The sequence below is a fragment of the Rhinolophus sinicus genome, linkage group LG01, assembly GCF_036562045.2.
Source record: "Rhinolophus sinicus isolate RSC01 linkage group LG01, ASM3656204v1, whole genome shotgun sequence".
NCBI lineage: Eukaryota > Metazoa > Chordata > Mammalia > Chiroptera > Rhinolophidae > Rhinolophus > Rhinolophus sinicus.
Genome location: NC_133751.1, coordinates 5,583,339 through 5,655,427, shown reverse-complemented (window position 1 = coordinate 5,655,427; position 72,089 = coordinate 5,583,339). Strand labels below are relative to the sequence as shown.

General features: G+C 44.3%; 1 protein-coding gene across 1 annotated transcript; it reads left to right on the top strand.

The window, feature by feature from the left end:
• The first annotated feature begins 32,666 nt into the window (after positions 1-32,666).
• On the top strand, positions 32,667-50,815 carry ETS2 (ETS proto-oncogene 2, transcription factor). The gene is made up of 10 exons (XM_019730328.2): positions 32,667-32,924; positions 37,084-37,155; positions 39,954-40,065; positions 41,205-41,324; positions 41,675-41,875; positions 43,397-43,480; positions 44,539-44,763; positions 45,607-45,870; positions 47,621-47,739; positions 48,623-50,815. Exons 2-10 carry the CDS (start codon positions 37,084-37,086, stop codon positions 48,836-48,838), a joined length of 1,413 nt encoding a protein of 470 aa, XP_019585887.1. The 5' UTR covers positions 32,667-32,924; the 3' UTR covers positions 48,839-50,815.
• The last annotated feature ends 21,274 nt before the right edge of the window (positions 50,816-72,089 follow it).

The window sequence follows — 72,089 nt, the reverse complement described above, 5'->3', positions numbered from 1 at the left end:
ATGCAAATGTACACCCTACACGAATGAGTAAGAGGGCTTGGAATTTAGTGCATTAAATAGGGGTTTACAATGGGAAGATGCTGTATATCAAACTTAAACCTATCTGTAAATTACTTTTCTGCTAACTATGATGATGGACAGGGGTTGTTTATTAGAGCAGAATCATTTGGGACACAATGTAATGTCAGTTGCAGATTCTCGGAGTAGTTTTCAAGTTCACGGAAGGTTTGTTTCCTTGAAGCACTAAGTTGGAATGTATTGGCTTTGATTTTCTTTTGGATTTGTATACCCAGATGTCTTCTTCCAAAAAACAAAAGTGTCTTCTAACATGGCAACTTGATTTTATCATTAAAGAGTCACTAATCTTAAGGGTAAAAATTGACTTTCTGTGCAAAGTCCAATTGCTGCACATCAGCCCTTCCCTAGAAAGCAGCTTTTCATTGCTGACCATATACTCTCACAGACTTTAACCAGCGAAATGGCTCCTGATTCTTTTCCGCATGTTAGCAGTGAGGAAACTGAAGCTTGGAACGGTGATCTGTCTGACACAAGCTTTCCTAGGGCTGGGCCTGAGAACTCACCTGTAAGCCACCAAGTTGTGCTGGAGATCTGATTTCCTCAGTCCAAACCATCACACATGCCCATAGCACCACTCCCTGTGGGCAGGGCAGCCCAGCCCAGCAGCCAATCAGGAGCCACCATAAGAAACACCGGGTGACTCAGCTGCCTCTGCCTGTCTGTTGGAAGTCCATGCGGTGCTCTCAGCACCCACAAAGGATTCGGCATTTTTACCAGGCTTTCACAGGACACAGTAAGAGCAAGTGGAAGCTGTCCACAGTGTGGCCTGCAGATGGCCCAGTCCATTGTTTGACATTAAAGAAGCCGCAGATATTGTCGGAGGGCTTGTCTGCACACGGTTATGTCTCTGGTGCTCTCGCAGGGCCTTTGTCATAGCAGGTATCAACTTGGTTCAAATCCAGTAGAGAAATACACATGACCTATAGAGACAATCACTCTCAGGTTATGTTTCCATTTTTTGGAAAGCTATTCCTTGTGGGAATATGCTTCTGATGCTCTGATATACAAAGTTATATGCTAGGGGACAGTAACAGAGAAGTGGCGGTGGATTATAACAGAGGTGCATACAATTAAAATTATGGCCTAAACCAGCTCCCTCACCTGTCATCTGAATTGAGAGGGGTTCCTTTCAGTCAAGGCAAGAGGTTCAGCGGTTTGGAAAATTGAGGGCTGGTTACTGTCTGTGGATAGATGTGACTTTTAGATATTTATCCATCCTGCACAGTTGGTTGGGACGACGTGGGTAGAGAGGTTGGGCCACAGGCTTTGAAATTAGCCACACCCGACTGTGGATCTCAGCTCCTCCATTATCCACTGTGTGATGTCAGACATGTGACTTAACCTCTCTGAGCCTTTGATTTCCACATCTATAAAACTGGGCAGTCATACTTAAATTATTGGGTCATCATGAGGTTTAAATGAACTAATGGAGATAAAGTGCCTTGTCCTTAATAAACACCAGTAGGTGTAAAAGAGGGGACTTTTTATCAGACAATTTCTCCTAAAATTAGAATTATAATAATAAATAATTATAACAAAGCCAATGTAACCATAATTCTTAAATAGTCCCTGATGAATTGACCACTTAGAGAAGTAGCTGACACTCAAACCCTTCCACATCCAACACCAGTTTTAACTGTAGTCTGTTGGGTGTCTACACCAGTCTTATTAACAGACAGATATTGAAACCATCTGAAAACACTGTGCAAAAATGATGCACACTGATGACAAAGTGAAACATCTGGTCCTGCCTAGGATATAAGGTGTCATGGAGTTAAAAGAGAGGATTGAGAAAATACTGCAATTGTTTAGGATGCAGTGAAGGGTGCTGTTGCAATTATAACCGAAAACATATTTTTAAAAAGCCAAAATACTTATTTTCATTATTTTAATTTTATTTTTCAAGATGGCGTTCCCGTTGTCACACTTTCCCCCCAACTGGTTCTGTGAAATCGTATTCTCCTTCTTAAATAATTTCACTTTAAGTGGATTTTATTAAGTATAAATTATCCTCCAAGAAAAGAGGTCCCTGTGTATATAACTTATGCATGTCATGTCATAGAATAAGAAAGAAATGCCTTCACAAATTATATTCCATCAATATGCGCTCTGTTTAGGCACAAAACATGACAAATAGATGTTGAATAGGATTAAATCTCCCGTGTGCCACTGACGAATGGGATGGACCTATGGGGAAGATAAAGAGAAGAATCAAACAGGCCAAAATAGAACAAGGTTCTGTTGTGAGTCTGCTTCTCTGAGGCGGTGCTACCTCCTAGGGCCCAGGAGGCAGGAGGCCCTCCCACCTGAAGCCCACAGAGCCCGCTGGACTCAAAGGCAAATGGACCAGAGTCCACAGAGCACAAGAAACCCCACAGCCTGACTAGACTTTCAAATGCAGCGGAGTGTGGTCTCACCCTCCATCTCTCCTCCCCCAATTCTCCATCAATGTCTGACTCTGCATTGCTGAGCTCCAAAACGCCACCCCCGGGCTTCCCCACCCACTTCCAATTCTCCCGTGCCGCGGGCTCCATGCCAAGGCAGTGGTTGTGTAAACATCTGGGTACACAGCTCCCACCTTCACGCTGGTCTCTATTTGAATGAGTAATCCATTACTCGCCTTCAAAGCCAGTCGGCCCCACACAAGCACAATCCTCCAGCTCTCCTCCAACAAAAATGACTCATCAGTCCGCCCATCACAATACCATGAGTCACGTGCTATGCAAAAGCTAAAAGGATGTATTTTGTATACACAGGAATATAAGGTTTATAAAGTTCTGGGATTTAATTTTATTGGGGAAGGAGTGGGGTAGAAATGAATGCCACATTTTTTTCAAAATGAATTGTATTTAAAAGCCACATCACGCAACATCTGTGTGAATCAGTCTCCCGGGATTCAATGTAAACGCTTGTTGATATAAATAGATGTGTGCTTTTAAGCAAAGACAGATGGCACAGACCAAAATGTTAAGAAAACACGTAACACAGTTCAGTTCAAAGACATCTTGGCTTTCGTTTCTTTCCCAATAGGTGAATCTTCACTGGGCTGTGACAGCAAGAGGTAAAAGAGAGAACATTTTGTTTCCCAATAAAAAGGCACATTGTACCATGAAGCAGATGTGCGAACAGTGCTGTCAAAAAGAGTGTCCACTCACCCGGGCCGTGATGCATCTCATTCACACATTCTCGTGGCATTCATTGATTCCCGCCAGACTCCTGTACTCAGAAAGCCTCAGAAGATTATTTCAGGGAGTACCAAGTGGGAGGCGTTGGCATATAAGTCACTGGAAGTCCAGGGCTGGCCATGCTGGTGTCGGTGAGAAGGAGTTAGGAGCTGCCGGGGTCGTGTAGTGAGAGCGTCGTGGAGTGAGAGCACCGTGGCCCACGGTCCTCAGTGGGAGCAGGCCTGCCCCTCATTCTCTCAGTTGCTCCACGATCAGAAGGATGAGAAAACAAATCTGCATGTCAGTGGGAGGAACGCTGCCAGTGAGATTACCAGGAAAACCAGAACCAGGCAGAAAGGTCATTTATAAATAGAGCAACTCGCATTTTTTGCGGGTCAGGCACTGCACTAGGAAGCACTTTCACATACATTCCCTTGCTGAATGTCAGGGCTGTAATAAAGAATTCAAAACTTGAAAAGAATTAGAGAAGTGAGACAAGTACATATTTGATTTGACCATTCTTCCCTTTATATGGTAAAAAGAATCCTATCAGACTCTGACGAAGCAGGTGCTCCCTTCTTTCCAGAGCGTGCAGCAAAGACCTCTGTCGTTGCACTAAGCTTTCCCGGGAAGAAGGTTGTAGCTGCTTTGGAGGTGCCAGTGCTGGAAGATGAACAGACCAGTAAGCTGGCCTAGGAGTCATCTCTGCCAATCCCCTCCCCATCCAACCAGGGAGCCCCAGGCTCCACAACGGGCACAGACAGGAGAGCTGGGGCCCCTGGCCATGAGGGCATGGCCACCTTGCTGACTCCATGCAGGCTTGGACACACATGCCAGCTGAGGTTTAAGAAAGAAAAGCCCTGCTTTCATTTCATATGTCATGAAACCACATGATCTGGAATTTAGTTCTTTATCAAACTATCTGAAAAGAAAGTCAAAACCGAGCCCCAGTCGCGAATCACTTGAGGATACATGTTATCCTCGTCATGAACCCAGGCATTGTTCTTTCTAGGAAACTACCACTCAGTTGTATGCACAGGCTGAGCAAGTTGTCCGGAGTTGCAAAAGCAGTCCCTGAGTGGGTCGATATAATACCATCATCAGTCAGTGACCTGAAGGTTTGGTCTCCGCGCTGCCAGGTTATCTGTGAGTATTAGGATAAAACACTGTATTAATCAAACATTTGGATCAGGCCGCAGGCAATGCTTGTTATGGTTAGACATGCTGTAGCAGAGATGAGCAAGGCAAGATATTCAGTCTCATGTCCTCTGCCTGGGCACACAGGTGATGAATTTCCCAGTCTCCCTTGCAGTTAGGTTGGCGATTTCACTGGTTTCTGGCTGACGGAAAGTGGGCAGAAGGGCTGGGAGCTAACTGTAAGCTTGGCCATAAAGCTCCTTGCATGATCTTTGGTGCACTTGCTTCCTCTTCCATCATGACCCTGGAGGTCATGTGTAAAGATGGTGGCTTTAAAAAACATACAATGGAGAAAAGACAGCCTCTTCAATAAATGTGCTGGCAGAATAGGAAAGCCACGTGCAAAAGACTGAAACTGGACTTCTATCAGTCACCATATAACAAAATTAATTCAAAATGGATCAAAGACCTAAGCATAAGACCTGAAACAATAAACTGCATAGACGAAAACATAGGTACTAAACTTATGAACCTTGGGTTCAAAGAGCATTTTATGAATTTGACTCCAAAGGCAAGGGAAGTAAAAGCTAAAATAAATGAACGGGACTATATCAAACTTAAAAGCTTCTGCACAGCAAAAGAAACCATCAACAAAATAAAGAGGCAACCAACTGAATGGGAGAAGATTTTTGCAAACAGTGCCTCTGATAAGGGGCTAATATCCAAAATATACAAGGAACTCATACAACTCAACAACAAAAAAACAAACAACCCAATTGAAAAATGGGCACAGGATCTGAAGAGACATCTCTCCAAAGAGGACATACAAATGGCAAATAGACATATGAAAAAATGCTCAACATCACTAATCATCAAAGAAATGTAAATCAAAACCACAATGAGATATCACCTCACCCCAGTCAGAATGGCTATCATCAACAAGACAAATAGTAACAAGTGTTGGAGAGGCTGTGGAGAAAAAGGAACCCTCATACACTGTTGGTGGGAATGCAGACTGGGTAGCCGCTATGGAAGGCAGTGTGGAGGTTCCTCAAAAAATTACAAATAGAATTACCATATGACCCAGCAATCCCTCTCCTGGGTATCTACCCAAAAACTCTGAAAACGTTTATACATAAAGACAAGTGTGCTCCAATGTTCATTGCAGCTTTGTTTACGGTGGCCAAGACATGGAAACAACCAAACTGTCCTTCGATAGATGAATGGATAAAGAAGTTGTGGTATATATACACAATGGAATACTATTCGGCGGTAAGAAAAGATGATATAGGAACATTTGTGACAACATGGATGGATCTTGAGATTATAATACCAAGTGAAATAAGTAAGATAGAAAAAGTAGAGAACCATGTGATTTCACTGATATGTGGTGTATAAACCAAAAACAACAAAAGAACAAGACAAACAAATGAGAAACAAAAACTCATAGACACAGACAATAGTTTAGTGGTTACCAGAGGGTAAGGGGGGGGGGAGGGTAGATGAGGGTAAAGGGGATCAAATATATGGTGATGGAAGGAGAACTGACTCAAATCTATGTAACTTCACTAACAATTGTCACCCCAATAAATTTTAATTTAAAAAAAAAAAGATGTTGGCTTTGCAAAATGTGACGTGACTGGGTCCCTGAGTGAGCACGTCAGGACAGCCCAAGAGAGATGCCCAGGCTGCATCTGACTGTGGGTGAGGAAAAACCAGATTTTTATTATAAGACATTGAGATCTGGAGACTGTTTGCTAGCATTCAGTATCCTGACTCACGCATCTAGTTTCTGGGAAGTATAGATAGATACCACTGAGCAGGGTGCTTTTGCATAACTCACGTTTTGCCATTTTCCTGATCACGTATGTAGTTCAAATCAATCTCAAAGGAGCACAGTTGGGAAGAGAAAGAGAAGCCCAGATAAAAAGAGTGCAGTGATACTCGCGCAGGACCCAGTTCACATGAGATTCCTGCAGCAAAAGGAATCCAAAAGAGTTGTTCATTCAGTTCATTGCCCGATTTTAAGCATGGCTGCGCTCAGATTATCCTGGACAGGTAGTCTGTGCCCTACTCCTAAAGGCAGTCAAACATGAGACTTCACAGCCCACCTTAGTAATTCACTGACTCACAACTTGGAGACAAGCGGTTCTTTCCGAGCACCAATTCAAGCCCATTGGCAGGTCACATCTTGTCCACATACATTCCATTCAATGAGGGGACAGACTTGCACACAGTGTCCACACTGTATGGTTTCATTTATTTGGTTACTGGCATCGTATGAATTTCTCATCACTCTTTCCTTTCTAGGTAAAATAATTCATTGCTCTTCAGCTGATTCGATTCAACCAGCAATGGCTAAGTCTCAGTCTCTGCTCTTAAAAAGATAATACAGAGACACAGAAAAGCTAACAGGGTCTTATCATGTTTACAGTGAATGAGAGTCTGAGGGGGACTATTACCTTACATGACAAAAGGGACTTTGAAGATGTGATTAAGTTAAGACCTTTGACATGGGGAGTTATCTTAAATTATCCAGGTAGACCCTAAATGTAATCACAAAGGTCTTTATCAGAGGGAGGCAGGAGTATCTGATTTAGAGAAGGAGATATTATGATGGAAGTTGAGGTCAGAAGGAGAGATTTCAAGATGGTAGATACGATGCTATGCCTTGAAGACAGAGAAGGGACCATTAGCCAAGTAACGTAAGTGGCCGAGAAAAGCTGGGAAAGGCCAAGAAACCAATTCTCCACCAGAGCTTCCACTAGGAATGCGGCCCTGCTGACACCTTGGTATCAGGCCTTCCGGCCTCCAGAACTATAAGAGAATAAAATTGTGTTGTTTTCCGTCACCAAAGTGGTGGTCATTCGTCAGGTCCGCCATAGGAAACTACAGAGGGCTTCAGATTGGAGGCGGGTGAGACTCACCTGAAACAATCAGAGCCTTGGGCTCAGGAGGCTACTGTGCAGAGGCATGAAGTCACTCATGCTACACGTGTGCGCTGCATGAGAACTGTATAAGCACCACACCAACAGGCCCTGGCCTGTCTGGTTCCCAAGTGCCCCAGCAGGAGACCAGGATCTGCCACTCAGATGAAACCCAGCAGAGTGCTTTCTGGGGGAATGAGCACACGGGTAGTAAATGCCACAGTCTCTCTAGTCAGTCCTCATCGCCTCTCGCCTGAACTATTTCAATATCCACCTCATAGAGCTCTTGGTCTTGGATCTCATCTCCATCCGGAACTGCTGCCACGTTTATGTTCCATGACAAGCTGTGGTTGCGTCACTTTCATCCAAATAAAATTCACATTCCTCCGAATACTACTGAAGGGCTCTGTGACATGGCCTCAGATTACCTTCAGGAGCAGAAACCATCAACACCCACAGCTTCCTGTCAACGTTGACTTGACTTCACCGTGAAGCTGCCCTCCCTCACACGACTTTCCCACCCGACTCTGCTCATCAGTGACTTTACTGTCCTAAGAAACCCTTGTCTGGGAAAGTGGAAGTTGCTAACTTGATTGTTAATATAGGAGCTTCCCAGAAAAATCGATTTAAGTAAGCATCAAACTATTCCACTCTTCAGTCAGTAGTATCAAGGATTGTTTATTCTCCAAGGCTCTTTTGAGAGTCCTGCATTAAAACCCTCACCTTGCTGTTTGTACTTACCCTAAACCATTAAACCATGACCCGAACCCCATCTGAATCGAGCTTCCTTTCACATTGAAAGACCTGCCAAACCCTCAAAACCGTATCAATGTCTCAACTTGGCCTCACACATCAAGAGCACTACTTGGACTCAGTCTTTCGTGGAGATTATTTACAGATAGAACAGAAGCCAAAAGGGCAATTGCCATGGTGCTGATTTACCCATTAGGCTTCATGGGATAGTGCTTTTAGTGTATAACTTTTTGAGAGGCCTTTGAAAATGTTTGAAAGCCTAGATGAGAAAGGAAAATGATGAAATCAAAATTGTTTCATCAAATGTGTACAAACTAGAACGCTATCTCAATTCATTAACTATTGAATTTTGAATATGTGCAAATTCCACTATGTTTGAAAACTATTCGTAAGCTTGATTTTCTCAATTCACCATAATTCAAAATTCTCAAGTATGCACAATAGAGTAAATTAGCTCCTTGTAGCCAACTAATTTTGAAAGTTATTTTTAAAAATATCTTCTCAAGTTATTCTACATTCAAAAATATTTAAGTGGGTGCATTGTGGTGCCTTAAAATAGTCCTTAAAACAGGCCTGCTGGTGACGGGGCAGAAAAGCATAACAGTATGGCCGACAGTGACGAGAATGATGGGAATAACAGTGGTTGACAGTCATTGCACACGTACCATGCACTATGGATCCCTCATCATTTTTTTTCATAATTGACATGAAATACACATAACATACAAGCAGCTATTTTAAAGTGTACAACCCACTGGCATTTAGTACATTCACAATGTTGTGCAACCAGTACCCCATCTAGTTCCAAGTCTTTCATCACCCCAGAAAAATACCCCGTACAATCCAGCTATTAACTCCCCATTCCTCCTCCCATTTCCTTGTAACTGATCTGCTTTCTGTGTCTATGGATTTGTCTCTTCTAGACATTTCACAGAATGCAATCATACAACATGTGACCTTTTGGGTCTGGCTTCTTTTTTAGCCTATTTTCATCATGTCAAAAAGAAACCCTGTTCCATTAAGCTATCATCCCATTACCCCTCCCATCCCCCCAGCCTTAAGCAACGACTAATACACCTTCCGGCTCTATGGACTTGCCTATTCTGGACCTGTCATATGAATGGAATCCTACAATATGTGGTCTTTTGTGACCGACTGGTGTCTGTCACTTAGCATAGTGTTTTCAAGATTCATCCATGTGGTAGTACTTCATTCCTTTCAATGACCAAATGATGTGCCATTGTGTGTGTACATCTCAATTTGTTTATCCATTCGTCTGTTGACAGGCATCTGGCTTGTTTCCACCTTTTGATTCTGATGAATCACGCTGCTGTGAGTGCTCACAGTGTGTGTGTGGACATACGTTTTCATTTCTCGTGGGTATGCCCCTAGGAGTGGAACTGCTGGTTAATATGGTAGCTCTGTGTTTGACTTCTTGAGGAATGAGCCTTCTCACCTTCGCTATAGCAATATGAGGAATTGGAAATAAGGAAAATTATGTCCCCAAGGTGACACACCAGCTGGAAGTAGAGTCTCCTCACTTATTTCCTCCCAGGTTTAGCTGTTTGGATTATTCTAATGACCTTTTCCAGTTGTTTCTTAACCTGAATATGGTCTGATACTTCTCAACTGATGAGTTTTGTCTCACAAATTTCCACAATAAAGAACTCGCTCCTGACACATACTCAGCAATGCTCCTTTTCATCTCCACTGCCCTGAACTCGAAACCCTCTCTGAACCTGACTTCATGCCATCAGGCTTCCCCACTTCATCCGTTCTCCACACAGTGGCCAGAAAGATGTTTCTAGAATGCAAATCTGCTCACCTCACTACGCCGATCCACCTCACCCATCCCAGCCTCCTTCTTCTGCTCTTCTACTGTCCACTCAGGAGACAACTGCTAAGACCCCAATTCATTGTGCCGCTGTATAAATCTCAAATTAATTCCTTAGAGAAAAGCGGATCCTCATTTATGGTGAAATGATTATGGCATTGACCCATTCCACGTATCAGTTAGAGGTCAACGTCTCCAAGTAGGAAAGGAGCGCTATGTGAAGTGTTAGGGGATCCATGTCTGTCTTCCTGGATCTCACCATCTGACAGCATCCTAACAAACTAGAAGAAAGAAGTTGCAGCTAGCAGAAGCCAGACCTCTGTGGAGGATGGCCTGTCAATGGGTGTCACTCATGCCCCTGGAGAAGCAGCAAGGCTCGAGAACCTGCCTGTAGGAGACCTACAGGAAAGCCACCATGGTACTTCCATTGGGAGGGAGAGGGGAGGAGGAGACTGCAGGCTGACCCTGAACTTCATACAAGTTCCTTTCTACTGGTGTAATGTGCCATGAGCCTCTGTCCCCTCACGCCACTGCCAGGAGCTTTCCTGAGTCACTTTGCTCAGAATCGAACCTGGCCTGAAGTCAGGAAGGCCTTCCCTGTCAGGTGACATTTGGACTGAGACTTGCAGAAAAGGTCCCAGTTAGAAGGAAAAACTCTTGCCCAGAATTTCAGCCTTAGTGACTCTGAATGGCTGCAGATATCTGGTCTAGTATTTTATGTCTTTGAAAGAGTACATAGAAACCTTTGAAATGTAAGGGAGTAATTTGGCATTCTAGATTTAGTGTGCCTTAGTCAGGTATGTCTCTGTTCAGGAAAAAGAGAGAGAGAACTGTGTCTCAGAAGGGTTGTCATGTCAAGTTCTTCTCAAAGGGGAAGGTTTTCAGGACTATAATTCATTTTCACCCAGTGTTCACTTTGGGCTTGCCAGAAGAATCACTTATTGTTAACCAAGCATGAGGTTTTATTTAAATCAAAATAGTTTCCGAGATATTGAGAGTCTGGTTCCAGACCACTGCAATAAAGTAAATGTTATAATTAAACAAGTCACATGAATATTTTGGTTGCCAGTGCACATAACACAACAAAACATAACAAAAGTTATGTTTACACTATACCATAGTCTACTGAGTGTGCAATAGCGTTATGTCTTTAAAAAACAATGCAATGCCCTAATTAAACAATACTTTATTACTAAAAAATGCTAACCGTCATCTGAGCCTCCAGTGGGTCATACTCTCTTTGCTGTGAAGGGTTTTACCTTCAATATAAAAAACAAAATGAAAAAACAAAAATACCCCACAGTATCTGTGAAGTGCAATGAAGCAAAGCACAAGAAAAGGAGGTATGCCTGTATTTACATGACTTAAAGAAGGTCTTCAGAGAAGGAAGAAACAGGCTTTGCTGAAAATATTTGCTCTTGTGTCTGGCTCTGAGCAAACATTGTCTCTAATCCACCCGACAACCCTAAAAGCAGGTTCAGAACATGAGTTCCATTTTACAGAGTGAGAAACAGGCTGTGAATTTATGTGGCCACTCACAGAGTGGGGGCCATCAGCTCTTACTGACCATGGGAGGTTACTCCAGTCCATTGTCTGACATAATTAAACTGAATTTTAAAAAGTCATTTATAGTCTATTACACAGCAGTGGGACAGAACAAAGATGAGAAAATAGTACCTTCCATTTTATTTCTTCACAGTTTTCCATTTTTACTACATTCTACTAGATTCTCAGACTTCCATTATTCTACCACATTCTCAAATTACAGAAATAAAAAAAAATCCTACATTATGTAAAAGCATAAAATTTAATCATATTAGGATGCAGTGTAGCCAATGACACCAATAACAATACTTGTGTTTCCAGCATAGACTGTGCCAAAACATTGTGTATGTGGCCTGCTCTGTAGACTGTGAGATAGATGATAGAGAGAAAGATGATAGATAGATAGATAGATAGATAGATAGATAGATAGATAGATAGATAGATAGATGATATTTAGATGGATTGATGATAGTTAGCTGGATAGATGATAGATAGATGATAGATAGATAGACAGACAGACAGACAGACAGACAGTCAGGGTAGCTACTGACCCGCACAACACTATTGTGGTATATGCTATGATCCCTGTGTTATATAGCTGATGCCCAGAGTGGGTCAGCCCCTAGCCCAAGGTCACACAGCTAATTAATGGCAGAGCCAAGACCTGACCCATGCCAGGATCTGATCTAGGCTGTCTGGCTGCCTCTCAAAATACATCCAAACCAGAACTCATACTTTGTATAGTGTGAGCATTTAATTTTACTAGGTTGCCACTGAATTGAATTACACACTAGTGCAATGCAAACTAAAATATCTAGCGATAAAAAATAAAAATAAAAAATGGACCTGCACACTGTATATTTGTCCAAATGTGGCTGTTATTTGGCCAACTATTTCTTTTAAGGTTGGGTCCTAAAATCAAGTTTTTGTAGGTTTCTAATCCAAAATTTGGCAGCTTAGGCCTGTTAAATTAATTAAACAAGGAGGCCATTGGACTGAGGTGGCCTACTGCCATGGTGGCCTATGTCAGGAAACCAAAATCTAAGCCTGTAAATGCCTCAAGGTTAACAAATCAAAAGCTAAGGACAACCAATTGCAAACAGCCAACTAGGCTTTAAGTTATAGCCAATCAATAATTTCCTTTCTCTGCTTCTGCACTTTCTCTATAGGACCCTGGGGCCTGTGAGGAAGTGCTCTTAACCACTTCCAGTTTGGAGCTGCCAAATTCAAATGGATTTTTGCTCAAATAAACTCTTAAAAATTGTTATATACATAAGTTTATCTTTTAACAGTCCCCAAAGATACCATTTAAAAAAAAATGATTAAAGAAGACAGTTTAGGTGATACAAACAAACTTGAACACTTCTTGAAACAGACAGTCTACGTTCACAGAACTACAAAATGAGGCAAAAGGCAGAAGCTGTTATAGGATAAAGAATAAGGAACATGAAATATGGAGCCCAGAGTTGGCTTGGCATTTGGGGATTGGCTGACTGGATATACTGCGTTTCCGGTCAAGCAAAGCATTTACAGGAACAAGAAAGTTATCTGTTTTGGTTTGCTGATGTGGTACCTTGGGCAGGAGCAACTCCATCTCAGGCCTAGTAATTTATTTCAACAATATCAAAAGCTGCAGAATTTAGTGATCAACCTGGTCCTCGAGGCTGGGTGACGGAGCTTCCAGGGCATTTACATGAACTTTTTCTGAGACAGCCAAGCTGAAAGACTGTGAGCAATTCTGGATTTCAGCCTCTGTGTTTGTATTTTGACTGCCTAACTTTTCTTAAGTTTCTCCTGAAATTCCTGATAAGTCTGAGACCACCACAAAGCAACCATTTAAAAAAAAAGTGTCCTCTATCAAGATGGAGATTTTATTGTAAAATGTATGGTTTAAGGACACAAATTTTATTTTTTCCTTTGGCAATCTGCTTTTGGCATTTATTTAGCAAATATTTATTAAGCACCTATTACTTGGTGAGTGAATTTGACATAAAGGAGAACCAGGGATATACATCATTAATAAGACTGCATTTTCTCATTCACTATGTTACACCATTGGGGAAAACAGCATATCTGATTAGGGTAGAGCTAGAATGTACTTATGAATATGGTTAATTGAGTAAGGGGTCCAAGTCCTCGTGGCACATAGAAAGATGGGCAATAACTTGGTCAGACAAAGACAAAGCTTCTCATCTTACATACACATCCATAATACTGACCCAATGCAGAGCCTAAAATCAGTATACTAAATTAGTGAATGTCACTAATCATAAGTGATACTAGATGAGTAAATGTCACTAATAAGAACGTAAAATCTTATTGTGAGCTTGGAGAGCCAAGATAGCAGAGTAGAGAAACACTGTGCCTGCTTCCTTCCGTGAATACATTAAAATTACAACTGAATTACAGAAGGTAAAATGGTGTAGCCACTCTGGAAACGAGTATGATGGTTCTTCAAAAATTAAGCACTTAATTATCGTATTACCCAGGTTTCCACTTCAGGATACATACCCAAAATAATTGAAAGTAGGGTCTTAAAAAGACATTTGCACACCCATGTTCATGACTACATTATTCACAATAGCCAAAAGGTGGAAACAAGCTAAATGTCCATCAATAAATAAATGGATAAACTACATGGATGAATGAATAAACCACATACAGTGTAATATTACTCATCCTTACAAAGGAAGGAAATTCTAACACATGCTACAACATAAATGAACTTTGAAGATATTATGCTAAGTGAAATCAGCTAGTCAAAAAAAGGATAAATACTGCATGATTTCACTTATCTGAGGCATCTAGAGAACCACATTCACAGAAACAGAGAGTAGAATGGTAGTTGCCAAGGGCTAGGGGAGGAGACAATGGGAGTTAGTGTTTAATGGGGGCAGAGTTTCAGTTTAGGAAAATGAAAAGGTTCTGGAGATGGATGGTTGTGATGGCGATACAACAATGTAAATGTATTTAACATCGCTGAACTGCATACTTAAAGATGCTTAAAATGACGAGATCCAAGATGGCAGAGTAGATGAACACTGCCTCCTGTAAACAAATTCAAATCACAACTAAATTATAGAACAATCAACCTGGAGAAGCACATCAAGTCTGGCTGAGAAGAAGTTTCATAACTCAGGATATAAAGAATAATTCGCATCGATACTAGTGGGAGGGGCGGAGACATGGAACGGGCTAACCGCAAACATCTGTGTATCGGTTGAGAACCGGGAGGGATATCTCGGCTGCAGAGGTTCCCCCCAGAGGAGTGAGGAACCCCAGCCCCACACCAGCATCCCCAGCCCAGAGTACTTGTTCCAGGAAGAAGAGCCCCCACAACATTTGCCTGTGAAAAATAGTGGAGATTCCAACCACGCTGGCAGGAAACCCAGGCATCTTGTTAAAGGGCCCGCACACAGACTCTCTCAGTTCCAGGCACTCACCTTGGGCTCCAGCAGAGGGACAGTAATTCGGAGGATGTCGGAGACATATGGGGGGCCGACTGAATTGTGTTGCTACACGTTGAGGGCTGGAGAACAGTAGCCATTTCCTTGGGAGGAGGTGTTTCTACCATGCAGCCGGCAGATGCCATCTTTCCTGTGTTGAGCCTGCCCCCTACGTTAAGGGCCAAACCTGAATCTGATTGGCTTGATAAGCTCCACAGCTCTGCCCTGCTGACTCACTGGGACCCTGCCTCACCCAATTCACCCACTGCTAGAATTACTTTTTTTAACAAGCAGCCAGCCCCTCCTGCATTGCACTCTTTCTTGAAAAATTATTGGAGCCCATGGGCCCCAGGTGGGCAGTGACTGGCCTCTGTGTGCTCTGAGACTTTTGCTGAGTAGCTTCAGGCTCAGTACTAGCACCAAACCAGAATCTATTAGGTTGATGCAAAAGTAATTGTGGTTTAAATGGTCAAAAATAATTGCAACAACCATAATTACTTTTACATGAAACTAATACATTAGCCTGGTGAACACAACTTTTACACCTCTAGCAACTCCCTGACACCCCTCCTCACCCAACTTGCGTACGACACAAGGCTTTATCAGCGGCTGAACCTTAAGGGAACTGACAGGTGGCAACAGGCCTCAGGGTGTCCTGGCCTTTTGCAGAGCTACCCCAGGCCTGGTACTGGTGGCAGCCATCCTTGGTTCACAGTGTGGCCTCTCCTATGTGCCTTCAGGTCCAGCAAAAGCAGCAACCTACTGTAGATCACTATGTAGCTCCTACTTATTTTGGTAGTCCCTGGCCAATCACAGGCAGTGGGTGACCTGGGCCTGCACCAGAGCCCCTCCCAAGAGGCCCCAGAACCAACATACTTGGAGGATGGCTTCAGACCACAGCAGAGCACCACCCAATTAGCCCCGCAAACAGCACACACAAAGGGAGGTCCCAATAGGCATCAGAGCCCACTGGGGTAAATCCCACATGGGGGTTTAAGACGCCCACTCAGCAGCCCATAACCTGTGGATGTAGCCAAACTTCACAGCCAGTCAGCCCAAGGGTGCATCCCACCTACTGAGGTACCAATAGAAATCAAGGTTCAATTATAACAGGAGGGCACATACAACCCACACAAGGGACACTCTTGGAGCACCCAGAGCAGGTGAACAAGGAGACTGTGCCACTGGGCCCCACAGGACACCTAGTGCATAAGTCCATCTGGCCAAGACTGGGAGACATAGCAGATCTACCTAATACATAGAAACAAACACAGAGAGGCAGCCAAAATGAGGAAACAAAGAAATACATCCCAAATGTAGGAACAGGAGAAAGCTCCAGAAAACAAACTAAACAAAACAGAGGCAAGCAACCTACCAGATACAAAGTTCAAAATAATGGTTATAAGAATGCTTGAGGAACTTAGTGAGAACTTCAACAAAGAAATAGCAAGCATGAAAAAATAAAAAAGGACAAAAAAACTATAAAAAAGTAATTTTACTAACAATTGTCACCCCAATAAATTTAATTAAAAAAATAAAAAAAAAAAGAACCAGTCAGAAATGAAGGATATAATAGCTAAAATGAAGAATGCACTCACTAGAAGGCATCACCAGCAGACTAGATGAAGCAGAGGATTGAATCGGTGATTTAGAAGACAAGATGGCAGAAAACACCCTATTGGAACAGAAAAAAAAACTTTTTTTTAATGAGGATAGTTTAAGAGACCTCTGGGACAACATCAAGCGTAACAACATTCACATCATGGGGGTACCAGAAAAGACTGAAGACCTATTTGCAGAAATAATGACTGAAAACTTTCTTAACCTGGTGAAGGAACTAGACATACAAGTCCAGGAAGTGCAGAGTCCCAAACAAGATGAACCCAAAGAGGACCATAACAAGACACGTTATAATTAAAATGGCAAAGGTTAAGACAAAAAGAGAATCCTAAAAACAACAAAAGAAAGGCAACTAGTAACTTATAAGGGAGCTCCCATAAGACTGTCAGCTGATTTCTCAACAGAAATTTTGCAGGCCAGAAGGGACTGGCACAAAATATTCAATGTGATGAAAAGAATGTACAACCAATAGTGCTGTACACACCAAGGCTATCATTTAAAATTGAAGGACAAATGAAGAACTTCTCAGACAAGGAAAAGCTAACGGAGTTCATCACCACCAAACCAGCATTACAAGGACTCTTAGAGGGACTTATTTAAGATATAAAAAGAAAAAAAAATCAAAATGATAAATAACAAAATGGCAATAACTACCTATCTATCAACAATTACTTTCAATGTAAATTGATTAAGTGCTCCAATCAAAAGACATAGAAGGGCTGACTGGATAAAAAAACCAAACTCTTACATATGCTGCCTATGAGAGACTCACTTCAGATTGAAACACACACACAAGCAGAAAGTAAAGGGATAAAAAAAGATATTTCATGAAAATGGAAATGAAAACTACAACAACAAAAAGCTGGGGTAGCATTACTTATACCAGACAAAATAGACGTGAAAACAAAGGCTATAACAAGAGACAAAGAAGGACCCAGTAATCCCACTTCTGAGTCTTTATCCAAAGAAACTCAAAATGCTACTTCGAGGGGACATGTGCATCCATATCTTCATTACAGCATTGTTTACAATGGTCAAGATGTGGAGGCAACTTGGGTGTCCATCAATGGATGACTGGATGAAGAGGAGGTGGTACATACATACAATGGAATATTGCTTGGCCATGGAAGGGAATAGGTTCTTGCCACCTGTGGCAGCATGGATGGACTTGGAGGGTGTTGGTGCTGAGTGGAACGTGTCAGAGAAAGACAGATGCAATGTGATTTCGCTTACATGTGGAGTCTAAAAATCAAAATAAACAAACAAAGCAGAAACAAACTCACAGATACAGAAAACATTTTGATGCTTGCCTGATGGGAGGGGGTTTAGGAATGTGGTTGAAAAAGGGGGGAAGGGAATAAGAAGTACAAATTGGTAGTTACAAAATAGTCAAGGGGATGTAAAGTACAGCACAGGGAATATAGTCAATAATATGGTAATAACTATGTATAGTGCCAGGCAGGTACTAGACTAGTCAGGGGGATCACTTCTTAAATTATATAAATGTCTAACCCCTATGTTGTACACCTGAAATTAGTATAAAATAATATCGAATGTCAACTCTAATTGAAAGATTAAAAAGGAGGGAAAAGGTGGAGGGGAATAAAAGGTTCAAATTTCCAAGTATGAAACAAATAAGTTATGGAGATATAATGTACAGCATAGGGAATATAGTCAGTAATATTGTGATAGCGTGGGGCGGTGTCAGATGGTTGCTGGACTTATCACGGTGATCACTTCTTTAAGTATATAAATGTTGAATAACTATGGTGTACCCCTGAAACTAATATAATATTGTACGCTAACTACATTTTTAATAAAAATCTTAAAAATTTTTATTGTGAGACAGATAAGGGTATTTAAATGTTATTTCAATAAAAATAAATCTATGGTTCTTTAAACTATTTAATATGAGCATTAAATATGGTGTAAATTATTTACATATTGTAACTTTTGTCTATATAATTTCTCTAGATTTGAAAGCAATGACTTTTTTTTAAGTTGGCATTAGTATTGAGTCCTATCATGAGAAACTATTTATAGGCCCAGATTTTTTCCGTCTATGCTTAATGATAGTGCTGTTTTATGGACAAAATCAATTAAAGAGTTGAAAATTCAAAAAGCAAACATAAAAATGATTTTTATTTTATTTTACAGACTATCGTACGTTAATTATCTCATTAAACTCACTCCAGAGCTTCAAGAAACATGGCAAATATTTAATAATAAAAATTGGAATAGCCATATAAGCCTTGTCAACCACATTATTTTATAATATCAGAAATGTCTAAAAATAAGGGATTAAAATCTTAAAATATAAGTTCATAGTTAAAGCTGTTTGTTTAAAAATAATGAACTTTAAACTCTCTGGAATTGGCCTTTCTACTTCCAAGAGCAGCCCATTTCCTTCTATTGCAACGTCCTCCTCCCTTTCTTCCTTTCTAGAAGGCCCTCAGCCTCACCCTCGTGTAGCTGGTTTTCCATTCTTATATTCTACAAGGACGACCACCTTGAGAGATTGGCAGGTGAATAATGGACAGACATAACAGGTCTTGGGCACAGGCTAGAGAGCCTATTCCAGCAGCCCCAGTAGGTAGGTGCAGGAGCCTGGGGGCTGCCTGGGCACCGCCTTCCGGGTGGTAAAAATCTTTGTTTGCGCAATCCCGCCCAGGCCCATGAGTGAAGCACACCATATTGATTTTTCTACTGCGTTTCTGTTTGTCTAATTGGCCTTTGATGGGGACAAGTGACTCACTCCTGACCCTGTCAGAACTTTCTACATCTTGATACCATCTAGGTGACTAATGTCTAGGACACCTGGGAGCTATTTGTTCAGACCACACTCACTCCAAGTGTGTTCTAGTCTTTCCTGGAACAGAACCAGAAGGTGGTCATGACCAGGGGCAGCCATGTCTCTATGGTCCCTGAACCAGCGGAGCTGACCCATGCCCACTAGATGGCTGTGATTAACCTGACTTGGTGCCTCCTGCGACTGGAAGTGAAGGTGTGTCAAATTCACCTGTTCAGAAGGTAGGATGTTCTTCCAAGTGTGGTTGCCAGCACAGAGCACATCATTACCTCCCCGCCACCAGTCAAGATTCAGCTTAACTCACCTTTGTTCCATTCATCAAAGGAAATATTTACTGTAATTGTAATGACTGCTCTCACTGTACAAAAGGCTAGACCTAAAACACACAGGCCTTTCAGAAAGCACAAAGGGGCATTGTGCAAACCACGCCCAGTGAGATAGATGGAGAGATAAACACGCCACTAACAGCTGTGCTCCTCAGGCCTGTGCCACTTACCTTGGCTGTGCGTGGCCATTGAGCTTGTACCATATTTATTTCAAAAGCTGTGGCTTCATTATGAGCATAATTAAATGCCTGGGTATTTACTTTGTGTTAAAAAAAAATCAAGCAACAAATAAACATTATTCTGGGGAGAGAACCTTGGGCTAAGATAAGAAGTCTGGTCCCCAATCTGTGCTACTGGCCAACTGAGAAACCTCAGAAACACACTCTCACTGGAAACCTCAGTTTTCTCATCTGAAAAGTGGGGAGATTGGAGGCACCAGAGCAGTGGTTCTCAAAGTGTGGCCCAGAGACCCCAGCAGTTCCTGAGCCTCTTGCTGGAGATCTGTGAGGCCAAAACAACTTTTGTAAATGGTATTTGGCTTTTTCACTCTTGGTCTCTTGAGGGTACAGTGGAGTTTTCCAGATGCTTCATGACATGTGATACTGCACTGGACTGAATTCAGGGGCAGGTAGTAGAATCCACTGCTTTCTGTTAAGCCAGCCATTCAGAAGATTCACAAAAATGTGAAACAGTGTCATGCTTCACACTAATATTTTTGTTTTAGAACATAGTTACTTTTCATTTAAAAGAAAATGTTATTCATGTGCACGTGCAATAAGTTTAATTGTTAAATATTTTCAACACTTCTCAGTTTTGATTTCTAATATGATAAAAACTGATAGACTCCACATAAACAAGGAATTTTAAGAATGTGAAAGAATCCTGAGACTCAAATGTTTGACATGCTCGGCACTAGGCCATCACCAAGAGTCCTTTGTCATTCTGTTATTGGGACTTCCCTTGTCTTGTTCTCGTTTTTTCTCTTTCTCCCCATCGCACACTTTTTGCCATTTTAATTACTAAGGCTTTACTTATTTGTTATGCTTAGTATTTACCACGGGTATTCCCCCGCTGTCATATAAGTTCCAGGGGGGCTGATATTTGTCTATTTTGACCATGAATGTATCTGAGGCTGCCTAGAAACGGGGGTAGCACATAGCAGGCACTTGATATTTGTGGAGGGGAGTGATGGGGAGCAGAAGGAGACAAGGCCTCAGTTCTAGTCCTGCATAATTGATCGGGTAGGTGGCACTAGCTCCGTTCTATGGGAGAAGCTAAGGCATCAGAAGTGAAGGGCCCTTACGAGGTCACATGGTAGGGAGCAAAGCCAGAAGTCTCCTCCTCTTTTATCTGACCACCATAAGGCAGCCCCTTCTCCAGTAGAGCCAGGGGTTATCTGAGTCCCCTGGAATTGGTATTAGCAGAGAAACTGTGTCCAGTTGGTCCTGAAAGGTACTGGAACACCCCTCCCCCCATGGATAGGTTCCCAGTAAATGACCTCAGAGCCCTTTGGAGGAGCTTAGCAGGAAGGCTGAGACCCACAGAAGTGCTGTGAGAGCTCTGGGTCTGTGAACAGATTCAGGCCTTGGAATCAACTGAGAGCCTTCCAAGTTCAATCTGTAACACAAGTCAGGCCCCGTTCACCACAACTAAAGTGTTTCCAGCCATGGCAGGTATGCCCTCTGAGAACCTCCTCTTGCTTTGGCTTCTGGTAAATCCATGATTAGGTAACCAGGATGACACACCGAGCTTTGCTACCTCTTCTGGAAATCTCCAGGAATGAAGAGGTAGTTTTGCATTCAGCCAGCCAAGATCCTGGCACCCACTGAGATTGTGGGGCCCATTTCAATCTCAGCCTCTCCAACCTGGAAGTAACCACCAGCCAACTCCTTTGGAAGACCCTGGAGCTTCCTTCATGGCCTTGGTGAAACGGGAATCTTCTGCACCTTAAGGAAGTTTAATGTCTCTACAGAGAAACAGTCAAGCAAACTGATAGTTACTGCCTGGGAGTTAAGATCCAGAAGTTGGTTCAGATATGCACAAAACAGGATGTGGTCCTCAACGGGCACCCAATAACGTGCAATGATGATTATCTCAGCCTCTTTGGGCGACCGTAACAGAATACCACCGACAGAATGACTTGTATAAGCATTTGTTTCCCACAGTTCTGGAGGCTGGGAGTCTGAGATCAAGGTGCCAGCAGATTCAAGGTCTGATGAGACCCAGTTCCTGGCTCACAGAGGACAGTCTCCTTGCTGTGCCCTCACGTGGTGGAAGGGGCGAGAGAACTTTCTGCGGCTTCTTTTGTAATGGTACTAATCCCATTCTTCAGGGCTTTGCCCTCAGGACCCAATTGCCTCCCTAAGGCCCCAACTCCAAGTGCCATCACATTGGGAGGTTGATTTCAACATATGAATTTTGGGGAGAACGAACATGTACACCATAACGATGATTATTACAAAAGGCCCTCAATAAATTTCTGTTCTCTTTTCTCCCCACTGTCTTCCCTTCTCTTGGCTGGACCTTGAGGCTCGTAGGGTAGTTGGTTGATGCGGAGTGGGGGACAAGGCTGGCAGTGCAGACGAAAGCCATGCCAAGCTGTTTAGATTTCATTGTAAGAGCAGTGCAGAGGCATTGAATATTTCTGAGCAGGGGAATAAATAATCAGAGCAATGGGTGTACCTGGCTGCCTGGTATAGTATTGACTGAAAGGAAGATTTCAGAGGGAAGGCATCTGACTGGAAAATGATGGCCTGATGCTATTGTGCCTGTCCCTACGATATAGGTGGCAACAGAAATAAGAGATTGTTAAAGAAATTGAGGAGCTAGAATCCACAGCCCCGGTCTTGGATAGATTGGGAGGAGGCAAGAGATAAAGGAGCCTGAGGATTGCTCCTGGTCAACTGGGAGACAACCCAGGAAAAGGGGCATGTTTCAGACATGAATGTGGCTGAGCCTGTGAGGATCCGTTCTTAGTATAGTCTCGTCCAGCGAAAGAATACACTTCCCAGTCCTCCTTGCAGCTAGAAGTCATGTGACTAAATTCAGCTGAATGGGAATGAACAGGACTGCCACGTGCATTTCTGAATAGTGCCTTTGAAAGGAGGTGCCTCTGCTTCTCTTCCCTACTTTCCCAGGGAGGAATGTGGACATAGTGGCGTTCCAGCTCAGCCAGGGGACAAGGGAAGAACAAAATGGGAGGAGTCTAGGTCCCAACCTCTCTGAGCCACAAACCAGCTTCAGACCACCTTCCCCAAGGGTTATTCTGGAGAACAGTAAACTTCTATCCCATTTAAACCCTTGTATTTGTGATGTCTTGCCATTGATGGGTTATGTTCAAGTGCCGTTCTCTGTGAAAGGCAGACCCATTTGCTTTTGTTGTATTTTAAGGGACTGGGAGGTTGGGAGACTGAATCTCTGCACCAAGGGCTCTCAGAGCCACTCAACCTCTGCCCACAGGTGCAGCATCGCTTTGTGGTGTGCAAAGTACCTGCGAGGCATCGAGGCTCATGCCAGCCCAGGGACAGAGGGCATTTAGGTCTGCAGCACGCATCTGGGCAGTAGTGGGCACTTCACATCTGCTCTGGCAAGACTGAATCAAGTCACACCACACAGTGAAGGGCTCACGGTCACTAGGGTGTCATGAAAACCAGGTGTGTCAGTGTGACCTGCCGATTTACTGGAAAAGCAGATAAGGCGAATGGGACAGATGTCATTATTTGTTCTTCAGCAGGATATTTGGCACAATGTCTTATGTCTTCAAGGGTAGTTACACAAAAAGAGTTAATCGTCACTGGGTTATTGTCACCCAAAGGGAGAGTCCTAGTGACATATCATGGGCCTTGCCTTAGTCACCATTTGTTCAATGACTTGTTTATCAAGTGTATAAGTGATCAAAGTGATTAGTAATGGAAGACACTTCAGATAACAAAACTCAGGCATCATAAAGATCCAAGAGACTGGAATAATGCACTGAATTGAGGCAGATTCATTCCCTGAACACATAGTCATCGACACCTAAAACATGCCGGATGCTGTTGACAGTGCTGGGACATGAATGAATGAGATAGACAGGGGTTCTGCTCTCACTGAGCGTGTGTTTCTATATACAGCAGAACAAGAAAGCAAAATCAAATCAAAACATAAGTTAACAGGAAGATTCTGTAGTGATAAATGCTAGGTAGAACATTGTCAGCATGAGATGAAGTGGCTGGGAAGGTGAGGCACCTTCTGATCGGGGGTCAGGAAGAACAGCCCTGAGCCAGTGACATTTGTCCTGGGTGCTGGGAAGGAGCGGCCTTGCAGAGACAGGGGAAGAACATTCCAGAGAACAGAAAGTGCAAAGGTCCTGAGGCCGGAGCAGGTTTGGGTGTTCCAGGAGTAGATAGAGGCTGGTGTGCTGGAGTACAATGAGCAAGGAGGATTGGTGGGGCCAGGTCTGTAGGGCTTTGTGATGAGTTGGAGTGAGTGACAAGCTTTTAGATGACTCTGAGGAGAGAGGTGGCATCACAGGATTTATTTTGTCAAACACTATGTTCTCTGCTGTTTGGAGGACGGATTACAGGAAGGCTGGAGACAGTCCAATCCCCACCAAACCATGGAGCTGGCTGTTGGTGTACTTTTGGTCTCTGTCCAGAAGTCCACAGGGCCAGCCCAGTTTTCTTACCAACTCAGGAATAGGGATTGGACCAGATCCAAAGGTGAAGGGCTCCAGAGAAACCAACTGGGAAAAACTAGAAATGACCAGGAGCAGGAGAGCCTAAGTGGACCTTCTGGTTCCTTCTAATCTTCTGGTTGCTGAGCACTTCACACCATTATCAACATGTAATTGACCTGAATTCTAAGTTCTTTTTTCTTTCCTTTTTATGATTTTTTTCACATGAATTGTAAATGGTGACTCACCCCAAGATTGCACTTAACATTCCAACATGTAATTGCCACCATAAAATATGTACGTTGACTCCACTGGCTGGAGAGTTCGAGAGAGCAGTTTCACAAATCCCTTTTTCTCATTTTCTTAAAAGTAGAGAATCTCAAAGATCCAAGTCACTGCCTAATTCAACTTTTTACTCTTCACGGGCACGGGATTTTTAAAATTTAGTCAAAATTTTCTTACTTGTGCTAAGATCCCTCACGTCTTACAAAGCTTCATGTCTCTTGACTTCCATCCCTGGTGCCTTTAACAACATTTTACATGTTTGTTGAAAAAAAATGATGAAAATTCATCCTCCGAATTCATTAGTGTCATTTACTCAACAAATACTTACTGCATGCTGTGTGTCGGGGACTATTCTGGGCATTGCAGAAAAGTAGCACAAAACAGATACGATCCCAGCCTCCAGTGGTGCAGAATTCATGCTGGGGAGATAGAGGACAAACAAGGTAAAAAAAAGTCAAGCTTTAGGGGTGTTATATAGTGACACAGGCTTCAGGGAGAAAAAGCATGCTGGGTCAGAGGGTGAGTGGTTGTAATTTTAGATCAGGTGGCCAGGGCAGGTCTCGGCAAAGGTGACTATTTAGTAAAGGTTTGAAGGAAGTGAGGGAAGGAGCCCGTGGTGTCTGGGAAGAGCTTCCCCAGGAGAGGGAACAGCGTGGGGAAGGGCCTGCCTGGTGTTTGGGGATCCAGTGGCTGGTGCCCAGAGGGGAGCCAGGATCCAGCAGAGAGGTGCGATCCCAAAGATGGAGGGAGGCCAGGTCACAGGGCCTGCTGGGGACTCAGGCTTCTCCTCTGAGTCACACAAAGGCCATTGCAGGGTTTTGGCTGAGGAGGGACAGGTCTGACTGATGTGTTAACAGAATCCCTCTGGCTGCTGTGCTGAGAACATACATAATGTCTAGAAGTCTTTAGGAATGAATCTAAGTATTCTAATTCATAAGTCACACTGAAAAAGCATTTTAAAAGTGTCAAATGATGGCAATTATATCTCAGGAAAACTGGAAGGAATGAGTGAGTGAATGAATGAATGAATGTGTCAGGTGGTTGCTTTTTTTCCTAAATTAGAGCAGGTGACTCTTGCAGAGAAATAATCTACTCATTTTCCTATATAAATACTAACATGTAGGGTGAATATAAAGAGACAAGAAGCCATAACTCACTAAGTACGTTTATAGTCACACATCCTTCTCGCTACCAAAGCACACAGGCACTCAAGCTCAGAGGGGGCAGGGCTTCCTTGATCTTCCTTCCATGAGGAAAGCCCAGCTGTTTCGTGAGTGGCCAGCTGCAAGGAGGGCCAGGGGAGTAGGGCTGTGGGAAGAGACAGGTGGGACCTGCATGAAGCCTGGTGATGGGCTGTGGGGTGCAGTCCACCTGGCCCCCTGCCCCCCAACCCGATGTGGCTTTGCCTCTTCTTTCCCCATCCAGGCTGGTACAGGAAAAGAACATCAGGAGTTACCCAACTCTGGGTGTTAAAGATGCTGTAAAATCCATCCGTTGTACAGGCTAGCATTTCACAGGTGCCTACAGTCAGAAATCAGACAATTGGATATAATAAAAGTATATATACTGCTCATAAAAAGGAATGAAGTACTGACACGTGCTGTAACATGGTTGACCCCTGAGAACATTATGCTAAGTGAAAGAAGCCAGTCACAAAAACCCACATGTTGTACAGTTTCTTTCATGTGAAATGTCCAGGTAAATCTGGAGACAGAATGCAGATTACTGGTTCCTGAGGGTTAGGGGGGAATAGAAGAAACAATGGGGTGATGGCTAATGGGAACGGGGTTTCTTTTTGAGGTGATGAAACTGTTCTAAAATTGAGTGGGGTGATGGTTGCACATATCTGTAAACATTCTGAAAAACCATTGAATTGTATACTTTAAATGGGTCACTTTTATGGTACAAGACTTATATCTCAATAAAGGTATTAACACATGTGTGTGTTTATGTATACACATACACTCATATACACATGATATTATTTTGTGACTTCTAAGAATTATTAATAATCATAAATAGAAGTACTTATGCCCAGCTAAGTAGGAAAGCCTTTTAAATGTGAATTTTGATCTCCCATTGTAAAACAAGAAAGGACGGTTTGAAGAAACCAAGTGAGACTGACAGAGTCCCAGCCTAGGGAATAGGGGCTGCCAGCTAACTCGCGGCCATATGCTCTGTGACAGAAGTGCCTGTTGGCTCCCTGCATGTGGGGAAAGCCCTGGGAGAAATGCTTCTTCACCTGGGACCAATTATATAATTTACAGGGTCCCATGCATGAAAAATGAAAATGGGCTTCCGGTTTTAAAAAAATTATTAATAATTTCAAGATGGCGAGTGGGACCCTGGTCCCACCCCCATCCTTTTCTCCAGCCATGCATGAAGATGGGTGGAGTGTGTCCCCAGTAGGTGTTCTTACAGCATGTACCTGCCAGTCAGCTCTGCTTTGTTTTGGTTTCAGGGGCAACTGAAGGGGTGTTTGTTTGCCAGAACTGGGGTGACTCCTGTAGCATTCTGTGAGAATCTTCCAGAACATGAGTGCTGGTGCTTCTCTGCCTTGACATCTAAGAATGGACAGTTGGCCTTCCTCCTCCTACTCCTCAACCTGAAACAAAGTCACGTTCCAGGTGGCGAAGTTTGGCACTTAGAGGTAAAGAAAGCATTGGTTTGGCGCACAGCACAGGAGAAGAGGTGATTTACACAACGGCTAGAGACAAAACGCACAATAGCTCAATGGGTCTGAAACAGACACACAACCCAAAATTCATAAATGCAAAGTGGGGAGAAATGTTTGCAGCACTCGGAAGGTCATTCCTCAAATGAATGGATGTAACAAATAACCCAGTGTCTTAGTGATTTATTCACACACCTGCTCGAGCCTGTTGCATTATTGAGCTTTCAAACGTTCATCCAGGTTGTATTTTGTCACCAAAAGTGGCATGCGAATTAACCTGACTTCATCATTGGCTGGACTAACGGGCACCCTAGCGACTTACCTGTCGTGTGTGTGTGAAGATTTGTGGGTGGTCAGTGTTCCAGTTCTCAGGGTAGTTAACGAAGTCGGTGCTCTGGACATTCTCCAGTTCGGTGCCTGCTGCGGGAATCACTGTGATTCAGAGAAAACACACATATCTGTGCAGGTCTGACTCACAGGGTAGACCCATTTATTTAGGGATTATCAATTTACAGAACACAGCAGGGCCTCTTACTATTCTTGTTGTCCGGACTTGCCCAAATCATGTCATCGTGCAGTTTAATACCATGGTGGATTGTGAAGGTGGTTTAAATACTCCAGGGCAGCGCCTTATAAGGGAAAACGACTGCGTCCAGGAGACAGTGGGAGCAGGAGGCCTGGACAAGCCCGGCCCTGCCAGGAAACAGCCCCATGACCATGAGAAAGAACTGACCCTCCTTGGGTCTCAGTTTCCTCGTCAAAACAGGCCTTGGTCTCACTTATGAACTCTCTAAATTTTTTTCCAACTTTTTTTTTTTTTAGGTTTTTTTTTTTTTTTTAATTGGGGGAAGGGGAACAGGACTTTTATTGGGGGAACAGTGTGCACTTCCAGGACCCTCCTCCAAGTCAAGTGCTGTCCCTTCAGTCCCAGATGTGGAGGGTGCCGTTCAGCTTCAAGTTGTTGTCCTTTCAGTCTTAGTTGTGGATGGCGCAGCTCAGCTCCAGGTCCAGTCGCCGCTGCCAGTGGCAGGGGGGCGCAGCCCACCATCGCCTGCGGGAGTCGAACCGGCAACCTTGTGGTTGAGAGGACAGGACGCACCCCAACCACCTGAGCCATCCGGGAGCTCAGCTCAAGGTGCCGTGTTCAACCTTAGTTGCAGGGGGCGCTGCCCACCATCCCTTGCGGGACTCGAGGAATTGAACTGGCAACCTTGCGGTTGAGAGCCCACCAGCCCACGTGGGAATCGAACCAGCAGCCCTCGGAGCCAGGAGATGGAGCTCCAACCACCTGAGCCACCGGGCCGACCCTTTTTTCCAATTTTAGAATGCAGCATTTCATGCCCTGGTCTCACCACCAAGGCAAGACAATGATGGTGAAAGAAGGAGTGGGCCCTATTGACAGCATCCGCCTTGGTCTCATTCCTTGTTGGGACCCCAAATCCTGCCTCAGTGTGGAACAAGGCAGGGAGGGATCACAGCGACTCACGCGATGGCGGGAGGGAGATCTCCTGAGCTCAGCGAGCTGCTGCTTATTTATCACACACTTAGACTGACAATGTGCCGGGCTTTGTTCTAAGCACTTAGGAAACATTAGCTCAGTTCATCCTCAGGCAGCCCTAGCAGAAAAGGACTGTTATTTTGCAAACTTGACAGAGAAGGAAACTGAGGTCCAGAGAGGTGAAGCAACTTGCCCAGGGCCCACACTAGTGAAAGGCGGAGCTGGGATTTCACCCCAGGGTGTCCTCCACACAGGCAGTCCTTCAGAAGTTCGGGTCACAGGCTCTATCTAGTACTTGGGCCTTCATGGCCACAGGGAACCCAGGGGATGAAGAAGGCTGCCAACTAGCAGAAGCAGGATAGTGGGACCTTAGGAAGAGGTTTTGACTTCCAGGGTAGTCCCAAGTTCACAGCAATTCCGAGGAATCTTGAGGAAGAGGAGGATAGACGCTGCCTGCTTTTGTATAGTTGGGCGGCTGGAAGGCTGCTAGAAGACCCCAGCTAGGCCCGGGATTCCTGGTACCTATGCCAGCCTGCAAATGGGCAAGAGTGGAGGGCTGGCTGGATATGATACCTGTTGTATGTACACTTGGAGGTGGGGGGTGGGAAGGGGCTTCGGGCTGGGAGGGTTGAGGTGGTACAAAGCTTGACTTTATCTGTTCCTGACCCGAACCTGTATCAATGGAATAACTGCTCCTGCCAGACACCGCCAGGTAAGTCAGGGTGAGCAGTCAGCCAAGGAACACAGGTGCAAATAGGCATGAATTAAATCATTTCTATCTCTAAGTGCACACTTCACCTCGGCTCACCCCCCATCCCTGCCATCAGCATTTCCAAAGTCTCACATTTGTGTGTGATCTTAACAGTACTGTGTGCTCCATTTTTCCTTCAAGGGCAGGGACTAAGCCTTATTCATCTTTATCTTCTTAGCAGGTGACACTGTTTGCCGAATGAATAAATAATACACCGCAGACCAAATGACGTCTGTTAGGTTACACTGCAAACCACCTCAAACTGTATGTTGACTATGGATTTGGATTTCAAGGAAAACACAGATGTGTTTCTAAGGAAACATTTTTGCTTTTTTTTTTTTTTAAAGGATGACTTGGTAAGCTAGCCATTTTTAATAATTATGTCTGGATTCCAAAGAACTTGTTATGTGCATTTCACTCTCTAGACATTTGCATGTGTACCCCTATAATGTCCCTTTTCCCCTTCTGTCCTATGGGCTTCTCTCTTTCTTAAGGGAAATGAAACTGCTATTAATCTCAGTTAACATAGCACATCTGATCATTTGGTCTCACGTGCCTTCCAACTGTTCATTTCCTTCTAACACCTCCAACTTTTAATCCTGAAGGACAAGGTTAGGTTTCATTTACTTACTAGGTTTCACGTACTATACAGCTCGGTATTCCTTGGGAATCAAGCCATAATAGTCAATGAATAATCACAGGCTTTAGCAGGCTGGGTCTTAGTTCAGCTGAGTAACCAGGAAAACTGACTAACAATAGGAGAGTAAACAAATGTTAGGAACCCTGATATTGCCCCAGAACTAGGGTAAGCCATTGTATTAACACCAGGCAAACGCAGAGGTATGGAGGGGGACTGGTCACAGCATAGGACTAGAGCAAGGGCGCTGCCTGGATAGCCCAGGCCTCCTTGCAAAGGGAAGCAGGGAGTGACAGGGGCCTGGGTGAGAGTCAAGGGTGCAGGCTGGTGTGTGACCCTGGCTTCCACCCCCAGAATCCTGCATCTCTTTCAGCTCTGCCATTTGTGTTTCTGGCCAGATCATTTTCAATGCGGTTTCACACACCACTGAGGGGAGAAGGATGATTTTTTTTTTCATGTATATATCTATATCTATATATCTATATCTATATCTATATCTATATCTATATCTATATCTATATATATTTTTTAAGGGTCTTTCATAAGATGCTCCCAGAGGGGTGCTTGGAAAAAGGAACTTAACAGCTATATCATTTTGAGCCTCTCTACTATGTCTCAACACTGATAAATTCTTAACATATTTGGTTCTATCTATGTTGACTGCTCATCACAGCCTGATGACATAGGTTCCGTAATCACCTTTTCTTCTATGGAGGAAAGAATGGGCCCACAGTTTGAGTTAGAGCAGAAGAAAAATTGGTTGTCAAGAACAGACTGTCTTCAAACCACCATGCTCCTCCTTTTGACATCTTTCTGCTCAGATATGTTGGAAAAGGCCCCGTGAGAGTAAAATGCCCCTCCCCCCACCCCTCACCCTGCCCCAGCCTGCACCAGCCTCTCAAGGAGGAACGATGTCTTCCAAAAGACTCATTGGACCTCAGTGACTCAGCCCCTAAACACCTATGGGCGCAGGAGCACTGCTATGGACAAGGCAGTTCCACTTTGGGCAATGAACTTGACCTGATGGCTGTGGGCACCAAGTTTCTCATACACTATCAAGGGCTACTTGAGCAGTTGGGGGTGGGGGTGGGGTAGGAACCACTTTATTAGCCGGAACTGCAGCCCTGATGAGTCAGGATTTTCTGCTACAGTTAAAAAATAAAAAGTAGCATACTCTTCACGTCTCCATGGTAACTTACTACGGATCTGTATTACATTTATGAAATTCTTTCTTGACCTATCTGTGATTTCTGATCTGGGCCTGAATATGCACTGAGAAGCCATCAGAATGAAATCGGTCTCCTAGAAATAACAACCCCCGTCTACCTGGTTGTTTCAGCCATATAGACCCTACCTCTGACCAATGCAATGGTAATACCTGGAGGCCCTCAGGACCTGGAAGGTATGGTAGTATCTCAATTATCCGGATAACTGCGGATTTAGGGTTGCCACGGAAACCTGGAACCTTGGTAACAGAAAAGTGAGGCCACTCCTCTCCCTTCCCAGCACGGCAGTCTTCAGATGTATCAATTTTTAGTCCCATGGCCTTGCCTAAACTGGGCCGTTTTATTTTATATTCTCCTTCAGGAACCTAAATTTTCCTCAAAAATATCGAGAATCTGACTTGAATATGAATAGGAAATGCACATATTTCTAGCCACGGACTCAAGTATTTTTTCCGAAAAATGGAAACTGGCAGTATTACTGGGTGATGGTTTTGACCATGGTTGGAAGTCAGAAACTCGAGTTTCGAGCCTGAGTTTCCCATTTGTATATTTTTATGGCCTGGCAAGTTAGTTACCCTAAGGTTCAATTCCCTCGTATTTAAAATGGAAACAAGAACGCCTTGGAGAGATACCACGAAGATGCAGCCCAGAGAGAAGCCCAGGCAAGCTTCATTACTAGCAAGGCACCGCTCAACTCTAGGGGGCGCCACTCACACGGAGCCTGTAGGAATGGGGCGACCTGGAGCAGAGCGGACTCTGACCCAGCAAAGAGCCTAGTTCGTACATTTATCATATCATTTAGAGTCTTCATGATACAATGATCAGAAATCAAAAGTCTACGTAGAGGTCCAAGAATGGGCCCCTTCTTAGCCAAGCCCTGCGGCCGCTGGGTGCCACCAGCACCATCACTCGGTTCCTGCCGAATTCCGCAGGCCTCTTTGGTGTTAAAGCCTCGGAACACGGGAGGAAACCAAGGGGAGACTTTCCGCCTGAGCTCCCCGGAACACACTCGCCCGGGGCGCCCCCCGGGCCTGCTGCGGCCCTGGAATAGCGGGCTAGGGACAGAGCTGTGTGACAGCGGGTGCCCTGCAAGGTCCCGGGCCAGAAAAAGCGGGCTCCGCCCCACCTCCCTCCTCCTCCTCCCCCCACCGCTCCCCTCCTTCCATGCCTCCCTCCCCCTCTTCGCTCTCTTTCTCCTCCCCTCCTCCCCTCCCCTCTCTCTGCCCCTCCCCCCTAGTCGCTCCTCCCATCTCCTTTGCCCTCTCCCCTCCCTGCTGTCTCCTCCCTCCTCCCTCCTCCGGCAGATCCTGAAGAGCGCGCTGTGAAGGGGCCGGGCTGGTTACTTCCTCCAGTCGCGGTGCGGAGTGCGGTGTACCCCCAGCCCCGAGCGCCCGGAGCCTCCTGCTCGCCCGCCTTCCCAGGACCCCGGCCTCAGGGAGAGCCCCATCCGCGCCCCGGCCCCGCCGCGCTCGCTCTCGCTCTCACCCAGCGCGCACCGAGGAGCCCGGGCCCGGAGCAGCTGCCGCCCGATTGCACGCCGGCGGTGCCCAAAGCGACGCAGTAAGAGCGGGATCTGGGGCCGGCAGGCGGGCGGTGATCAGCGTAGAGCGCCCTCGACTCCGGTTCCTCTCCTGGGGGACCCAGAGACCTGGCTAGGGACGTAGATAGCGCAGAGGTCAGGATCCCGGGGTCAAGGCGGGGTGGCGGCTATTCCTCGGATTCGGTGCTCCAGCATCTGGTGTGCGTGCCGCTCCGGGATCGTGTTCCGGGTGGCCAGGTGGCTTTGGGTACTGCGGGGACGCGGAGCCCCGGGCAGGGCGCGGGGTGGGCCCGAGTGCGACGCTCAGAGCGGGCTGCGAACTTGGGCCGGGCCGCGGGGTCGCTGAGCGCCTAGGGTAGGGGGGCAGCACAGGCTTGTTTTTCGCTTTTGTTTTTAAAAGGAATCACGGGCCTGGCGCGGGGTGGGGCGGGCCGTAAGTGGGGGACGGTCTCCTGCCAGTAGGCGCCCAGGCGGACCTGATTTCGAGAAGGGGTTGGGGACATAGGAGAAGATTCCGAGAGGGCCCCGGCGCGCCCGGGTTTGCGGGTGACTTACTGGAGTGAGCCGGGCCGAGGAGGATCTGGGGCGCCCGGCGCCTAAAACACCTGAGAGGCTGCGGATCCTCGAAAACGCAGGACCCCGGGTCACCTGCTGGACTACGTCCAGGGCCCGGCCCGGTCGGCGGGCAAGGGAAGCGCTGGGAAGGTGAGCCGGGGCTGCCCGCGCGTTCCGCGGGGAGGGCGAGACCCTCGCGGGCGCCCCAGGACTTCTGGATCCAGGCCCCTTTGGCCCTTCCAGGCAAGCGTGAGGAACCTGTCGGAAAATGGGGACATGGGTTTACTGAACTGCCTTTATTTTCTCGTTCTTGGTGCATTTTGAATGAAGGACTATCAGCGTTTGTGCGCGTGTGCGGTGTTTTGGAGTTTTTTTTAAACACAGGAAGACTTTTTATATTGGCCTGTATTCAATTTCGGGGTAGCCTAAAATAGTAGTTGACGTGCTACTTATTTACTTTATTTAGAAAGTAAAGAAGTGAGCAGCCCCCTTTGGAGATAAGGGTAATTTATTTTAATTCACTACTAAGAGATTATGTTTGTTCCGGACAATGGAAGCGCCTGTGCACGGTCTGCCTACCCACGCCAGCACTCATCAGGCAGATAAATCTCCACGTTAGGTTTATTAAAATTCTGAGTAATATCATAGTAAATGTTAGCACCGGGCGTCCTGCACGGAAATATTCAAGCATTCATGGTTGGGATTAGTCATTCCTCTCGCTGAAGTGATAACTTTCAAAGGAAAAAGCAAACCAACCTTCAAAAGTGCTTTTTGAGTTTTTTGTTTTCTGGGGTTTTTTTGTTTTGTTTTGTTTTTTCCAGATTTACCTAAATACAAACCTGTGTGCTAATCTCACATAAGGGATCACTTGTTCCAATAAGGGTGCTGTTGTCAGCCAAGTTCTACTTGTTTTAAAATGTAATCATACTCAACCCTTACATTTCTGCCATTCTTCCTGCTCTTTTTTTTTTTTTTTGGTTCACAAGCAGCGATCCATAGGGCAACACCAAAAGGACCCAAATTTGAAATTGATTTATGTGGAGAAACTTGGCCTGTCTGCCACCTTAAGAAGCCATGTTGACTAAAATAAGTGAACAAATTTAATTAGTTCTGTGTCTGCCTGAAACCATTGGTAGAGCACTTTGATTCTTCATGGTTTTTACAAAACAAATTAAAAGCTGGACAACAAAAGAATTCTATTCTGTAGCTAGTAATTACAGCTCTTTATGTGGGAGTGGAAGACTGCCTTTTCTCCCAGTATTTGTACACAAAAGCCAGGCGAAGCTTTTCCATTGCCTTCCACATCCATTCTCTGTTCATCTCTGTGAAGCTGGGAAGTGTAGAATAAAGTCACCAAGCGTCTGCAGACCAGACATAGAAACAGAGCTGGCTCTGGATGGATAATTGGCAACACCCAAGATGCCTTTTCATTTTAGTCTTCTATATAGCTTGTGTATTTAATCAACAGGTTAACAGGGCTTCGTTCATTCAGATAAATGACAGAATGCTCTGAATTAAGGAGCATTTCACATGGTAAAGAATAGCATACAGGAGCTTTGGCTAATAATATCTGTGCTTTCTCTGCTCTAAGGATGTGGTGGGAGAAGGCCCCCACCCCGCCTTTCAGGTTATCCTGGCACCTGGAGGTCCGTAGGATGTAGGATCATCCTCAATGGTGGTGTCGTCTGCACTGTGTCCCTTAGAAACCCCTGCAGTAGCTGTGTGATCCCGGGCAAGTTCCCAAAAGTTCTGGGCCTCTTCCGTTGCCTCACTGTATCACATCTACCTCTCAGGGTTGTCATGAAGATGCCATGAAGGGGGAAGTTTGGTCCCACGGCTTAGGCTTAGCCCTTAGCCCACAGGAGCCCATCAGTGCAGCTACCATTAGTAGTGAATGTTGATTCTTGAGTACATGGGGATGACCAGGTTCACCAAGCAGAGATTTGGAGCAAATGTGGCCACTTTTGATCCAGGACGCCCCCCCCCCCCATAGCACTAATATTTATTTCCAGTGCTGTCCAGCCTCCACTGGCCACTATAATTACCCGCACTCTAAGGGTTTTAACAGCCCTCTCCAGAGCTTCTGGTGGGTGGTTTGTGTGTGTGTGTGTGTGTGTGTGTGTGTGTGTGTGTGTGTGTGTGTGTCCAGGTATTGGGAGGTCTAGTTTAGCTGTAATGTTGATCATAAAAAAAAACAACAAGAAAGCACAAGCTTTCATTAATTATAGGAAAATACGCTATTTGCCAATTCCAGTAAGTGCTATCAGTTGCATAATATGTCAATTACTCAAAGTTCTTGGTTGTAACAGGTGGGATCACCCAGTGGAGATCATGGGGGTGGGCAATTAGTGGGACCCCATAAAGCTTCCTTATAGGCCTTCAGTTCCTTGGCCTGGAAGAGGGGAGGGAGAGAAGGGATAAAGGTTACTATCAGCAGTGTTAACCCAGTTACTTGGAAATGAGTTTTTAGTTGCTGTTTTTTTTGTCTGACACTCTGGTGGCATTATCTATGTACCCCTCTCACTTATTAATATATAACTCACCTGGCCAAAAATTACATTTTAGGGCGCCAAATAAGTTCTCAGTCTATTGCAGCACCATCCAACTGCAAGCCACAAATGTAACTATAAATTTTCTGATAGCCACATTAAATCTTTAAAACAGGTGAAACTAATTTCAGTATATTTTAATTAACTGAATATGTTTTTTTAATTATATAAACAAGCAGTGAATATAAAGTTATTGCCAAGATATTTAACTTTTTTTAACGAAATTTTTGAAATCATCATGTGTGCATTTTCCATGCAGAGCAAGCCTCAGTCTGCCGCAGCCATGTGCGAAGCGCTCCGTAGCCACACGGGGCTGGTGGCTACCACATTGGTCAGCGCAGGTCTAGTATCAGCCCAGATACTATCAAAGCGAGTAAGGCAGATCTGTGGTCAGAATTAGTTCTTCTTGAAGCAATGCATGGCTGAGTGACACACAATGCCGCTGGAGACTCTGGGACGATCCAGGAGGGTTTGATCTGTAGCAGTGGTTCTCCCTTTGATCTCCTTGCCAGGCGCAGGCGCACAGGCTTCCTCACAGCTTGGAGGAGGGGGCGCCTGTGGCTCCTCCCAGCATGCCTTCCTAGATCTGGAAACACCGGGAGCTGCCAGGGCAGGGGCGGGTCACCCCTGAAGCTTCCAGGTCCAGCTGACTGCCTGGGGCAGACGGGAGGTGGCCCGCGCGGGGCACCCCTCCAGGCCAGCACCCTGAGCTGACCCTGGAAGTGGCCGTGAACCGCAGCTCTTCCCGCTCCTGTTATGCAGCGACACAGGCTGCCTTGGGAGGCTCTGAGCAGCCAGCCAGAAAGTGACTTTATCTAAGTGGAAGTCAGTGGGGAATCCGCGTTATTATTTAACTACTTCAATCGCATACCCTTGGAGGGAAAGGCCTTTTAAAGAAGAATTCCTGGCGTTCATTTCTGAGTAACTGTTATGCTGTAGAACTTGACAGACTCAGCCAGAATTAAGTGTCAATGCAGCGCATGACGTCTCTTTAAAAATGCAATGCTTGATTTGTTGCCTCTGATGCTTCCTTTATTTTCCTTTTCCTCTTTTTCTTTTTTTTTTTTTTTTTAAGATGAATGATTTTGGAATCAAGAACATGGACCAGGTGGCCCCTGTGTCTAACAGTTACCGAGGGACACTCAAGGTGAGTGAGCAAGTCTTAATAAAAACTTTTTAAAGAAGTTTGGAGAGCTCAGTCTCTAGGAGGAAACACAATGGGCTGGGTCCCAAAAACCTATTGTAGCCCCAGCTTTAAATTTACTGGCTGTGTGACTCTAGACTGTTTGCTTAATCTCTCTGGACCTCAGTTTTCTAGTCTATAAAGTGGGTATCCTGATGCTCATCCTATTTGTCCTCCAAGACATGAAACCATTTAATTTGTAGAAGGTGAGGTCTTTGTAGTTTAGTTCTGAGACTCCTACCAGGTGGGAAAAACTTATGGTTCTCAGTGGAACAGAGCTGGAGAGGTTGATCCCTAGGAGTTTCTTTGGATGATGGGAAAGCTGTTTCAGAAGTGAAGTGGAATTGCCTGAAAGAAGCAGGCAGGCCCCACTGCAGCTGCTGCTTCCATCAGAGGGGGCAGAACCCACTGGGTTGTAGGCAGCCTGTTTCTGTAAACCCTCTCCCAAAAAAACAGATTACAGATGAAAGCGTTCTCTGCTGCATAACAAACAAATTTCACATAGCTTCTGTCTTCATTCCTCTTGGGAACATTCTTTAGCAGCACAAACTGATAATTTCCCATTTGCCTTCTCCACATGTGAGAGCGAGATAGGAGAGATTTAATTGTTTTTAGCTTTGTGTAGTAATCATATCTCAGAAGCAGTGATTTTTAGATTGGCTTCCTCCAAGCTCAGTGTTCTGTATAAATAGGTCTCTTGCTGGCATGTTATATTTTCCTCTGTAGATCACTGTTGGATGGGGTCCAAAGAGCCAAATTGGGCTCAGGCCTCTCTTGAGTATTTGTGACGGTCATCCAAGTTCAGCCTAGTGCATTTTCTTGTTAGATCTGACCAGACAGTTTTCAGCATGGAAGAAACTGTACAAGACATAGTACTAAGTTTGAAACCACACCCCTAAAAAGAAAAATTCTGTAAATTAAAAGAATGTAATGATGTCCATGCAATTTCTGGGTTTGGAGTAGAAACAGTCACTAACAGTGATATGTTGAAATACGCAGCATGAATTTGCATCATTGTCTTTTGACTTCCTGATTTTAAGAAAAGAATTTACGGTCAGCAAAGGAAAGGCATTTCTTAATCACCTGCGCAATGCTAGTAGAAATTTAAGAAGTCAATTGGATATTTCACACTAAATTAGTCCAAAATTATAAAGTAATCTGGATGAGTATTTGATACTTGCCTTACTGGTTTTCCCTCGACGTCTTGGGACATCTGTCGGACATCATTGCTTTGGGTTTTGGGGGGCTGGACTCCATCATTGCACATCATTGTCTTGAGTGTTTTGGGCCAAGCTCCAACTTCTGCCTGCCCTCTTACGCAATGCATCATTCATTGTTCTGCATTTCTAAAAAGAAAGCACACACTGATTTTGTTTGTAAATGTATTACACATTTTTTTATTGATGACTCAACAAATGGGTCATTGTATTACACATAACATGGGATTTCCAGCTTATGTTGGAAAAATATATTTCTTCACGTTTTTGTCCTCAACAAATTAGGCAATGATGAATCAGGACCTTAATTGTTCCTTATAAAACAACTTAGCTGTCTACTTACATTAAAGGCTATTTCTTTCATGGATGTTAAATGAGATTATCAGAAATCCACAGTGTGAGGTTTTGTCTTTCTCTGTGTATCTCTCCTCTTCTTTCCCCTAAACTGTAGATAATAGGTGACCGGTGTCTGGGGGGCAGGGGGGGCGTCTTTTTAATCCACTTTACTTTTATAAAATTAAACCTTAAGGAATTTTCTCATGTATTTTACGTTTTTTTCCTCCCATTTTTCCGCCGCCCCTCCCCCCCCAACCCTGCCGTCACTCGGGTTCAAGCCATTGTTCCTCAGTCTAGTTGTGTAGGACACAGCTCCCTGGCCCATGCTGGTATTATGAGCCTTGCGCTCCCCCCGGCTGATGCAGTCGGTGGCCATTCGTGGGTCAGCCACTCAGCAGCTCTTGCCAGCTGCTCACAGTGGCTGCCAGCCACTCACCGCTCATGGCAGCTCACAGCAGCCCAGCTCCAGGGAGAGCCGTTGTTCACAATCTATAAAGGGTGCGGTTCACTGGCCCATATGGGAATCGAACCGGCGACCTCGGTGCTCCAACCACCTGAGCCACTGGCCGGCCCTGTGTTTCACTATTTTCTGAACCGTTGGAATTGATGAGGAAAAACATTTAGTTTTAGTTAAAAGTGTTTCATTGTGAATGCTTCAAAATAAATACTTCCACAGATAATTTATTTCATTGTTTGATTTTCAATTTTCATTCAGTCATTTGCCTTTTGTTTTAAACCTGAAATGACCTTGCCAGGCATCATTTTTCTTACATACGTAGCCCGACTAGATTTTCTCTCCGATCCACAGAGCAGAAGGGCCAGGTGGTCTCTGAGGCCCTTCCCCCCAATGTTCTCCTATGACTCTAGTATTTTTAGATTTGTTTACTTAATTTATTAAGTTAAATGGATGAGGCCATTAAGAATAAATTCCCAGTCGATCTGATTCCTGTGAGGGTGACTAAATGACCCAGAGTGAAATAGAATCCTTTTGGTCACTCAGGGCCATCCCTGAAGTCTCTTTGGAGTGCTGCTGGTCGTTCCAGGTGTGGCTTTACAATGGCCAGTTTAATCAGGACATATTGGTGGATAGGTGAGATTACCCACAGGCTCCTTTGAAAACGGGTAATTAAATAAGCATAAGTACTCTATTTGCATTTTCTTTTCTGTCCTGTGTTTTGCTGTAGCCATTGTTTTGTTCTTGTTTTGCAGCGCCAGCCAGCTTTTGACACCTTTGATGGGTCCCTGTTTGCTGTTTTGCCCTCCCTGAATGAAGACCAAGCACTCCAGGAGGTGCCTACAGGCCTGGATTCTGTGTCTCATGGTAACCTTGACACATTTTGCCTGATTGCCCTAAGTAGTGCAGTAAATAAAGAGATGACAGTTCCTAAGTGATGAGTGTTAGTGTCTTGAGTCTTTGGTGGGTAAGTCAGATAGAGGCTCTGGGCCTGGGACAAGACAGCTTTCCTTTTTGATGAGAGTGGTGACTGGTGTCTCCCCTGCCACTGCCAGACACACCCCAGGGAGAGCAAATGTCCTGCTATTGGCAAACTGCAGGGGACCCTGAGATTTCCATTAAGGTGTTGTTTTCAACCCAGAAGCTCCCAGGTCCACCCAGCAAAGCAAACCCAATGCACATTAAAATGCACCCCAATTTTTCATCCTGGATTCCCACTTAGATCATCCCCCTTGGCGTTTTGGGGCAACAGATAATTCTTGCTAACGCGTACCCATCTGTATTTACTTCTGTAGTTCTTAATATCACTGTTTACTCTTTATAAAGGACAAGCATGTCAGACAATGCCTCTGCAATTACTGTGATACTTATTACTTGGAAACATTCCAGAGGTTACTTTGTCATATGAAGTAGGTGCTAGAAAATACAGCCCAGAAAATTAATTAATACACATGTGCTTGCGTAAGCGTGCCAGCATGTGACCGTCACTTATCATTCTTGAAATTGCTGAGGGAATCCAGAGAAGATTGTTTTTCAATAAAACTTGAAGACGCTGTGCGAACTTTACGGTGCTGGGGGCTGTGTGTTCATACTATTCTCCCAGTCTCTTTGCTGCTTAGTTTAATGAAATTAACTTCCAGATTATATATTTACAATCCCTTAAGCCTTTTGGCCAACAACCATGTCATTTCTCTCATTGTCTAAAATTTTAAAATAGACTTAAATAGACATTTTACCCAGGCATAACTGCTTTATGAAGTTGTGCATCGTAAAATAAAACTGAGGTTTTACTTTAGAATTTTTTAACAAGTGAAGTTATGAGGCGTGTAGTGCTTTTTTCCATTTCAGTTGAAAAAAATTTTTGTATATATTTATATATTTTTAAGGAATTCCGCAAAGGTTTGAGATCCACATTGTTCTTTCCTACAAACTAAGATTTCTCCCCTAAATTCTCCGTCTGATATTGCCAGCTTGAAAGTCTCACGTCCCCTGGGGTTTCTTTCTAGACACGACCAACTGTGAATTGCCGCTGTTAACCCCATGCAGCAAGGCTGTGATGAGTCAAGCCTTGAAAGCTACCTTCAGCGGCTTCAGCAAGGAGCAGCGGCGCCTGGGCATTCCCAAGAGTAAGTTTGTCTCAGAGTCGCTTTTCTGAGTCTGCGCTGGACTAGACCAGCGAATTTGACTGCCGTTGCCTGAGATGGGTTATTTCTTTAAGCTTTTGCTTAAGGCGTCTTGCAGAGAGTGGCAGAGACGTGGGTAACCTGAGCCAGTTTTTATGCCTGTCCCATCCACTGAACACTTAATCCAGCATTGTTGTCAGGGTGTTAGCATTTACCTGGGGGTCTGGCTCATTTCGTTGCTCTTTGGTGCATGTGTGGACTTGATGGGTAAATAAGGAGTGACTCTGGTCTCACTGCCTCCTTCTATGTTTCCCCCCTCGTGTGTTTCATCTTTCGTCATCCCTCCCCCATAGACCCCTGGCTGTGGACGGAGCAGCAGGTATGCCAGTGGCTTCTCTGGGCTACCAATGAGTTCAGTCTGGTGAACGTCAATCTCCAGAGGTTTGGCATGGACGGCCAGGTATTGTGCAACCTGGGCAAGGAGCGTTTTCTGGAGCTGGCACCTGACTTCGTGGGCGACATTCTCTGGGAGCATCTGGAGCAGATGATCAAAGGTACCTACCAGCCGTGGGAGGGGGGAGGGGGGAGGGGCGGGGAGAGCAGCACTCTCCAACCATAGGGTCAGAGTTTAAATGATGTCAATTGTCCGAAAACGCCCTGGAGTGAGTCAAATAGTGATGGTGACGATAGATTTGAATCCACTTTGAATCCACTTAAGTATGTGTGTGGCACTGTGCAGCCACAAGGCCTTACTCACTAACCTGTTCACCGTTGCTGGACGGCATTCGTCAGGGGAGTATGTGTTGGCCCAGACATTGGGGCCAGCAAGAATCCCCCAGCTGTGACTCACCTTACAGAACCAAAAGGAACGAGTCAGCCTCGAGGAAAGGGAGTTCTGCTCAGACTGACTCTGGGGGCTTCAGCGTCAATCTGCGTTCAGTCCAGATGGAGTCCAACAAAGAATTCTTTTTTTTTTTGGTTTGGTTTTATGATTTTAAACAAAGTAGAAGTAATTGCCAGCTGTTTACACACTGATACACAAAAACTGGCCCTGACAGAAGAACTCTCATTATGTAGCGAGAAAGACTTGATTCAGACCTTAAAAGAGTATGGAGACCGTTGTTAAAAGTACATGGAATTTAAAAAAAAGACAAAAATCATAGTGAGGGATCACTTAAGTTAAAAATGTAAGAAAATCAGCTCATTTGTAGACTTCAGGGAAGAATTCCTCATTTAAGTGAACACTGAGTTTCAAAACTCGATTACAGCCTCAGAATCTTTAAAAGACCTTAGGATCCAACCACCAGCTCCTTTTAGTTATGGCTCCTGAGGGCTAAGGAAACTCGTTTTTAAAGACCTCACGTTTTCCCTCAACTTGGATAAGTCTGATGTGACAAGTTTCTGGTGAGGGTCTGTTTGTTGGCAAGACAGGCCTGTGTTGCTATGACTTGGCTGCGAGTCTGTGTGGATCTGGATTTGTGGGTGTCCGTGGGGTTACGTGTGTTTGTAGGAAGTGGGCATACACACAGCCACCAATCTTTCCCCTTTCAAAGTTCCTGGGCACATGTGTCCCTGTTATAGACTCGACTCCCAGCACCGTGGCCCTCTCTTTGTGTAACACTCAATGCACCCTGGGGACACTTTCAGGGCTTGAAGCAGTGGCCATAAGCCTCACAGGCAGGAACTGAACCCACGTCCCTCACCTACTCTAGTCCCAGCCCCAGCCTGGCCCAGGTGGTACTTCACAAATATTTAACTATCTGTTGACTACACAGATGAGTTAAATATACCATCTAGATCTTTCAAATTGTAAAATAGAAAATTGAATTTTTGAATGCCTACGACAGCGTTCATGTTGGAAAATTTATTCTAGTTATTAGAAAAACGCATTGCTGTCTCTAGTTTTTTTAAAAGACATAATGACTTAGAAGACCGTCAGATTGAATGTGAACCACTACATGCATCTATGGTAATTGTTCTGAAATAACCATAGAACAGTCATTCAGAAAGTAACTTTTTCTTGTGCAGCTTTGACCTCCATTTGCAATCTTATCTCTCCTGTGTCTTTCTTTCAGAAAACCAAGAAAAGACAGAAGATCAGTATGAAGAAAATTGCCACCTCAACTCAGTTCCTCATTGGATTAATAGCAATTCATTAGGTTAGTCCAATGGATTCTACCCTTAAGGTCTTCAGTTTAAGTCATCCTGTTAACTCATGGAAGGTCCAAAGGTGCGGTCTACACGCGTACTACCCCATATGGTGGCCACACGTGGCTAGTGAGCTACTGGGCCCTTGGAATGTGGCTGGTCCACATCAAGATATGTGGTCAGAATATAATGCACATGGGATCTGGAAGTCTTAGTATGAAACAAAGAATGTAAAATATCTGCTTCCTAATTTTATAAATGTTGATTACCTATTGAAATGATAATTGGTATGTTAGGTCAAGTAAACATTTTAAATTAATTCCCCCAGTTTCTTTTTTAATGCTACTTAAAATTAACATTGCGTAAAAATTTAACTAGAATTTTTAGGCTAGTAGAAAATTTGATGTTGCATAAATGGCTTGCGTATTTTTGCATTAGCCGGCGCTAGCCTGGGCCATCCAGAGAGCAAGGGCAGGATGGAGTGAGCTGGTTGCTATGGTCATGTCTAGTGTGACAACTGAGAGGCAGCAGGCACAGGAAGTGCGTGGAAAGCAATGCTAAATTTGCTCTGAACTTTGGAGTTTAAAAAGGTGTCATGGAATTTGGGTCCTTCCTTCTGGTTGAGGACACTGGTGAGTGTAGGTTACAGTTGGACCCCCCCCGCCCCCCCGCCAGAGCGGGGAGATTCTCCTTAGGAGTCACACAATGAGGGGCGAATCATTTAGTCTGTCTGAGTCTTGTGTCCTCGGAAGCCGAGAGCCAGTGATCCCTGGCATCCTGAGAGGTGTGAACATGCTTGATACACTCGAGCTGTAGAAATACCAGCATTGAGGCATCGCACCCAGGGTCCAGAGGCAGCAGGCATTTTGTAAAAGGGCCTGTAAGGCTGGGAAGACACATGGTTTGAGACGAAGAGGACTTAGTGGAAAGCCTGCCCCTCAAAGCCCACATTCCCACCGGTGCTTTGCGAAGGCTGGCGCATGCAGAACGGCTCAAGCTCGAGTTGGTTGAGGCATAGAGGGTCCTGACTCATGCCTAATAGCTGTGCTGACGGGTCGCTCTGTTCCAGGTTTCGGTGTCGAGCAGGCGCCGTATGGAATGCAGACGCAGAATTACCCCAAAGGTGGCCTCCTGGACACCATGTGTCCGTCCACAGCAGCGCCCAGTGCCCTCAGATCTGAGCAGGAGTTTCCGATTTTCCCCAAGTCTCGGATGGACACTGTCAGTGTCAACTACTGCTCCCTGAGCCAGGACTTCACAGGCAGCAACCTGAGTCTGCTCACCAACGGTTCCGGTAAGGAGACGCTCCAGGCAGGCCTTTCAGTAAGGCTTGGGTTCAGTTCCGTGAGCCACCGTCAGACACTGCCATGAGCTGCTTAATCACCTGGAGGAGGTCAGGGGCTTGTCCAAATGCTAAGTGACTTTAGGTCACAATCACAGACGACTGAGTTGCTTACTAAGGGTGCTCCTGATACGTTCTGGGCCATGGTCCGAGGGTATTGAGTAAACAAGACCCTGCTCTTGGGGCTAGATTCCTCCACCCAGTGGGGAGACAGTGTAGGAATGTGACAGGTTTCTTTTCATGGAGATGTATATGCACGGTACACAAATCTCAGGATATACAACTGGCTGAATGTTTCCATATATACACCTGTGTAACAGCCACCCAGATGGAGATAGAGCGGTTTCCAGCACCCCAAAAGTCTCCCTCACCCCACTTCCCAGCCCCAGAGGGAGGGAACCAGCATCCTGACTTTCATTATCATGGTCGTTACTGTTCTTGAACTTGATATAAGTAGAAGCATACTGTAGGTTCCCTCTCTCGTGTTTGTCTTTTGCTCAGCGTTAGGTCTGAGGTCCATCTGTGGTGCTGGGTGTTCTGTATCATTCTCCATTCTGGGAGGCTTCAGCTGACTTACTCGTCCCACTGTTGGTGGAAGGTGTGGTTGTGCAGTAGAATCCTATAGAATAAACCCCTCAGTGTAAGGGCGTTGTGAGGGTCTGCACGATTCTGCACCAGCAGCTAACACGGTTGAATGGGTGGTTCGCCATGACGCTGCCATCATTTATTGGCGGTAGGGTTGGACATGTCATTGTCCTGGAGAGGTCAACGCTTGTGCCTGGGTGTCATTGCCAGGGAAGCCCGGAGACCGTGACCCCCCCGAGAGCGGCGCGGACAGCTTCGAGAGCTCAGACTCGCTGCTCCAGTCCTGGAATAGCCAGTCGTCACTGCTGGACGTGCAGCGGGTGCCTTCCTTCGAGAGCTTCGAGGATGACTGCAGCCAGTCTCTGTGCCTCAGTAAGCCGACCATGTCTTTCAAGGATTACATCCAAGAGAGGAGCGACCCAGTGGAGCAAGGCAAACCAGTTATACCTGCGGCCGTGCTGGCCGGCTTCACAGGTGAGCGTGCGTGCCCGGGTCTCCTGTCACCTTCCCTGTGCCCTGCCCAGCTCCAGCCATGTTTGTCAAGGGTGTTTCTGGTCTGGGCACATTGTATGTACACCCCACATTTGATACGTGGAGCGTAATCCTGAATCCAGACATGCTGTCTCCCTGAATTTTAAAAAGGCCAACTTTGCTGGGATGTTCATACATTGCTCCGTGGCGTGGGTGAAAATCCACTGGCCGCTGCCTCACCTGGGATGTGCTCAGCTGTTCCGGACAGGAGGAGGGGTAGGGGACAGGGAGCAGGGAGCCTTTAGCTCGCTGACTCACCCGTGCAAAGAATGTAGGCTGGCTCGGGGAGGGGCGGCAAGCCAGCCTCAAATAACACAGAACTGTTTACCTTTTCTTGCTTCTAAAACCCATCTTATTTTTAAGGTTTGGGCAAGAGCTATTCTAGGCAGGGGACAAATATTAAAGCTGTTTTTAGAATTAGATATTTCCAGCACGTTAGTGAAAATACTGAATTTTTGTTTTTGTTTTTTTAATTGGTTCATGTGTCCTTAAATGAGCTTTTTTTTTTTCTTCATGTTTTGACCATATGGAGCCACTGGGGATTTAAAAAAGGCCTACTTACAAAAATCTGATAGGTTAAAATAAGGATATGTAGGCATCCATTTTTTTCTGTCACCTAAAACAAATGACTATGGAAATGTGTTAAAATACATGTAGAGTGTGTGAGAACTGTTGTAGCTTTCATACACAGGGGTCAGGGCCTGGTCAGAAAATAAACAGCCCTGGTGTTGGTGTTTTTCACTGTCATGTTAGTGACCCCTTGCTGCCTGACAGCTCTGTGGTTGACCAGGCGTATGATAGGCCTTAGGACAGCCCAGCGCAGGTGGTGCTGTCAACCCATTATACAGATGGGGATATTGGCTCCGAGTGGCACAGCTCTCTTCAGTTATACAAGCAGCAACCCTGTTCCATCTGGCTCCAGAAATTTTGTCCCCATGGTTCATAGCAAAGCCTATTGATGACAGCCTTTGTGTCTTGGAGAACCGCTCTGATGGGCGTGTGACCCACGACAGGGCACCTGGCCTCTGAACCCCATCTTACCCCTCGTCCTTAGATGGTGCTACTATGATGCTACTTCACAAGGGGATGGTTCAAAGTACCAATCCTTTAGAAAAGGCACGTGAAGAGCAGTTTGCAAAGCATACGCGTCACCAGAGAGGCAGTGAGGCGGTGGGGACCTCGCCAAATGCCCAGATGGCTGTGGAGGAAACCACATATTGGATTAAGCAGTTTACCCACCATCGTTAGGCAGGAAAGCTACAGCACACATTCCCACTAATGACAGGCCTAGGTCCGTGGCGAAATGCGCCTCCAAGCACCCCCATCCTGTCCCACCGGCTGTTCGTAGAAACAGACCCTGAAAGTTACTATATAAGGAGCAATTACCCAGGATGACAGGTTCTGATGCCAAGACTTGGTTGGCCCCGTACTTTTTCCCCCAGAAAGACCAAATCCAGCAGCCCGGGGCCTTGTGACTCCTTTTCTAGGAGTAGGGAGCCTGCAGGAAGGCCTCTATCTGGTGTCTGGCCTGACCGCATTAGCATTCAGGGCTGTCACCAGCACCTGGAATGGCATCTTCACCTTGGCACCCAGAGTTGGGTCTCACATTCGTACACCTGTTTGTTTCATTAGGATGACTGAACCCTTGCCACATTTGAAATCTGTAAAAACATGTAATGCTCCCTCTCCCCAGGAAGTGGACCTATCCAGCTGTGGCAGTTTCTCCTGGAATTGCTCTCTGACAAATCCTGCCAGCCGTTCATCAGCTGGACTGGGGACGGATGGGAGTTTAAGCTTGCTGACCCCGATGAGGTATGGCCGGGGCCTGTGGGCTCAAAACCCTGTTGCATCGCTTTGGATTCACACATGCAGTTCTCTGGGCACAGGAAAGGGTTCCCAGTACAAAGGAGGGACACTTGAAGTGCCAGCCTGGCTTCGCTGATAGGTTTACAGAATCCCTGGGCACTGGCCGAGTTCAGTGTCTTGCTCTGTCATCGCATAGAAAGGCACAGGTGGTAAACTGAGGCTCTCACCTGACTGTGTGAAAATGCCTTGGAAAGTCCGCCGTCTTCCGTTGGGGGGAACGAGCCTCAGGACCCCCACGCCGGCACTCCAGCCGGGCTTCCATGCTCCTCAGCTGAGCTCAGCGGAGCTGCCCCAGCCCTGTCTGGAGAGAAAGCCAAGGGCAGATTCAGTACCTGCCCCTCTGGGACAGCATTAGAGAAGCCCTGGGTCTCTGCACCGGTAGAGTGCAGTCTGTCACCTCCCCGATCCCTTGGGAAGCTGAAGAATTGAGCTGTGCGTAATGTCACGTGGCTCAGAACCCCACTCAGCAGCTGCTGATGGTGGTGGTTGGAATGAGAACCTGGAGGTGAGAGGGCACAGCCTTTCCCTTGTCTCAGGACCCCCAATTCTGAACCCAGGCTCCCACGAGGTTTTGCTGAGCCAGTGGCCTCAAGAGGCCTGTACCAGACAGTGCTGTGGGTGAGGGGCCTGCACCTCCCTCCGTCCTCAGAACCAACCGAGGGACACAGCCTGGCATGTGTCCTAAAACAGAGGGCACCTCTGGGCTCCTTTCGTAGTGGGCAACTTGGCCCGGGTGAGCATGTGTCAGTGTCATAATTGGGGGAAAGTCATTCCCTTTTTCTTCATTGGCACATGGAATAGAACTCTTTCCTGTTCGTATCCCCCGCAGGTGGCCCGCCGGTGGGGAAAGAGGAAGAACAAGCCCAAGATGAACTATGAGAAGCTGAGCCGCGGTCTGCGCTATTACTACGACAAGAACATCATCCACAAGACGGCAGGGAAGCGCTACGTGTATCGCTTCGTGTGCGACCTGCAGAACTTGCTGGGGTTCACACCTGAAGAACTGCACGCCATCCTGGGCGTCCAGCCGGACACGGAGGACTGAGGCCCTGGGGACTGCAAGCGGGGCCATCCTGACTGACTGCTCCCAGCACCGTCGCCAAGAAGCAGTGGCCTTATTTCATCCAAAAGTGCGGTTCTTCACCCAAAGCAGCACGGCTTCTCGCTTCGAAAGCCTGTGGACAGGAAAATGCTATTTATAATGCAATTACATTCAAGTGGCCGAGAGGGCAGCGCCGGGAAGCCACCCTGCCTCCGAACAGGCTGTGTGACAGGATCGGTCAGGCTGTTGGACGTTCTCCAAGGAGTGAGCATGTCGTGGACACACACAATTTTGGGTTTCTTTTGCCTTTTGCAACCAGGAATGACAAATGCAAAAGCGGTCTCTTTGTCTCAGAGGGTAGGAGGAGGCAAGGAAATATTCGTGCCATTTCAGAGGTTGGTTTGTATATATGACTGTAATCTTATAATTGTTATCAAAATCCTGTAACAGTTCTATTTAACAGAAATTGTATATTGTAATTTAAAATAATTATATAACTATATGTGAAATAAGAATGCAGACATGCAATGTTTATTCCATTTTTCAAGAGTACATATGGCATTTTGCAAACATTGGATCTGCCAAGGGCAGACTAAGAGAAGTTGTAAAATGTGTATTATTTACATTTACTCTGCCTATAGGAGTAAGGTCTGAGAGGGCTAATCCCTGTTTTTTGTTTTGTTTTGTTTTGCCTGGGTTATTATCTGGCAAGGACTTTATATATTGGGAATTTTTATAAGAAATGTAATGTTATTATTCAGGGGTACATCTGGCCCTTGCTTTCTCCTTTAATTGTACTGTAAAAGCTATAAAGCAGTATTTTTCTTGACAGATGGCATATGTTTTCCATTTCTATGCATGCCTTTAAATCAGTTGATACACAAAACCTATTTTATTTCTTAGTCCAACTGTGTTTCCCCCACAACTACCCTCCCTGACCAGCCATTTCCACCCTGTACCCCACTTTCAAGCCCCAAGTTATTCTGTGTGATTAAGATAAGAATACTATTTTTGGAAATATGCAACTCCTTTTCAGAGATCGGGGGATTTACATAGCAGCTATTTTTACTGTGAAAGTAATTCACTGGAGAAAGATGTAATTTGTAAGAAAGCTTTATTTTTACCTCAGCTCCATGTAAAGGTAAAGAGCTGACGGTTCGGGGGGAGGGAGAACCTTTATTAAACTTCTTGGGTATGAATGAATGATTTCTTCCGTCCTTGTTGACTGCCGCGTTGGGTTGTGGATACAAGGCTGCTCCTTTCTGCTCAGCATCCACAGCAAGGCAGTTTTGTTTCGTTTTGTTTTTTTCTTATTTTCTTGGTCGCAGAATGCCCAGAGGCCAAGAGGGTAAACAAGATGGGAAAGGATGCTTTGGAAAAGTTCTCATGAGAAAATGTTCTGATCATGGTGGAGACTTTGTAGTTGCTTCTAAGGAGTGTCTGGGTCATCGTGTATCCCTGGCCTCTACGTGATCCAGTCCAGTTGGTTTCCAAGTCAGACAGGCCTGAGAAGTGGTGAGAGAGGACACTGGGACTGGTGGCTGACAGCTCTAAAGAATCGCCCGTGTGATGAGACCACGTGATTGGGTGGAGGGACAAGCTGGGAAGAGCAAAGCCGTCTCAAGACCCACACAAGGCAATTTCCAGTATCTTTAAACACAGGATGTTTCTCTCAGGCAGGACCTGTTTATCGCTTGGACGTCTGTTTATAACATCAACAGATATGTGACTGGGAACATCTTGCTGCCAAAACACATCTTAGCCATCGGCTCATTTTCAATGGGGTTGAACCACATGAAATCAACAATATTTGTTCTCTTTTATTTACAAAGTTGGCAGTTTCATGCGTTCCAACTTAATGGTGACAGGAACTGAACTCCATTGAAAACCTTTGGCATGGTGATGAACAGAACTGAAGTATAAAAATTTTGTAATTTGGCTGTTTCTTTCTCAAATAATAAAGTATTTTGTTTATATAAACTCCTCCTTGTGAGTCCTCATTCTTCGTCCCCACCCCAACACGGAGGAGGCAGAGTGAGGATTTTGTGCTCAGAGCTGTTGCCCACTCAGCAGCTTTCAGTCACAGAGTCACACCTCCGTTTAATTGATTTTACACACTGGCCACCTAGTAACTCATGACCAAGCTGGAACCAGCTGGGAGCCCTTCCTGAAGGAATTCCCAAAAAGTGTTCCTTAAAACGAAAATTTATTTTAGGGTAGGATTCGAGTAGGAAGATCCAGGCTCTTGTCTTTGCCAGGGGCTTAGCAGACATAACAGAAGAAATTTTAGGATGTTTACATTTAAGAACATTAGGATTTGTTCCTAAAAGCAAGGGCTTTTGAAATTGAGGCCACAGTTCTCCTGGACTTCTGACGTTGCTGAGATGACTTAACCAGACAGGAGGGTGATGGTCCTGGAATACCTCTCCTCAAACTCATTCTCAAGACTCCTTTCCACTCTTCAAAATCAGTGAAGGTGCCAAAAAAACTTAGGTGGATTGTGTCAGAGATGTGCTGGAGCCAGCTCACCAAGGGCTAGTGAGAGCTGATGGTGCATGTCTCTTCGCAACTCTACGCAACTCTGTTGGTAGCTTGAACTTGGCTGTGATGAGAGAATTTACACCATGAAATCAGCAAACACTACAAATGAGGGCACCCCACACCCCACCCGCCTCAGAGAGCTGATTGGCAAACATTTACCAGCACACCACAGATCATCGATGTTTACCATATTACAAATTCAAACACATTTTAAAATACTCATTTTTAAAATAATTTATTACATATTAACATTTTTATGAACAATAACTAAGTTTCAAAGAAAGTGAGAATGGCACTGTTTTACATGTTTTCAAATCTCTTTGATGTCTGCTTTCATAGAAGAGCTGGATTCTGACACTTGCTTCTGCCTTCAGTCTGCTGTGATATAGTTTAAAGAAAATCAGGCCTCACACAGATATGCACTTGGAAGAGGGAGGAATCTTTAATAGTTGCTTCAGATAATCGTGGATATTGTTTGATACTACACCACAACTGACAAATGGTAGTTTCTTAAAAGTTATTTGCAGTTGGAATATGAAACCATATCAACCAATTTTCCTACGGTTATCATAAATTCCACCAGTCTGTCTTGCACTTTGAATGGGTTTTTTACCCTTATGCAATCTTGTAACATCATGCATTAGTCACATGGGAAATATTGCTTCAAAATGTTGACATATTTCAATATACAATCTCCTACCCAAAGAACACATGGTCCTCCTAAGTGCATACATTAGTTACTATCACCACCAATTTCATCAGCCAAGCACTGGGAGGCTATGAAGCTCACAAAGGCACATACACATTTTCAAAAATTGGAATTTGCACTTGAAAGCTCAACTTTTATCATTGGCAACAAACACTAAGTTTTCTTGAAGTGACAGATCCATTTCATTTACTTTTGAGGAAATACCTGTCAAATACCCAAAGCTGAATAAACATAATTTGTCGGTTGTTCTTTCAATAAAAACGGTGTTCATGAACCAAGTGATTAGTTTAGCTTGCAGTTCAAACAAGTTCTTTCTTAGAAGTTAGTATAATTGTATAATTTTTTCAGTTTTTCATGACAGTTGACACATACTATTATATTAGTTTCAGTCTACAGCATAGTGGTTAGACATTTATATACCTCTTGCAGTGATTAGTCAGATACCCGTCTGACACCATAGGTAGTCATTACAGTGTTACTGACTATATTCCCTACCTGCAGAAGTTCTTTACGTGCGCTTTTCATTTTATTACCCAGAAATTTAAGATATGTATTCACTTATTCATGAAATTAATTTTTACTGCTTCATGAAGGGCATTTGAAAGTGAGACTGGTATTTTTTTCCTGCACATACATGTTGGTGAAGATGGCAATGACTGCTAGCGCCGTTTAGTGCCAAAGCCCCAGCAGTTTCCCCCACCTTTGCTTTTCCACCATCGGTGCAAATGTCAATGCAGTAAAAAATGCAAATATATGAATATTATTAGAAACATCATTCTGACCTTGAGGACCCTCCTGAATGGGTGTCCACCCGCTGTCTGTGGCCCTCACTTTGAGGACTGTTCTAGAAAGCAGAGACGCTCACCCACAGCAACAAAGGGGTGGGACTGGGGTGGGGGAGGGGTCAGTGAGGGACAATTTTCCTTTCCCATCTCTAATCCAGTGTCCATCCTTCCAATCTTACCCTTTTGTAGCCAGTCAAGATGAAGCATTTTTTATTTAAAGGGAAAAGCACTGTCTAATGTTCTGTGTGATAAAATTCATTCACAGGAGGGAAGTGGATCCTCTCAAAGTCCTCCTACTGTGCTCTTTTTCCATCTTCCACTCCAATCTAAACCTTTAAAAAAATTTTTTTTTAAAAGTGTCTCTTACCATAATTTTTTAATTGATTTATCTTAACATACTCAAAACTAGGATCATGAAGAGATAAGGTTACACATGGACTCTTTTCCAGTTTTCCACATGTTGGGAAAGAAGCGAAATTAAATTGCCTTTAGCTGTCCGCCCACCCCCCACGCCCCACCAGGCCAGGTCCTGGTTCTGCCTCGTATAGGGGCCTGAGAGGGGCTGTGAACTGCAATGGGGGGACACTCACAACAAGCCTGATGGGACTGCAGTTAGGTGTGTGAGGTACAGGCCGTGGGCCAGAGGAGGTGGCGAGGGAACAGGGCAGGTGGGCTAGCACCCCCACCCCCCACCCCCCACCACCTCTCTGGAAACATCAAGCAGGTTGGCAGGAGGGCTTTTGTGCTTTGGAGCCGGACCTTGGGTTATCACTCTGGTGCACTAATGTGGGACCTTGGGCACGTGACTCTGTGCCTCAGTTTCCCCTCCGTAAAATGGTGTCATGGGGTAGCAGTGGGTGGATGAATCTGTTTTTGGTTAAGATGGTGGGAAGTCAGTGGCTTGGGGGGCTCCATTGAAGCAATGAGCAAAGCAATCCAGCAGAGGGTCTGCAAAGAAAACCTGGCTCCTGACATTCACATCTCTTTTTTGGTAAGAAGCAACCCAGGTGCAGAATTCAGCAGCAATGCTGGCACTTGACTCAACCAGGACTCAAACCCAGGTCTTCAGTTTCCTGATGTTGTTCTCTTCCCAGGATAACCACGCTGCGTTTCGTTTAAGCCATTATAGACGCTACCCGGGGACTCCCCCAAACTTCCAGTTCCTTCTTCCATAGCCCTTGGTTTGAATTGTAAATTATCCACGAACCTCCTACCCAGAGAACACAGTCGTCGTGTATGCGGGAGCTGGTGGCAGCCAGTTTAGTTTGAGCAGATGGGAGAATCCCATAATCTGGGCCAGATGTTAATCTGTCTTTTCTGTGTAAGAGCAAAACAGGAGGGTGTGCCTCGCAGCAGTGGAGGGGGAAACCCCTTATGGTGAAATTCCCTTGTCACTCCTGGGCAGAGTTCCAGCATGTGATACTGTTTGACATCTAACATTGGGGTGGGGGGTGGGGAGGGAGAGACCAGTTTTGGTCATAGCTGGCGTGATGACACCTTCCCAACTGACACCGACGTGGCCTTTGTCCACATGCTATGAGTAACTGTTCCCTCCTTGTCTCCCAAAGTCACGTTCAGAGAGCCAAACAGCCCAGGATTGCCAAATCTGACCCCCAGCAGTTGTTTCTGTCTCTGTGGCTTCACACACTGCATACATAGAACCAGGGCTCTGCACGCACATGTGTTTGCACGGCATGGAACCAGACACGCTGACCCACGCGAGCCTGTGGCCTGGCCTGGCTGGAAGATGGTGCATGGCAGGGAGACGGACATCGAATGGTAAATAGAAAAGGAGCTCTCAAGCGAAAAATCTGTGTATCAGCTGTGGTCCATCTCCATATCAGCCCATGAGCAGCACCTTCACCATGTGCTGGTAAACTCTACCGATTGAATTGGGTACTGAGAGATATTTTTAATCAATATGCAAATACGTAATGAATAATTGTGAAATATGATATCGTTTGCAAGGCTGACTTTCATGTGTCATCTCCCAGTGTCCCTGGGAGGTCGATTTTATTATGCTCATTTAACAGACATGGGAACTGAGGCTCGGAGAGGTTAAAACCCTATATTGAAACTGAAGGGACTTATGAGGAGCCATCAGAGGTCCCTGAGCAACTGTGCCGAAGTGTGGACCCTGGCTTGCGGTAGTGGAGGGCCACTGCAGCTAAGGGGCTGGACAGCTTCTCAAAGATGGCCATCATCTTGCTTCATGGGTCCCATGTAATTATCACCAGGGCTGTAGGTGCTCTCACCTTCCCACCCTGGAGGAAGCCAATCTTCCATCACCCTAAGGACATAACATCTTGTGTATAATTCTCAGGTCCTGAGCCATCACGCTAGTATCTCTGGTCAAATGTGCAGGACCCTGGAACTTGTGTCTTCCCACGCTGTGTGGACCCCAGAACACATCCAGACAGTGGCTCCCACAGTTTGGTTACCATTCATACATTAGTTTTTGTGTTCCTCCCTCCAGTCATTCATTTACAAGCAGTTATTAAATGTCAGCCACTGGGAATATATGGATCACTAAGCCCATCCATACTTTCCAGGAGCTCCCTTCCAGAGTGAAGATGGCAATGGCACGTGAGTTCCACTTAGAGTAGAGTCTGGGGTCCCAGTGGATCAAGGGCATGTGTGGCTGGAGTCTACAAAATAACCAAACACATCGGGGGCAGCTTTGCAGCAGGAAGAGATAAAGAATTCACCTTGCTGGGCAATTAAGGTTAAGAAGAACATGAGTCCTCAGTATACACGTGCACGCACTCACTCACACACAGGCACATGTGCACAAACACACACATGTGCACCACATACATCGCTGGCCTCACCCTGGCCGTCTCTGCTCCTCCCCCTTTGGGCACCATCAGCCTTTCCGCTCCTCCGTGTCAGTGTCCCGGAAGTCCTGTAACAAAGTACACAGACTGGGTGAGTTCAACAACAGATATGTATTATCTCACAGTTCTGGAGGCCAGAAGTTCAAGTTCAACTTCAAGGTGTGGGCAGGGCTGTTTCCTTGTAAGGGCCATGAGGGAGAACCAGCTCCAGGCCTCCCTTCTGGGCTTGTACATGGCCGTCTTCTCCCTGTGTCCCATCATCTTCCTTCTACGTGTCTGTGTCCAAATTTCCCCCTTTTATAAGGACACCAGTCACGTTGGATAGGACCCACCCTAATGACCTCATTTAGACTCAATGACCACCATAAGTGAGGTCACATACTGAGGTACTGGGGTGTTAGGTCTCCAATATTTGAATTCTGGGAGAACACCATTCGACCCACAATATCTCTGAACACTAAATACGTTAACATCGGCAAAAGTGGACCTTGGGGACACCAGTCATACAAATGGATATGGATCAGTTATAAGTGTACACTGCAAACTCAAGGGCAACTATAAAGTTTCTGAAAAGAAGTATGATTAATAATGCTGAGAAAGAAGATAAAATAGGAACATATACATTGTGCAACTCAAACCATGGAAAGCAGAAAAAGAGTTAAAGACAAAAATGCACAGAACAAAGGCAACAAAGAGAAACATGTAATGAATATGGCAGGTGTTGATACAAATACATGAATAACCACTTTAAATGTTAATGGTCTAAATACATGGATTAAAGGACAGAGACTATCTGAGTGGATTACAAAACAAAACCAAACTATAATGCTACAACAAGAAACCCCCTGTAAGACACAGTGAGGTTAGGAGAGTAGGAATGGAGAAGATATACCCTGCCAACACTGATTTTCAAAAGCTGGAATCACTGTGTTAATATCAGACAAAGCAGACTACAGAGCAAGAAAAATGGCTGGGGGTTTCGGGGGCGGGAGGGCGAATCGGTGGAGCAGTGTGAGGCTTTGGGGCAGTGAGACGCTTCTATAGGGCACTGTAAAGAGGCATTCAGCCAGTGTGCGTTTGTTAAAAGCCACAGAATGTACAACACAAAGAGCAAATGCTGATGGGCTTCAGCTGGGCACACTGCCCCGTCTTGGTTCATCCGTTACAGTAGCCACAGCACACGTATGCCAGATGTCAACAGCAGCGGATACAACAGCAGAACGGGCCTCAGCCCTGCTCACAGACCGCCTGTCTGATCCTCCTGCTGGGGTCTCCAGCCTAAGCTGCATTTCAGCATCAATCCTGAGCGATGCCTGTGGGTAGACACTGCCTGCCCCTTGGCCGTCCACTTACAGCCCGCACCCCCGTGAGTCTGGGCCAGTCACCCAGGAAAGGCCTTCCAGCCAGCCGCTGGTCTGGGGGAGCTCGTGGCTTCTCTCCTGAGCTTGTGGCAATGGCATTCTGTACACGCACACGCACACACTGCCCCCAGCAAGCATGGAAACCAGAGGATGGTCACACACTCAGAGCAGGGAACTTGTTCCCAGCCCAGCAGCAGGATACTGGGAACAGGGGACCAAGGTGGTAATTTCACCAGCGCTCCACCTAGAGGACACATGGCCCCGTTTTCAGGGCCACGCAGCGTTCACCAAGGATGTTTGGAAAAGGGGCTTGTTATTTATCTAAGCTGTGCAAGCCAGAATGCTGGGAAGTGACAGCGATGAACAGAGGGGATTGGGTTTATTTGTCCAATATTAAAAGGACAATGCTGCCAGTGAAATGTGAAACCCTACTTGTTGCTTCAAGCCCAAGGACTGACGGGAAAACAAGGGTAGAAACTCTGGGCTCCCTCCAGATTCTCAAGTCACTGTAAAGATTCTGAAAATGCACAGTTCTCTCCTCCAAACCCAAGTGAGCAGCGGCTCATGGTGACGGGGGATGCCAGGACCACATACGCTCTGTTTTCATTGACAGGGCACCTGCTGAGGCCAGGCCCTGCCCTGTGTCTACCCCAGAGTTGACACCCCTCCCACTAATTCTCTGAGGTATGTGTGAGGTCTCCAGTCTCCAGCTGAGAAACAGATCAGATCCATGTAGCTGGTGAGGCCACGGCAGGATTTGAACCCAGGTCTATGCAAGAGCCGGTCTCCGTCCCTCCCTTCTCAGCCTTGCCCATGTTCAGTCTTTGGCTCTATTTGCTTCCTGCCTCTCTTGTTCTTTCTCCTTCCTGTTTCCTTCTCTCCCTTCCTTTCCCCACTTTTTTCCTCCTTTCTCGTCCTCACCTCCTTGTCTCACCTCCATCCAGGTTACCTGCCCATCCCACTCAGTCCCACCCAGATGGGCAATGGGCACTTGGAGATACGCAAACATTCTCGCTGACCCCACAGCACTTGCACATATGCTCCCGAAAGGGCACGAAGGAGGGCTGTGCTCGGGGGTTTTCATGAACGCCAAGCCTGGGGCAGCAGGGATGGGGCCTCATACCTCATTCTGAGTGGGGAACCATAGATGGCAAAAGGACATCCTGCCTTTTGCTTTCCTCCTTGTCATTCCCCTAAGAAATAAGTGACAGCATCTCAGAGGCTGCAGCTTTCTCCCAAGCACTCTCTTTGTTCGCCCGCGTATGGAGTTCAGAGATACTCTAGTCTCTCAAAGGAAACCGTGGGTGGAACACTTGTGAAATGTCAAATCCAAATGAATCTGTCTCGACAAAGGGTTGCATGCACCAGCAGCCACCTGGGCACGGTAGCTGGGTGCAAAGGGACATGCCAGCCCTTTATTGTCATTATTTAGGAAACATTTTCAAACTTTCAGAGTTGAGAGCTTGTCAGGATGGATGGGTTTTCAGAGGCTCTTTTTTCTTCCTGCTATCAATTTATTCCTCCTCCAGCTCACCACTGTCCCCGTAACACATCCCATCTGGGAAACTGGTCTCCACACCCTCTAGTGAAGCCCTAGGTTGGGCCCACCCCACCTCTCTGCCTCCTTACCTTGCCTTCTGGGAACTGCCCCCCTCAGTCTAGGGAAGACCTCCAATCTCTCAGTACAGGGGTGGGCATGACACCCCAGCAGGCCCAGCCCCCTTTCACAGACCAATACTAAGAAAGAGAGGCCTTCTCTCCTTCTGAAATCACAAGCACTGAGAATCCTGTAATCTTGGGGCACCAGTGGTCATCATGTCCCGTTTGGAGATCTCCTGTTTGAGAGAACTAAGCTGACGCAAAGAAGGCAGTACAGCCAAAAGACAACAAGAAACAAAATCCTGACAGCGGAACCCTGGATCCAGCTGTTCCTGAAGCCTCAGAGCGTAGTCTCATAAATGACCTGAGTCGACACATCCCCTCTGAGGCTTACGCTAATTTAAGCTGAGTTTTCAGATACCACTTGCATGGTCATGTTTTACACATATTCTGCTGATGAGCAAACTCTGTGTTAAGTCTAACACTGTCCAGTCCTGGAGACCATCAGAATAGCCATGTTGACATAGCACACAGGTTCCATTGGCACACCTGGGCTCACACCTTACAAGCATAAGAGCGGAGGCAAGTTTCCCTGTTTACACGTTTACAGAGCATTCTCCTTCTGGGGTCAGCCACTGCCTGCAGTGGTTGCACTCTCCCTGGGGGACCTGAGGAAGTGGAATTCTTTTTGTCTTCTTCCAAACCTCGCCAGGGGATACAGCAGGGACCAAAAGTTGAGGGCACAACCTTGACTACTGAGTGGTTAGGCCCACGAAGGGCTCTTCTGGGAGTAGGGCTGGGGCTGGGGGCTCCAAGGGCCTGTGTGTGCAGGGGGCTCCTCCCTCCAGGGTGAGCTTCTGGGGAGGGGCTGCCACTCTCCTGGGAAGGAGGAGGTCACCAGGGGCAAGACCCATGCTACTATGTCCCTAACAATGGTGCGATGTGGTGGCTGGATTCCCGACAGAGGGTTACTCTTGGACCCTCAAAACCCAGCCCGGGCACCACATCTCCCCTGAGCTTCTGAGGGCAGAGGCTGGAAGGGGGTGCACAAACACAGCCCACACGGACCCAGCATTCCTCCCTGCTCACTCCTCGGGCCTCTGCATGACTGGGACAGAAGAGGTGGAATTTGGTCCCAGTTGGAATCCCATTCTCACACCCCCACCACCACATTAGTTATTAACAATGGCAGGAGAGGCTCCTCATTCATCAGATCCTGGGAGCTCACACATCACCCACAGGCACCATTTCTCTGTCATTTCACCCTCACCAGCGTTTGATCACTCACCTCAGCAAACACGCACTGACACAATTTTATCATTACTTCCCATGATGGCTGACTTGGGGCTGGTCTGACGTGTGAATAGTCAGCTCTCCTGTTCCCACTGCTGATAAAATTTCAAGTGTGAATCACAAGGTCAGGGTGAATGGAAGCTGATAGATCAGAATAATTGTAAGATTGAAGCTAACAGGAAATTCTGTTCCCCATGCCCCCTGAGTCTCATCCCAGACATCAGACAGAATCTTTAGGGTGAAATCACATCTCTACCCACCTCTGGACTCTCTGAATGGGATGAGAAAATTAGGCAGCTCTTGCCCCATCTATGAAGATTTACTTAAAAAAAAAAAAAAAAAGGCTGTGTGACAACACAGATGGACCTACAGGGTATTGTGCTGAGTGAAGTCAGACAGAGAAAGACAAACACCATATGATCTCACTTATATGTGGAATTTGAAGAACAAAATAAGCAAACAAACAAAACAGAAACAGATTCATAGACACAGAGAACAAACTGATGGTTGCTGCACCGGAGGTTGAGCGGCTGGGTGAGAAAGGTGAAGAGATTAAGAATTACAAAGTGGCAGTTACAAAATAGTCATGGGATGTAAAGTACAGCACAGAGAATATAGTCAATAATATTGTAAAAACTATGTACAGTGCCAGGTGGGTACTAGACTTATCGGGGGGATCACTTCATAAATTATATAAATGTCTAACCAAGATACTGTACACCTGAAACTAATATAAAATAATATTGAATGTCAACTATAAAAAAATAGTCATGGGGATATAAAGTACAGCATAGGGAATATAGTCAGTAATATTGTAATAACTATATACAGTGTCAGATGGGTAATAGGCTTATTGGGGTTATCACTTTGTGAGGTACATAAATGCCTAATCACTGTGTTGTTTTGTACACCGGAAACTAATAAAAAATATAGGCTGGAAATAAAAGACACATTTATTTTTCTCCTGGGTAGAGTCAATGCCAAGTTACATCAACTAACTTTCTGAGAGAGATGAAAGGGTACAGGAACAGTGTGTGTGGCATTTGAGACTTACAAGAGTGCCCTGACCCCCTCCCCCAAGCACAGGCTAGACTATTGCCCCCACATATCCTGCTCAGCAATGCCCAATGAGACTCTCCTAGGTGTAGTTTTCAAAGCAAAACCCCACCCAGTTCCTGAGGTTCCATGACATAATAGTGAGGATATGAAATCCAGAAGGTTCTGCCATCAGTTAGCATAAGAACCCAACCAGAACTCTTGCCTTACTACCAAAGGCTAATCCCCTGGGGAGGGGTGTGAACTGTTCTACTTGAGTTAGGCCTGAAGGTCCTCCGCCCATTGTTAGGGTGACAAATCGAGTCTGCTCCCTCCCCTGGGACTTACACAGGCAACACACCCTCCTGGAGGGACCCTTAACCCCTCCCAGGGCTTGGGGGCTGCTCCCCGTTTCCATCACTGGACCCCAAGCTAGCAGATGAGGCAGAAAGCCTGCTGGTCACTCACAGACCCCTGTGTGTAGGGTACATGGACTGTGACTAATCTGGACCCGTGGCGGGAGGGACAGGATCTTGTGGGAGCTGAGAGGACCATAGGAGACGTGAGACACCATCACCATGGCAATCACCATGGCAACCTGCTCTCCAGCACTTGTGTTCCTCAACCTTGGTAGGTCCAGACCTTCTTCTTGCCGAATGTGTGTCCTGAGGGTCTCTTCAGGATGTGATCACAGTCTTTCTGTCCATCAACAGAGTGGGGAGGGAGGTGTATACGTTTGGGGCTCAGTGCCTGTGCCGGGTTGAATAGTGTCACCCCCAAATTCATGTCTACCTGGAACCAGAGAATGTGAGCTTTTCTCAGAAATGGGGTCATTGCAGATGTAATTACCTAGTTAAGATGAGGTCACACTGGAGAAGGGTGGGCCCTTAATCTAATATTACTGGTGTCCTCCTAAGAAGAGACAACAGACACGTAGACACACAGAGGGGAGATGGCGATGCAAAGACAGAGGCAGAGATTGGGGTCATACAGCTGCAAGCCAAGGAATGCCAAGATTAGAGCGACCAGAAGAGGAGAGAGAGGCCTAGAAAGGACTCTCCAGAAGGAACCAAACTGGCTGACACCCTGATTTCAGACTTCTGGCTTCTAGAACTGTGAAAGAATACATTTCTGCTGTTTTAAGCCACCCCAGGAAATAATACAGTGCCACACAATACTTCAAATACAGGCCTTGCAAAGCCTCAAAGCTAGTATCCAACTAGCCTGGACCTGCGATGAAATGAAGTGTGTATATGTCTGCTACCCACTTCTCTTACTTTTAAGGAAACGGAGGTAACCAGAAAACAACACAGAAAAATTCAACCCTTTCTCTTAGATATTTATGCTAAAAGTCACCTTCTAGGGAGCGTCCTGGGATTGACACAGATTCATCATGAACTCGGCCTGTGACACTGAGCTCACAGTTTGCCCTGGGTGTAATTCTGCAAATGCCCAGCAGAAACAAATTCTATTATGTTTGCTGTGATCTGCTCATCACACCAAAGCCTCAATCTTATTCTCCAACAGATGTGTTCAAAGGAGGGTTGAAGATTCTGTCCCACAGACTCTGCTTCTGCGCAGCTCCTCTGCTGTCTAGCAGGTGAGCGCAGAAGCGGCGCTGAGCCAAACAGACGCATCTGGGAAAAGTATTTCTACCACAGGGTCCTAAGGAATGAAACACTGTTATCACAGGAGCCTTCCTGACATGTGGACCCCGGAGAGCTGTCCATCACCGTATTCAGCCCCAGTGGCCCACGGTGCTGCGCGGCCTCCCAGAGCTGTGTATCCCTGTGCCAGGACAAGCTGCATGAAAAGTGGCCCTGGTTGTTAACAAGGACACATTTTCCAAAAGGAACATCAACTGAGTGTGGACAATGACTGTAGATGCCATCAGGGTATTTTTTCATGGGAAGAAGTTCTTCTAGTCTTTCAGACGAAAGATGGTCAAAATGGAGGAAACAGGTAAGGACGCCTTTTCCATTGTTGGCCAAATGCTTTTTAGGTTGGGCACAGGCTGACAGTGTGAGTGAGGGCAAATTGCCCAATTTCTTGGTTGGTTCCCTAGTACAATGACCACTGTTGTTGTTACATAACAAAACCATTTTTCATGTATAAGCTCCCAAGGGAACCAAAGCCGGGCCTAAAGGTGTGCCAGGAACATAGGTGGTTGCTTGGCCTATGGCCTCTCATTTGAGCAAATATTATCATCTCATTTTGCAGCAAGGACACGGAAGCTCAGCGTACGGTAGTGCAATGATTTGACCGAGATCAGCGAGTCAATGACTGACCAACCAAAACGGCTTTACTCCGACGCCCACGCTCTTCCCCCCTGGACCACACTCAGACCAGGCTGCAAGGGGTGTTGTTGGGCATCTGTCAGGTCCCTGCCCACGGCGGATAAGACCTTGACATCTACAGGGCCATCAAAGGGCTGGTCACTCCCCAATAAGCAGCTGCAAAGCTGCGATGAAAACCCAGATTTTCTAAGTCCAAAGTCTTCCTCACATCTTCTTTCCTTTATTTACATAATTTTGATTTTACCATGTCAACCATAAGGTCAGCTGCATAAAAAGTGCAGTTTGTTTTGTCTATTTTTACCGCTGTAGCTAGCAGCAATAATAGCACTAAGCCATTGAGATGTTCCATTTGTTTCAACAAACAGATCCTAAGAAAATATGTAGTAAGTGGGTCAATTACATCCTGCAAAGATGGTCTATTGCTCTCCCTACCTATCTATCACTCCCTCTCAAGTCTCTACTCAAGACAGGGAAGTGCAAATATCAGCCAAGACTCAAGGCCTAAAGGAAGCACATTATCAGGACTGCTTTTATGGCACTTTATTAAAATCAGTAAAAATACGTTTGTTTCCTTATAGATACTCTAATCACAAAGAGATACATCAAAAAAAGGGGGGGTGGGGGGATTCGGCTTCTCTCATTCAACTTGGCTTTAGATGGCCAATTATTCTTTCTTTCAATTTTACCCGACTCCGAATACGCAGATCCTTAGGAATGTAGGAAAGCTGTTCCTCAATGTGGGATTTATCAACCATGTGTTATTTATTCTTATGCAATTAGCAACATCATTTCTGAGAAAAAGAACTGCTTTTGTCATTTTCCTAGCAGCAATTCTGCTTTTTATGTATGTTCACGTCTCATACCGAGCTTGGTTTACAGGATATTTGGGTAAACAAAGCTGTTATGAGTAATTAGTGTCCAATTAGGTCAAGGTTTCATGTCTGTGTGAGTCAAAACCTCTTTTCCAACCTCTGGGAAGAATTAAGTAGGTCAGCCCTCTGTTTACAAAGCAAGGCCCAACGCTGGCTGACCTGGCCATTTACAAGTTGTCAGTAGCTGGACCTCTAGCTAAAGCTATTCAACATTTTTTGTTGGCCCTTGCTGCTAGTGAAAGGGGCAAGACTGAACCCCACGACCTAGGTCCTTCTCTGTGTTCATCTTGTAGGAGGTTCCAGCTCACCACCATCACCCAGAAGCTTCACTTTGACCCAGAGGAAAGGTCAGGACTCTGCCCTCTGGGGGAAAAGGTCATGACACTGTCCTTTTCATCATCAGCCTATTCCAAATGACACACCTGGAGCGAGAGCCTCTCTACTGGCAAGAGTTTGTGCCTGATTTATGTTTCCCAAACTTGTGTTATGAAAATGTTCAAATAAACAGAAAGGGTAAAAGAAGAACATGATGGACATTTGCATACCCACCACTTAGATTCACCAATTGTGAAAATTTTGCTGAACCATTTGAAAGTGAGCTGTACTGTAAATATTTCTGCTTGTATCTCCTAGGATAAGGACATTCTTTAATACAACCAAAGAAACATTGTGAAAAAGAATTCATCTATTTCATTTAAGTTATCGAAGTAATTGGAATAAAATGCTCATTGTATTATCCTTTTAGAGTCTTTAGAGTCTATCCTTTTAGAGTCTGTAGTGATGTTTCTATTTCATTCCTGATGAGGTAATTTATATCTTCTCTCTTTTTTTCTGAATAAATCTAGTTAGAGGTTTATTAACTACACTGAATTTTTCTTTTTTTTTTTCAAAAACCAGCTGTGGGTTTCATTCATGTTATTATTTTGGTTTTTGTTTCATTGATTTCTACTTTTACGTTTATTGTTTCCTTCTTCCCACTTTGAAGTTTGGGTTTAATTTGCTTTTTTTTTTCTTTTCTAGCATTTTAAGTTGGAAATGTAGGTCACTTTTCTTTTAAGCTATACCATGAACAAATGTTGCTATGTTCTGTTTTTATTTTTATTTAGTTCAAAATATTCTTAATCCCCCTTATGATTTCTTCGACCCATGAGTTATTTACAAGTATGTTGATAAATTTCAAATATTTGGAGATTTTTTCAGACATTCTTGTTGTTGATTTCTTATTAAATTCTATTGTTGAGCAAAGCATAAACTTTATATGATTTCAATCTTTTAAAATTTGTCGAGGCTTATTCTATGATTCAGCACATGGCCTACCTTGGTGTATATTCCACATACACTTGAAAAAAACGGATATTCTGCTGGTGTTGGGTAGGCATTTTTATGTCAGTTAGGTCAAGGTGACTAAATAATACTCTCCTTACTGAGTTTCTGTTTATTTGTTCTATAAATTATTAAGAAAGAGGTGCTAAAACTTTCAACTAAAATTGTTAATTTGCCTACCTTTCAGGTCTGTCAGTTTTCACTTTATTTATTATATATGTACACATTTAGGATTGCTATATTTATTGACCAATAGACATATGTCACTATGAAATACACTTCTTAACTCTGTTAATAATTCTTTTTCTGAAGCCCATTTTCTCTCATGTTAATAAAGCCAGTCTTTATTTTGCTTAGATTTAGAATTTGCATTGTATATACATTTACATCCTTTCACATAGCTCTGTCATCACATTTAAAGTTGTTTTTTTGGTAGATCACATATAATTTTGTCTTTCTTTTACTTAGATACTTTGTCTTTTAATTCAAGTATGGAATATTACATGTGTTATAATTTTCAATATCACTGAATTTAAATCTTCCATCTTGCTACATTTTTCTATTTGACCCATCCCGTCCTTATTCCTTTTTTTCCTCTTTTTCTACTTTCTTTTGGATTAAATGTATATATATATATATATATATATATATATATATATATATATATATAACTATTCTATCTATATATACTCTTGGCTGATAAGCTATACTTTTTGTTTTATTATTTTGAAAGTGATTATGGTTTATAATATTCAACTTTAACTTACCACAGTCCATATAGAAATAATATGCCACTTCATGTATAATGTATAATTCTTACAACATTATACTTCTATTTTCTTCCTGTTGTTTTGTTATTTTGTTAGTCACATTTTATTTCTCATATAATATTAAACCCACAATACATTTTTATATTTTGCTTTAAATATTCAATTATCTTTTAGAGGAATTTTTAGTTGAGGCAAAAAATTGTATTTACCATATATTTGCCAATTTTTGGCTCTCTCCATGTCTTTGTATACATCCAAGACTTAACGTGGTCGCAGATTTCATATTCCTGTGATTTAAAGAACTTGGTTTCTATTTATTGTAGAGCAGTTTTCCTGGAAGTGAATTCTTGCAGCTTGTGTTTGTCTAAAAAGGATTTTATTTTACTTCCGTTTTCAAAAGATTATTTTCCTTAAATATAGAATCATAGGTTGACAAGATTTGTTATCTATCTATTGCTAGATACAGCAATCATCATTAATATGTCTCCCTTTAGTATTTCATTCCCTCTGGCCTATGTAGTTTCTGACAAGAAGTCCACAGTCAGTCTTACCTTTGGTCCTTGTACATATGTCTATTTTCACTCTCTACTTTGAAGAGTTTTTAAATACTACCAATTATGAATGAGGGTTCCAGTTTCTCCACATCCTTGCCAAAACTTGTCATTGTCTGTAGTTTTGTTTTGTTTTCATTTTAGCCTGGGTGTGAAGTGTATCACATTGTGGTTTTGATTTGCAATTCGAGGAGGTGGCTGAACTCAGGGTGATTGGAGGTCTTTGCAAACAAGGGGACAGACACTTTGGTTCTCCTGGGGCAGCTCTGACAGAACTTCTGAAGCCTGGTTCCTAGTAACTTAGGTTCTGAACCGTAGTAGGTGGTGACATCCATGGGGTTGCCACTAGAAGAGTTCAATGTACTGTTGGGCATTTCCTTTAGTTGCCATTTTTATTGATGGTGTAGCAACTAAATTTCATGACTTGGGTTTCACTGAGATCCCATAGACTTCATAATCAACCTGATAAATCACTTCCTTCTTAAACTAACCAGAGTGCATTCTGTTATCTGCCACTGTGAGCCTTGACCAATATAACTAGCATCTCATCAACAATGAAAGGACAGGTAATATGTTCTTCTGAGACCATCCTCAAGTCTAGATAAATGTTTGTTCTTGAAAGAATACTTCATTACAAAAATGAAAAGAAAAAAAAAATCAATGTGGCACCAATTGGAATTAAAAGTTCAAAAAAGGTGAAAGAAAAAATCCTAAAGACTCAGAGGAGGATGAAGAGACTTATGAAAATGATTTACCACAGAAACCAGAGATAAGTTATTTAGTAAATAGTGTGCCATCCTTGGTAGAACACAAGAAGGCAGTACCTCTGTGAAACAAGATCAGAAAACTGAAATCTAGGAACAGGCTATGGTGAAAGAAAAAAGACAAGGAGCATTGCAAACAGAAAGATAGTAGGTGTACCGTATGTGGGGCAAGTTTTTACCAACTCCACAAATTTCTGTCCTAATGAGTGGGGGTTGACAGTAATTTTAATGCATGAGAGCTTTGAGGAGGGATTAAAATGTGTGGGGAAAAAAATGGCCAGGAGTTCCCTCAGTGGGTCTGATGTGGTGAACGCTGGCCCGGGAAGTTCTGCACACGTGTGGTACCATCTCCCATGAGCAATCATAGGACATCATGCCCGATCTACCTCTACAAAGATCTAGGAGAGATTGAAAGGGAGGAGCGGGCCGCTGCTGAAAAGGCTGCAACCACAGAGGAATTTCAAGGTGGATGGGCTTCTCCAGCTCCCAAGTTTACTGCTACCCCACCCAAGGTCACAGGCTGATCTGAAGACACATGAGTGCCCTCTGCTCTACTCAGCAGTTCCCTGCTGAAGACTGGAGCGCTCAGCCTGCCCCTGACATGGGACTGGAGCCACCAAAGCTCAGGCCACTGAACGGGAAGGAGGAACCACTGAGCGGTCTTAGCTGTTCTTCCACGGACAACAGAACTGAGGTTGCTGGAAAATGAATATCAGTTTCTTAAAAAAAAAAAAAAAATGTAGGATGAGCCAGAACTATAAGATGAGGAAATCAACAAGGTCAGTGAGATAAAGAAGGATTCTAAGGAAACTAAATTTCAGTAACATAAATAGGTTTTGGAGGAGGCTAAGACTACAGTTGCAGATTTGATGTAATTAAATACTTGATTCTTTTAAAACATATAATAAACTATAAGCAAATATAATCAAGAAAACAGGAGAAAATGAACTAATGTAGGAAGGAGAAAGGGATAAAATAGGTACGTTTCTGGCTCATACAATCAAGAAAAAAATGAGAATTTATAAATGAGACATTTCAAGGAATAAATGGGTTAAAGGGAGAAACATAATCAAAGAAATGTAGGAGACATATCAACTGATGATAATGTGTGGACCCAAAGAAATCATAAACAAGATAATTGCAGAAATGTGAACACTAAATGGATATTTGATGATATTAAAGAATCGCTCATGTTTTAGGTAGGTAGGGACATTTTTGTTATTTTTTTAGAGACCTTGTATTTTAGACACACGCTGAAACAATTATAGATGAAATTACGATGATAGGATTTGTTCAAAATAATGGAGGAGGGGAAGAGTGAGTGGGTATGTGAGTGAGGGAGAGACACAAAGTTTAGCCCATGAGATGAGCATTATTGAAGCCAGAGGGTGGGAACAGTAGTACATTGTTCTAGTCTCTCAAATTTTGTCTTTGAAAAGTTTTAAAAATTAAATTGAAGTGAGAACAAACGTGATAGGAAATTATGATATTCTATTCCATGCAAAATATAATGGAAAATCTTTAAAAGTGGGGGAGAGGTCATTTTCTGAGCATATTACCAAAATTAACATAAAAAGAAAATTTGAATGTCAATAGATAACTAACCATAAAAGAAATTTAAAATACAATTAACTTATCTGAAAAGTTTCTTCCAAACTTTTAAAGAATTAGAATATATTAAATATTCAAAGCATAGGAAAAAAAACGGAAAGCTGTACAATCTATTTCATGAAGCTGCATTAATCTTGATTCCAGCGCCTAACAAAGATAATACAAAATAAAGACAACTAATAAGATCCTATATAAAGTAGCTGTAAAATAAATAGTATCTTAAAAGAATTTTCTATCACGATCCAGGAAACCTTACCTTAGCTTGGAATTGCAAAAGTTTCAATATTAAGAAATATGACATTATAATATTTTATGTCAGTAGCCCCACTTTTGACAGTGGTTTAAAGAGCCTTAAATAACACCTCAAACACATTCCCAATTTAAAAAAAATCCTTAGAGAAATCTAGAAATAAAGGATACCTGTTTCACATAATAATTATACAAACAAATGGTCAATATCTTACTTAATATTGAAATACTGAAGGTATTCCCATAAACTCAGAAACAGAGCATCATGTTGCTTAAGAAGATATGACTCGGGGTGGCCAGATGGCTCGGTTGGTTGGAGCGTGAGCTCTGAATAATGGGGTTGAGGGTTCGATTCCCACATGGGCCAGTGAGCTGCGCCCTCCACAACTAGACAGAAGGACAACGACTTGGAGCTGATGGGCCCTGGGGAAACACTGTTCCCCAATATTCCCCAATAAAATAAAATAAAGATATGACTCGTAATAAGATCTGAAAGAGATATGCAAACTTATAACCGTTGGAAAGAAGACAAAAAATGTGTTATATGCCAACAATATGATCGGATAACCTGAACATTTAAGGGTATCAACTCTGAAACACTTAGAATTTAAAAGAAAGCTTAGTAAAGGGGCCAGATTAAAAACTAGTAAATATACAACAGTCAACAGCTTTTCCATATACCAACATGAAGCAAACAGAAAATATACTCTCATGGGCAGAAAACATTAAATTCTTACTTACTAGCAACATGAAGTAAACAACAAAACTTGACCACAACACAACAAACATAAGAACAAACAGCACATAATGAAATCCTATTTAGCCATTAAAACTCTGTAATGATGTATGAAAATCATTCTGGACAAAAATAAAACAGATCAAGCAGAACACAGAACCCACAGAGTATATTCACTTTTTTATAGAATGGAAATTACATAAGGCTCCCCACCCCCCCAATAAAAAAAGATTACAAGTAAACCTAAAAGATTTTAATAATAATTATTTTTGTGAGATGAATTGTTAGATCGTTTTCTCTATACTTTTATGCTATATTGTCTACAACAGAATATTACTTTTGAGGTCAGAAAAAAAATTAATTTGTTGACGATTTGAGTTTCAAATCAATCAACTAAAAAAATAATAAATTCATTGGCTACTTAGAATTTTCAAGATTCTAGATTATGATTCTCTGAGTCAACCTGGGGATGACAGCATCTCTAAAACATGGGGTAATGCCCAAGAGCAAAGAGTCTGGGACAAAGTTCAAATGGACAAGCTTGGAAATATTTTTTCTGGCTTTCCTGAGCTGGCCAGTCTGCCTAGAAAGTAATTTAAGATTATGAAGATGACATCATTGCAGGTGTTCTTTCAAAGTAGAGCATAAATTTATAATGCTTTGGCTGACAAAATTGGAAGGGAGACAAGATTTTGAAAGCCTCAGATATTCTCTTTGTATATGCTCACCATCTTTATCTTCAAGTAAAAGCATTTATATGTCTTCTTTCTGCCCCTTAGGCCCTTGTTCTTGTTAAGAAATGTCTCATAAACTTCAGAGGAGGAGAGAAACGTAAGATCATAGTACATAATGTCCTATTTTTAGAGACTGTAAATATTTTAACCTCTAGAAGAGACCACCTATCATGAAAATTTCAGATCTTCTAAGTCCTATAAAAATTAACTATGAAGTTTATCATCATTTCCAAACTCAAGTAATATGTGCCAGATTGGCTTAAAACATTTGGAAATAAATAAGCTGAATGTTTGTAAAACATCCACATGCTGGAAAAGAGTAATGTCAAAGTCAAAAACTGAAAAGAAAGAGATGCTGTCAATCAAACAACTAAACACCTAAATTTGACTCAATTCTTCTAATAAAATCAGCAGGTATGCCACTGTGTAGACGGAGATTAATACACGCTGATATTCCAATATTTATTGAGTACCTGCTATTTACAAAGAAGAGTGGTGGACACTGTAGACAGAATTCATAAAACACCTCGAGGGATTTAGAGAGTAAACAGGGGGAACAGACAAATACAGAAATAAATGGTGGAACTCTTACACATTAACATTAAAAGCCAAATAACTTCATTTTAAACGTGGGCAACATATTTGAACAGACACTTCACAAAAGAAGATATATGAAAGGCCAATAAGCATATGAACAGTTTCTCAACAGTATTAGTCATCAGAGAAAGGAAAATTAAAACTACAGTGAGATGCCACTTCCCACCCACTAGATTAGCTAAAATAAAAAACGATTGACAACGTTTGGCCAGAATGTAGAGCAACTGGAACTCTCATACGTTGCTAGGAGAGACTGCAATGGTACAACCATGTTAGAGATCTGCCTGAGCTCCTTTAAAGTTACATAGGCCTGTCCTCTATGACCCAGCAATTCCATTTCCAGGTACTTACCCAAGATACATTAAAACATATCTACAGAAAGACATATGCAAGAGTGCTGACAGCCAAAAAATTACAATAGCCAAATAAATAAATATAAATAAATAAATAAATAAATAACCACCAACTGGAGGATGGATAAACAAATTGTGGCATATTCATAAAGGGAACACTACTCAGCAATAAAGAGGAACAAATGACTGATAGATGAAACAACATGGACACATCTCAAAAACATCACACTGAGCGAT

Coding starts and splice junctions, on each gene's coding strand:
- ETS2 (XM_019730328.2), top strand. CDS start 37,084: ATGAATGATTTTGGAATCAAGAACATGGACCAGGTGGCCCCTGTGTCT. Junction 37,156..39,953: donor GTTACCGAGGGACACTCAAG/GTGAGTGAGCAA, acceptor CTTGTTTTGCAG/CGCCAGCCAGCTTTTGACAC. Junction 41,325..41,674: donor GCGCCTGGGCATTCCCAAGA/GTAAGTTTGTCT, acceptor CCTCCCCCATAG/ACCCCTGGCTGTGGACGGAG.